We start from the raw sequence: 69,269 nt of genomic DNA on the forward strand, positions 1-69,269 counted from the left end.
TCTCTCTCCCTCTCACAGCTGCTAAGGGTGCTGCTGTCAGACGGCTCTTGACAGGAGCACCTACTTGAGGAAGGAAGCAGGAGCCGCTAGGCTGGGAACTAGCAGAGTATCACTTCTGCCATCTCCTGTTGGTCAGAGTAGCCACAGTTCACCCAGATGGAAAGGGGCAGAGAGACGGGCCTCACCTCCTGATGGGAAGACGAAGGTCACGTTGCAGAAGAGCGCGGGGGATGGGAGCCATTGTCAGTGCCATCTTGGAAAGCACAATCCATCACGGCCTCAAAATGCTGTCAGCTAAGCTTTTGCCCAGATAAGCAAAGCTTCCTCACCTTTGCCGAGCACTTCTGACTCTCCAAAGAGCCAAGCTGCCCGCGACGCCGGTCCAGGTGAGGCGGTACAGCGGCGTGTGGCGTCAGACCACCCGCATGCACATCCGAGCACCACTGCTTCCTCCCTGCGTGAGCCGGGCACGCTGTGGCAAGCGATGCCTCGGTTTCCCCATCGGTAGGCCGGAGGATGGTGCTCACGCCTGCCTCACAGCTCTGCTGCGACAGCTCAGTGCGGTGCTGGCTGGGCGGCACTCGGAGTAGCGTCAGGGACAGAGCAGGTCCACGTGAATGGTGGTTGTCAGGATTACTCCCCCACTGTATTTATTTCTTATCTTTAAAATTTGTCATGTAATTTTTTGAGTAGGTAGAACATTTACCTGGTTCAAATGTGGAAGAGGAACATGCGGGTTTCTAGAGCAGTCTCCCTGCCCGGTGTGCGGCCATCTGGCTCTCTTCCCAGATGCAGCCACCGTTCCCAGGTCCTCATGTCCTGCCAGAAATATGCTCTGCATGTACAAGCAACGTAAGCACGCATTCTCCCACCACTACATTGTTTTAAAACACACAAACGGTAGTGACTATACTCACAGTTTTGCATCTTGCTTTTTCCCCTTAAAGTAGATATTTGGCGATTGTTTCATATAAGAACACGAAGGGCAGCCTAGTTCTTTCTATCAGCTGTGTAATATACCACTGCCTGGCTGTGCCGCGATGTGTTTAATAAGCCTACTGCGGAGGGACACGGAGGTGGTTTTCAGGCTTTAGCTCTGACACACACACACACACACACACACACACACTATGCTGTGATCCAGCTTCACTGTGTTGGTGAGGAAACCAAGGGCTGAGAAGTGAAGTGTCCCAGCCATGTGGCCTACCACATGGTGAGTTGGTGACAGAACCAGGATTAGATGCAGCCCCCTGGCCCTAAACCCCGTGATGTATTCCCAACTCCTCTTGGTTTGGCCCGCCTGGCTCTGGGAAGGGGGGGCAGCATCAGAAGGGGACAGGAGACAGGAGGGCAAGGGGCTGAGTGGGCAAACCTGCCAGAGCTGTTGCTTTCTTCTCCTGGCAGAACGCTGGGCTGCACGATGAGGGAGGCGCAGCTGGAAGGATGACCCCATGCTCTTAGACTGAAAAGCAGCAAAAAAGAGATTGGGTTTGTTTTTGTTTTTGTTTTTGTTTTTCTGAGACAGAATGTCACTCTGTTGCCCAGGCTAGAGTGCCGTGGCATCAGCCTAGCTCCCAGCAACCTCAAACTCCTGGGCTCTAGCGATCCTCCTGCCTCAGCCTCCCAAGTAGCTGGGACTACAGGCGCTCAACACGATACCAGGCTAAGTTTTCTATTTTTAGTAGAGACAGGGTCTTGTTATTACCCAGGCTGGTCTCGAACTCCTGAGCTCACGAGATCCTCCTGCCTCGGCCTCCCAGAGTGCTAGGATTACAGGCGTGAGCCACCACCTGAAGAGATTGTGAATGAGAAGGGGTGCTCTGCAGCTGTGAGCCTTGTAGGAACGGAAAGGGGTGATTCCATTCCTCACCCAACATAAGGGTCTCGGACAACACTCCTAATAAAAGACGGGTTAACAAGAGAAAAGCATAACAAATTTATTTAATCAAAGTTTTATGTGACATGAGAGCCTTCAGAAATGAAGACTTGAAGACCCAGGGAAAATTATCTATTTTTATGCTTAAGTTTGAAGAAGAACAGACAGCCATGTGGAAATGCGGTTGGACAGAGGGTATGCTTAGGGGTGATGGCCGGAGGGGAGCCCCGCAGGGCCTGTCGGGCCAGAGTCCTCTTGGTCTCTCTGTGTGGCATTGTTTCCTCTTGGGTTTGACACAGGACCCTTCTAGAGTGAGGGTCTTCAAGGGAGAAGGGAGAGAGTGACTTTTCTAAGTTTTATGGCTTGCCTTGGGGGAGAGGGGCTGTAGTTTCTATTACCTGCCTCGGAGAAGAGAAATTCTGATTTCTATGACTCAGTGCAGGGGAGAAAGAGGAGCGAGACACAGGAGGGCATGAGAAGGTCAGAGAGAACTTGCTTCCAAGGCTGCTTCTGAGGCCTTCCGATTTCCTTATTTCAAAGTACTCAGCATGCTGGCCAGACGTGGTGGCTCACGCCTGTAATCCCACCACTTGGGGAGGCAGAGACAGGAGGACCACTTGAGGCCAGGAGTTCGAGACCAGCCTGGGTGACATAGCAAGACCCCCCGTCTCTACAAAATATAAGAACAATCAGCCAGGTATGGTGGTGCACACCTGTGGTCCCAGCTACTCGGGAGGCTGAGGCAGGAGGATTGCTGAGCCCAGGAGTTTAAGGCTGCAGTGAGCTGTGATTGAGCCACTGCACTCCAGCTTAGGAGACAGAGCAAGGCCCTGTCTCTTGAAAAAAAATTTAAAAAACCAAAAAATAAAAACAAAGTACTTAGCATGCCAAAGCAACATACTTTGGAATATCATTTTCTCAGCCTCATGGCAGTGCCTTTGACTAAACCTTGTTTTCTTCTTCAGGTGGGGTTGGCTCTGGAAGAAGTAGAAACTGAAACACAGCCCTAAAATGCAGGAGACCTGGGTTTGAGACCCAGGCCTGACACTGACTCACTGGGATCCTTGCGCAACTCTTCCAACCTTTCTGGGCTGGGAGCATGGGAGCTTGACTCAGCGGGGCCTCTCCAGTTATAAGACACAAGTCCCGGAGCCATCCGGCTTGGGTTCAAACACAACACAATCAATGCCCTTTGATGAGTCTCACTTCCTCATTTAAAAAAGTAGGAGTTAAAGTAACGTTCAATGTGGTAAGAGTCAAATGAAACAATGCACGTGACAGCCCTTGGAAAACTGATAAATCAATACATTGTACAGATTCCCCTTCTCCCGACTATCAATGTTGAGGATGACGTTACAAATGTCAAACTCTGCCCAGGACCACATCTTAAATATAAAAGATTATTATTAGTGAATTATACTTCTCTATTGTTCAGGGCACAGAGATTAAAACAGAAAACCAAAGTCTTGGTTGTGTTGAACTTGACAGCCTTCCTCTGCTTAGACATTCTGCTTACATTTAAGGTACAATGCCACTAGGTGGCGATGGCGTCTGGGCCACTGAGGCCTGTTCCAGAGCCAGTACTCTAAGGACAATCTCAAATGTCCTCCCTTTTTATACTTTGAGAAAGGTCCCCCCAAAGGATCCACTGAGCCTCAGTTTCCTCAGCTGTAAAATGGGGATAAGAGTACCTAAATGAGAGCATGTATGTAAAATCCTCCTGTATATAGTAATGCCCTCAGTATACGTTCGCTTCTTTCCTACCTGTATGATTAGGAACACGGCTTTCGGAACCAGGCTGCCTGGATTTGAATCCCAGTTCCACCACTTACCAGCTATGTGACCTTGGGTAAGTTACCTAACCTCTCTGGGCCTCAGTTTTCCTGTCTGTAAAATAGGGGCTAGTAATCATATCCATCCCCATAGTTTATATGTATAAAGCTTAGAAAATGCCTGGTCCAGGAAAAGGGCTCTGTCTTTGCCAAAGTCTCTGTATGTCCTGGAGTGATTCCTCTCTTGAGTATACGCTGTGTCTGGGTCCTAACTCCAGGCACCTCCCAAGATTGAGGGTCTTGTCAAGGTGCTATATCTTCAGGGAATTTTTAACTCCTGGGCATGAGTCATGGACAGAGAAAGCCACAGTTCCAAGCTTCTGACTCCCTGGTCTCAGGATTCAGGGCACAGCTGGCAACAGCCTCCGTCTACCAGGCAGGTGACGGAACCCAATTTGCAAGCGTGAAGCCAGCTGGTGGGAGGATAAGGCGAGGGCAGAAGGAGATATGAGGCTGTTTTTAAAGTACTTTTGTCCCTGGGGGTGGGGGGAGTCCTGCTCACCTCTGTGAGCTGCAGAAAGGCAGCTCAGAAAATAAAATGCCACACTGGGCCAATCGCTGTCCACACTCTCTCCTGCCCCACCCCACTCAGGTTTGCGTGGGAGGAATCACTGGGTGAAGACAGCACCTGACCGGAAGTCAGGAGATCTGTTTTTAGCCCCAGCTCTGTCACCGATGTGCTGTGTGACCTTGAACCAGTCACTTTCCCTCTCTGGGCTTCAGAGTCCTGCTCTGCCAAAATTGGGAAGAAATGCCTGTCCTTCCTTTTCAACCAGAGACGTGGTAAGAAAAGAGAAACTCCTCAAAACCTCACCCCCTCCTTGAAGCCTTTCATGTTGGATGGAACAAAAGGGAATTCAAAGCCTCCCCAGCACCCTCCTTCTCTCCCAGGCCAAACATGCAATATTAATTACCAATCCATTATTCATTCATTGATTTCACACGCTTGTTCAGTGCTGGTTTGTCCTGTCTACATGTCCTTCATGTCTCGTCTGCATTTGAAAACTCCTCTTGGGAGGGCCGTGCCTGCCTCTTTGCTCTGTACGGTACAGGAAGCCTAACAGGGGAGGCTTGGAGCTCTAGGTTGGAAAGAAGGTCCCATGGAAGGCAATATTGGTCAGTTTTTTGGGTTTCAGTTTGTTTGTTTGTTTGTTTGAGGCCGGGTTTTACTCTGTTGCCCAGGCTGTGTGGTGGTATCATTATACCACCTGCAACCTCAAACTCCTGGGCTCAAGCAATCCTCCTGCCTCAGCCTCCCGAGTAGCTGGACTATCGGCGCTTGCCACCACGCTTGGCTAATTTTTCTACATTTTGTAGAGACGGTGTCTTGCTATGTTGCTTAGGCTGGTCTTGAACTCCTGGGCTCAAGTGATCCTCCCACCTCGGTCTCCTGAAGTGCTGGGATTACAGGCTTGAGTCACGGTGCCCGGCCTGGTCAGATTTAATGGGACTGAAAAAAGTGAGTTGTTGGGGAGACAAAAGATATGAAAAGTGCTTTGAAAAGTGCTATGCAAAGGGAGAAAATTTTATTCTCTGGGAAGGAGCACAAAACAATAAGAGAGAGAAGATGAGAGAGAAAGAGAAAAAAAATTCTTGTTTGATGAACATAAGTCAGAAAATCTAGAAGGAAGCTAGTTTAATTTTAGGAATCATGGAAGTTGTGTCAATTCCTAAAATAACATTTTATTTTGGATTACACAGGGCAGGTGTTTGTGTGTCTGTGTGTATGTGTGTTCTGCTCTCATTTTTTCAGCAGCTTGGGGCTGCCAAGGTCTGAATTCAGTCCCAGGCATCCCTCAATTCCTAACGGAATAAGCCCAGCTTCTCCTCTCCCTCACCCCCTTTCCCCATCACCCTCCTCCCCTCCCCCATTCATCTGCCTAATCAGGTCTGCCCAGCCACTGCCCTCCCCACACTGCCCCAAGAGGCTCTGGCTCCTGGCATTACAACTTCATCCCCTGTGAATGCCCTCTTCCTGTTCTTGCCATCCTCCACCAAACGCCTGGCTGCCAAGGGACAGTGAATGTCCTCTCTCAGTCAGTGTCCCATGCTCTGGACTGCACTGCCTTTTCAAAACTTACCAGTCCTGGCTTCCATCTCATCTACATCGAAGCTCCTGATGACACACTGAGCCAGGCTACTGTATTAGTAGGGGAGGGGCAGGTTTTTAAAGTCTATTCATTCTACATTGCACTTTAAGAGCCTCTTGGGGAATTAGCCTCTTTATATTAAGAAAGTTCTGTCTAAAGGAGGGAATTTCACAGTACCGTGGTGGACCAAAAGGGGAAAGACTTGGGGCCGCATGTCGTTAATGACCTTTTATGAGTATTAATACCATTGTTTGCACACATCCTAGGTTCCAGGTACTATGCTAGGTGCCTTACAGTCCTCATCTATTTCTAATAACCCTATGGGCAAGTGTAATTACCACCACCATCATCATCATCATAAATACAACAAAGTTAACCGAGAGCTTACTGCTGAGCGGTTCACCTAGACTGTCCTGTGAGGCAGGTGCTGTTGCCATGCCCACTTTCCAAGCCAGGGAACCAGGCATGGATCAATTAAGCAACTTGCTGCACAGCTATGAAGAGGAGAAGGCTGAGCCTCAGAGGGGTGAAGTAACGTGACCATTTTCACCTAGTGAGCAAGCAGCTGCGCCTTCTCTCTGCCCCCACCCCCCAACTTTCCTCCTCCTGGGGCCGCTGGGAGATTCCAGGTTGTGGTCAGGGCAACTGGGACCAGGAACTGCTGGAGTGGGAGTAGGGGGTGGGGGCTTCATCAGCCCCAGGCGACAGCATACCCCTTGCACAGAGGGTGTCCAGCAATGCTCCAGGACCCCAGCCCCAGCCACTTGCCAAATGTCCCCTGGATTCACTGGCCTTTCCCAGTAATTCTTCCCTGCCTCCTGCCCTTTTCGGCTCATCAGAATCCCAGCTACCATTCAGCACCTGTTGGAATTCTGCCTCTCCCAGGAAGCTTTCCTGGATGGCCCTAACCCAGAGTTTTTTGACCTTCTCCGGAACACTGTCCACCCACTTGGCTGTCCTGTTAAGCCTTGAGGTAGATACTGCCATCTGGACTCCTCAAGTAGGTATTGAGTTCCTCCAGGCTTCGACACCTGACATACAGCCAGTGCCCAGAGAATTCTTACTGAATGAATAAATGCTGCACTCAGATATTCCCCGTGGGTCATGAGTCTCAGTGCCTCTGCTGAAGCTGCTCAGCACAGAGAGGGAGGTCAGGAAATAAACACGTGATCATCCCAGGTGCAAACAATAGGGGGTGGTGAGGTCTGTGGCAAACTGGAGTCTGCACGCCTACCTGAGGGGCTCACATTCAAATTGAGCCACCAATCACCCGCCTCTTTCCCTGTCCCTGGCCTTATTTTTCTACGTTGTGCACAGCACTTTAAAATATACACTTAGACTACTTATATTTAGTATCTGTCTTCCCTCACCAGTGTGAACTATGGGAGGGCAGAGACTTGGTCTGTTTTATTATCTGCTGTAGCCCAGCCCCTCATCGGTGACTGGCCCATAGCAGGACTTCAATCGGTGTGTGCTGAGTGAATCACCGTCCCACTCCCCGCTGCAGTGTCCAGGCTCTGGGAGCATTCAGCGTTCAAGGCAGGAAGAGTGAAGGCCGTTGGGGGTCACCTGTTAGGCCCCCAAGCTCCCAGAGAGCCCCAAGGAGACAACCTGGAGTCTGCTTTGGTGACAGCAGGTCTAGCTGGAACTAGGGCATCGGGGTTAGTGACTCTGCCCCAGCATGGGATCAAGTCGGAGCTTCTGGGTGAAGCTGAGGGCGGATCGGGGCACGGGTGGGTGATGGTGGCGGGGGTCGTCACTCCGGAGCCTGCTCACACACTCCTGCAACATACCCCCAGAGCGGCGCAAGGTTTCGGAGAGCAGGCAGGGAAACGGCAGAGCGGCGGCGCGACCCCAGGTGCGGCCCGCGCCTGCAGGGCGGCTGGGGAGCAAGGGCGCGAGGGGCTCGCCGCGCCGCCGCCCGCCGCGAGGCCCCCTGCGGGAGAGCCGGGCGGGGCGGCTGCGGGAGCCGGAGCCGAGCCCTCCCCCCGCCCCCGCTCCGCCGAGCGCTCGCTGCCTCCCCGGCAGCCGCGGCGCCTCCACCTGCGCAGCCACCGCGCCGCCCTGCCCGCGCTGCCATTGGCTCGCTAAAAATGCCTCTCTAATCTGCGCGCGTCCGCGCCGCCTCCCTCCCCCCGCCCGCCTCGGCTCTGACCTTCCTCCTTCCCGCAGCCCCGGCGCGAGCCCGGAGAGACGCGGTGGCGGCGGCAGCGCCGGCCCCTCACTCCCCCGGGAAGTCGTCCGGGCTTCAGCCGGCCCCGGACGCCCCGCTTCGCCCCGTGGCGCCAGCGGGGGTGCTCGGCGCCGCTGCCTCCAGGTAGGCGGGGGGCTGGCCCTTGGCTAGAAGGCTGGGGTCGGGTGGGGGTCCGCTTAGGGAGTGCGTGTTGGCGGTGGGCCCCGGACTGACATCTTCCTGGGCCAGCGCGGGGGAGGGGGCGGTGCGGGGAGGATTGTGCAGTTGCCTGAAGAGAGGTGGGCAGCCCGGGGATGCTTTGCAGGTAGTGGGGAGTTCGCAGGCATCACCCGGGCAGTGCCAGAATGCCCCTGCGCTGGGTCCCTTGGGCAGGGAGTCTGCAGTAGAGGCCTTTACCCTGGGGAAAGCGCCGGAAATAGGTTCCCTGCGAAGCTGGGGCCTGGGCCTGGGGTGCTCTGCTACCAGAAGGGGTGGGTGGGCTCGTGCCAGCTTGGTGTGTAGGCTATTTATGGATCAGAGTGGGCTGGAGAGAAACACAGCAGCTGATGCCTGTCTGGTTTCTGATTAAAGGTATTTCCTTCTGTCCCTCTGCCCCTTCCCCCACAGTTGGGATGGGAGGGAGGAGGCGAGAAGGAGGTGATGCTGAAAGGCCCGTGATGGGCTGCCTGGCGCTGCCCTCTTCTTCAAGCCCTGGGCCACTTGCTGCCTCTTGCAGCTATCTCTCTCCCTTGTTTTCACTGTACAGGGCCTGGGAAAAGGCTCAAGGGTCATCAGGGTGTGGGGGACACAGTGGCAAATCCCATTGCTTGGCCAGACCAGCTTCAAACCCCCAGGTGTCCCCTACCCCAACAGCCCAGCTCTGCACCACACGGGCAGTGACACATATGGCTGCTTTTTTCTAGGCACTACCATAAATAACCCGCATTGCCCCAGCCCCTGGCACAGCTAGGGTGCAAACAGGACTGTCTGTCAGTGACTTGGGGGCTCTGTCCCCTATCCTGCCTGTCCCATCACATGTCCAAATCACCACTCTCAAGCCACCCGCTCCAGGCAGCTGCCTTGATAGCCCAGGTGAGATCCTTGCCTCCTGCCCCTGTGTTCTTGGACCCAGTCTGCCTCGTGGCTCGGTTATTTGTGTCTTCTCTGTCGCCCTCTAAACCAGAAGTACTTTCAGGCTGGGAACGTGCCTGATTTATCTCTGTCATTGCCCCTGCACCTGACCAGGTTTGGCACCAAGTAAATATCTGTGGAATGAATGAATGATTGCATGAATGTGAACTCTGGGAAGTGCTGGCAACCTGAAGGAGGGAGGTGAGCCCCCTCTTGGGTCTGCTTTCTACCCCCCAGGACGAGAGAGCCACCCAAACCACGCAGTTCTATTTAGGCCTTTCCTAAGCCTGGAGCTGAGGGGCAGCTATGGCTATGATGGGCAGCTATGTGTCACAATCCCGCTGGCTCCAGAGGTGGTGTTGGGCCCTGGTTTGAGTGCCCAAGCCCAGTGCAGCTTGGTGGAAGGCCTGGTGGAAGGGTCTAGCTCTCTGCAGGCCACTGAGTTGGTCCTTTATTCCTGAGGTACTAAGCCCAGACCTGAGGTCTCTGCCTCTGTCCCAGCCCTTAGGAGGAAAATCCAGGTCAGCGTCAGGAGCCTGAGAAGGCCCAGGCCAGGCTGTCCTCAGCCTCTGGGGGCCGCATAGCCAGTTCTGGGCAGGTCTCACGACCCCGTTGCATGCAGGAGCAAACCCTGGTCAGAGAAAGAGGCTGCCACCAAGGGTTCTGGCCTAGCCACAAGGCTGTGTCTGTGAAGGACGTCAACATTTGCAGAGCTCTTTTCTGGCCCTGTTGCTCCTTTGGTGGCCATGCAGTCTCCCTGAGGGCTCTGCCACCCTCCCAAGCCTGGGCTGACTCTCCCTCCTCGCCCTCCCTCTGCCCCCAGCTGCCCTGCCTGGCTTTCAGTTCCTACAGCAAGTTGTACTTCTCTCACCTGCAGGCCTCTGACAGGCTGTTCTGCCTCCTCCTCTCCCTCTGCCTTCCTGCCCACTCCCTCTCACCCTCAGGAGCCCAGCGAGACTTCTCTTCCTCCCAGAAGCCTCCCCAGCTTGGGCTGGGGGGCCCCATGCATGAACCCCCTCCCCAGCCTGCTTGCCCCTCCTGGAACTTCCATCACACCGTGTCCTCTCGGGCTTTTGATTGTCATGACCGCACAGGGCTGTGGAGTCTGCGTCTTGTTTCCTGTGTCCCCAGGGCCTGGCACAGTAGCCCCAGCTCGCACTTGTGGAGTCAGTGACTTTGGTCCTGTCATGTACTTTCCTCACCACTCGCACCGATCTCTGAACATACTTAGCATTCTCCCTCTCGCGTTAGGAGGTGAGGAACCCACTCAGAAATTTGCATGTGCCCCCCAGCAAGATCAAGTTCATGGTAGAAAGCCTTCGCTGGAGAAGTGAAACTGGCTGTGGGCCTGGCAGGACAGAACGGACAGGGAGGACATGTGGGTTGGGGGCATTCCCTGGTTTAGGGGGTCCCCCCTGGGGAAGCAGGTAGAGGGATTGGGAGAGGGCTGCTTTGGTTTGGTTCTACATTTTTCTTAAAGAGAAAAAAAGCTTTTATTATTTTTTCTTATTACAAAAGTAATGCGTGTTTGCCATGGACAATTTAGAACATACTGGAAAGCCAAATGAAGGAAACCCAGTAGCCACACCGTCAGACCCACCCACTGTGGGCACTTAGTGGCAGGTTTCCAGCCAGGGGCACCCTGGACTGGAGGCGAGGGCTGAGATAGGGCCGTGAACGGGGACTGGCAGGCAGGAGGGGCAGCAGTCCCGGCCCGCTGTGGGAAGGAGGAAGGAAGCAGGATGGGACGGACGGAGAAGAGGAGCTCTGGTCAGTCCCCGCAGGCAACCTCAGAGGACCCCACGGGGTGCTCTGGGGCCAGAGTGGCCCTTCAGAGCCCATTTGCTGAGATGGCAGAACTTCAGACACCAGCATCCAGCAGGCACTGATTGTGGGCGTGCGCTTGGGCAGGTGGCTCTGCAGTAGCTACAGTCCCTGAAGGGGCCGCCACCTAGGTCACCTGCAGACACACCCCAGCAGCTGAGGCAACAGATAGTGTTCCCCGCCAGGAAATGGGTTGGAAGGAACCTGGAGACGGGCCAAGGGGGCAAGACCAACAGGGACCTGGCCCCCCTGGCTCTGGAGAGGCAGGAAGTCTACTGTGGGGGGGGGGATTCTCCAGGAGGGGTGTGTCTGTGGGGGTGGGGCTGGTGCCTCTGGAGACCTCAAGCTTGGGTGTCAGGGGCCACAGGACGCCTGAAGACTAGGACAGCAGAGGAGGCCTTGGCTACTACTTAAAAATCACTTGATGGCCGGGCGCGGTGGCTCACACCTATAATCCTAGCACTCTGGGAGGCCGAGGCAGGAGGATTGCTCGAGGTCAGGAGTTCAAGACCAGCCTGAGCAAAAGCAAGACCCTGTCTCTACTAAAAATAGAAAGAAATTATATGGACAGCTAAAAATATATATAGAAAAAATTAGCTGGGCATGGTGGCGCGTGCCTGTATTCCCAGCTACTCGGGAGGCTGAGGCAGGAGGATCGCTTGAGCCCAGGAGTTGGAGGTTGCTGTGAGCTAGGCTGACGCCATGGCACTCTAGCCCAGGCAAGAGAGTGAGACTCTGTCTCAAAAAAAAGATAAAAAATAAAATGCGGAGTCGGCGCTGGGGTGGGTTTGCCAGATAAATTTAAATTTCAGATAAACAACAAATTTGTTTTTGTTGGTTTTGAATACAGGAATGCCCCAAATATTGCATGGGACATACTTGTACTAAAAAATTTTATTTGTCGTTTATCTGAGACTCAAATTTAACTAGGTGTCTTCAATTTTTATTAACTAAACATGGCCACTGTAGGCTGCGGTGGGGAGGGGTGGAGAGAGAGGGAGAATGTGGGGGTCCTAGTTTTCTCTTCCTTGGTATTGAGGGAGGGGCCAATAGGTGCCTGTTTGAAGTTGACAGTTTCAAAAGATTAACATGTCCGTTTTTAGAAATACGTGAGATGTTTCAAAGTTGGCATCTGTCAACTGTTTCTGTGTGTGCTGTCTGCAGAGCAGCTCCTTACTGTGGCTCTTGGCCCCTAGCGCTGCTGAGAAATGATGAAGTGACAGTTCTCTCACTTATTCGGGTGGGACAAAGGGAGATTTGATGATCAAGGGTGGAGTCACTGAATAAGGTTAATCCGTTCAAGAAATAAAAATCCTCATCATAATGAAGCTCTTATCTGGCTGAGGGTATGGGGAACTGGGACTCTCACGTCAGCTGGGGAGAGTAGCTGGCACTATCTTTTTGACAATAGTGGTACAAGTTCTGACTCGGCAGTTCCACTTTTTGGGACTTATCCTACAGGTGCACTCTGAGCAGGGTGCAGGATGGCTGGGCACAGACAGTCAGTGTGGCAAAACTAGACGTCCTTCAGGAGGCCTGGGGCCATAGGCCCTCTCGATACGCTGTGATTTCAGGCAGGTGTCCCTTCTTCCAGTTAGTCAGTGGCTCTCTGATGTCTGCTGTGTGCCGGGCAGTTTTAGGTGCTTGGGGATGATGAGAGAGAAGACTGGGGCAGAACTGAATACCAGTGTGGGTCCTGGTCACAATGTATTGATAGGTTAGAGCAAGTGACTTTGTAGAACGATGTGTTTACTGTGATCCAATGGTTAAAATAGACATATGTACATAGGTACCTGTGTGTTCATATTCGCATAAAAATGTGTAGGAGTCTGCACACCTGCGTGATTAGGGCTTACCGCTGCGGGGGGATCGCTGGGAGGCTGAGGGCCAGGAGAGGCGGGATGTTTCCTCTTCATTTCAGCCATCCTGTGGCGCTTGCATTTTCTACAACAAACATCATTACTCATAAAAAAATTAAAACTGTGCTTGATAATACCCGGGATTTTTTTCTTAGAAAGCTAAAAAATGAGCATGTAAAATACATTCCCCTTAATCTGATGGCATTTGAGTCACATGCTGCCACCTGGGTTTGATGAGTTTTTATTTGTGGCTGGTTTCTAACGGGTCCCCTGGTGGGACTGTTTCTCCTTTGTTCCCCCAGACTGTGGTGGATGCAAGCTGGCAGGATGGGAAAGGGCGCAGGGTGCTGTCTGGGTCTCAGGACGGCGGTGGAGGAAGCACGGCAGAAGCCACGTGTCCGGGGAAGTGGTGATTGCGTGACGCCGCGGTGTCCTGTGGGGGCACAAAGGAGAGGGCCTGGGGTCCACTGACATGCCAGGCCCTGTTCTGTTCATCCATATTTATTAACTCATTTAGTCCTCCTAGTACCCTCATGAGGCTGTCCCCATTTTACACATGGGGCAACTGAGGTTAAGGGACTTGCTGAGGTCACGCAGTGAGGAAGTGGCTGGGCCACGTTCACAGCTGTGCAGCCTGGCTCCAGACGCTGTGCTCACAGTCTCCGAGCCGCAGCCCCTGCTGTCGAGGAGTGAGACTGGAGGCAGGTGTGTTCTGCAGGACGGGGGGTGGGTGGTCTCCTGCGGGAGGAAAGGGTGGTCAGATTCAGAGGCGGAAGGTGGTGGGCATTCCAGGCAGAGTGGCAGCAGGGACAAGCTGTGAAGGCTGGGATGTGAGCAGTGGGCTCAGGGGCCGGGGAGGAAATGGGCACAGGACACAAGGGGCGGCCGGTCTGGGTTGCTGATGCTGGGCATTTTAAATGACCCGCCTCTCTGGACCTTCAGGGGCAGGTGGCCCACGGCGCTCCCCACGCCTTCCCGCGGGGCCTGGCAGAGACTCTGCGTCCCTCAGCCCTACTCTGTCCCACCTGGGCCTTCCCCGGGGCCACAGATCCCATCCCTGACCTACTTGGGTCCAGCCTTGACCGGTCGCCGGAGTGCGGGAGAGGCAGCTGAGGCAGGGCTGGAGGGCCGGGGGGCTGGGGCCGGGCCAAGGTCCTGGCCCTGACTCTGACTCGCTGAGGGGCCTTAGGCCATTCGGTACCTGCCCTTGGATTCTACTTCCTATTCTTTTATGTGCAAACTTTTCATTACGGAAAAATATAAGCATTTACAGAAGTTGAGAAAATATTAAGTGAACCACTGGGTGCCCATCACTCAGCTTCATCAGTTATCAACTCATGATCAGTCTTGTCTCATTTCTACCTCTCCCACCCCTGAGCCCCCAATAATGTAATAATTCAAACCAAATCTCAGGCGTCATTTCATCATAATATATCAAGATATAGCTCTAAATGATTAGGGCTTTTTCTAACATAATCACAATACCATTATTACACCTAAAAAGTAATAATTATTTTATATAATCAATATCCACTCAGTGTTCATGTTCCCTGTTGTTTCAGACATTACAATGTCTTTTTTTTTTTTTGAACTGTTTGTTTAAATCAAGATCCGAGTAGGGTCTACACACTGTGATTAGTTGATATGTGTTAGTCTCTTTTAATCCCTGGTTTTCTTCTCCATCTTTTTCTTATTCTTTTGCAGTTTCTCTGTTGAAGCAAGCAGGTGATTTGTCCTGTGGAAGTTCCCACAGTCTGGTTTTTGTTGGCTGCATCCCCATGGTGTAGTTTAGCATGTCCCTCTGTCCTCTCTGTAAATTGGCAGTTGGATGCATCTGTCTTCTGACACCTCCTCACCGAGTCATCTCTAAAACCTTCCAGCTCCACCGTCAGGACACCCAGAATCCCACTACTCGCCACCTCCGCTGCGCCCTCGCTCCTCAGCTGCACCGCAGCTCCCCTGGTTTATTGCTGCAGCCTCTGCCTGGGCTCCCTGCCCTTCCTGCTCTAGCAGCCAAAGAGATCCTTTTAAAATCTAAATCAGGCCGGGCGTGGTGGCTCACGCCTGTAATCCTAGCACTCTGGGAGGCCGAGGTGGGCGGATCGTCTGAGCTCAGGAGTTCGAGACCAGCCTGAGCAAGAGCGAGACCCCATCTCTACTAAAAATAGAAAGAAATTATATGGACAGCTAAAAATATATATAGAAAAAATTAGCCGGGCATAGTGGTGCATGCCTGTAGTCCCAGCTACTCGGGAGGCTGAGGCAGGAGGATCGCTTGAGCCCAGGAGTTTGAGGTTGCTGTGAGCTAGGCTGACGCCACGGCATTCACTCTAGCCCGGGCAACAGAGTGAGACTCTGTCTCAAAAAAAATAATAAAATAAAATAAAATCTAAATCAGATCACATTCTTCCCCTACTCAGAACACTTCAGTGGCTCCCCTCTCATTCAGAATAAAAGCCAAAGTGCTAGAAAAAGCCCTATAACCGTCTACAAGGCCCTGGGTGACCTTGCTGCCCAATACCTCACACCTCGTCTCACCCACTCCAGCCTCGCTGCTCTCCTGGCCATTTCTTGGACCTGTGAAACACCCTGCCCCAGGGCCTTTGCACTGCTATTCCCAGGGCCTGGAATTCTCTGCGTGGCTCACGATGTTCACATCTCTGTCCACGCCACCCCTCAGAGAGGCCTTCCCAGGCCACCTCATCAGACCAGCCCCCATTGTCCTCCATCCCCTGCCCCTGCATCACGGTCCTTCCTAGTGCTTATCCCTGGCATTACGCCCTTACAGGTTCCTCTGACCTGCCAGTGGGTTCCATGGAGGCCGGGTTGGGGTGGGGGCAGGGCAGCATGACTCTGCCCACAGAGCAGACCTCCTCCTACTCTCACATCGCCGGCCCGTCTCCTTTCAGTGTTTCCTGGAAAATAAAACAAGCCCATACTCGTCACGGTGCTTCATAGTTTACAAACTATCTCCTGTCTTAGGTCAGGTTCCTTAGAGGCAGAGCTGAGACAGGGATCCCGGGAAAATGATTTACTGCAGCCGTGCTCACGATAGGGTGGGGAAGATGTGCTTTCAGCTGAAGCCCGAGCCCATGGGGAGCTCCAGAACATGGACAGCAAGTCCCACAGGGTGCGCCCTGTTGAGGCAAGGGGCCAGGCCTCTGCACCCCGGGAAGGGCCTAGCCTCCCAAGCGTCAGGCAGGTGAGGCAGCACCTGTAAGCCAAGGGCAATGAATGCTCAGGAGAAGGGGGCAGCTGTGAGCGGTAGCGGCCAGCACCCACCGCAGCTGGAGATGGGCGCCCCGCCTGACAGCACAGCACTAATGGCACCTCCTCACTCCCCATCCATCTTCTGCATTGGGCCTCGCCACAAGGGCCTAGAGATGGCATTTATTAATTATCATTGTTCCCATTTCATAGGTGGGGAAGCTGAGGTTCTCAGGGGGGAAGTGACTTGCTTAAGGTTGCACCCTTGGGAAGGGAGCTCAGATCCTTGCTTGGGATCGTCTTATTAGCTGGTGGATGGTCTCAGTGGCTGCTCATTTATAGTTTTGCTCGTGTATTTGTTCTGTGGGATGTTGGATGAGTATGAATTGAGTGTGGCGTGCTGTGTGACTGAACTGGGCACTGGCCATTCGGTGGTGAATGAAGCATGCTTTGTCCTTGTCCCCCGGAGCTCCCAGGCAGTGGGTCCGTCCAGCATTTGGCCACCACCACCATAATCGCAGCGGCGATGTTTTTGAGCACACACTATACGCTGGGCCGGGCTCCACGTCGGTGGGCGCACTTCGCCTTCACAGCAGTGCATTTCCAGATGGGGAAGCTGAGGCTGCAGAGGGGTGAAGGCGCAGCCAAGGTCCTGCAGTGAGTGCACAAGTCTGAGTGTGGCTGTCTCCCTTCCTGCCTCCCCTTCCCCAGCCCCACCCACAGTAGGATATCTGATGTCACCTCTATCAGCAGCTCCATCGGTCACCAGGCTGCCACCGCTGCCTGCTGCCTGGGTGTTGGGTGACTGGCTGCCATCTCCCCTGTTCCACTTGGCCCTGCCCCAGATGGGGCACCTTTGCTGAGAGGCCTTCCCTGCCCGACAGAGCCCAGGATCCCTGCCTCTGCCCCCCTTGCCAGCCGTGTCATTGGCCCTGACGGGCTGGGCCAGCGGGGCCTGGGCATTGGCGGCCCCTCCCCCTCACACCAGCTGGCCTGGTAAGCCACAAAGCTGGCTTGGCTCAGCTCGGGTGCCCCTGGACAGGGCTGAGGGCGGGTGACAAATCACAGCAGGCTTCCTTTCTGCCAAACAGAGCCAAGACAAGCCTAACAGGTAGCAACCAAGTCATGAAACTGTCACCTGAGGGATGTGGGTGACGGGCCCCCCCCAGACTGCCTCGGTGGTGGTGGGGTCTGTGGGGCAGGAGCACGGCAGTAGGTGCCCCAGGCCTGTGTCAGCTCCAGATCCCTGAACCCCGTGCTCTCCCCAGGGCCCCCTCACCGCCCAGCCCCCTAGCCTCCCAGCTATTGCTCAGCTGGGCTGTGGCAGTGGAGGCTGGAGCTCTGTCCCAGACCTCAGCCCTGGGGGCTCCCTCCAGGGGCTGCATGAGGAGGCACTTTGCCCCCTTAGCAGAACTTGGGGGTTATATGTGTGAATTGTAGACGGGAAGTAACATGCAGAGCATGTACACATGAGCCCACCTCCCTGCGTGCGTGGCCTGCTGGAGCGCGTGCTGGGCTGGAGGTCAGGCTGGGGATTTGGGGCGTGGGGAGGCCAGGAGCCCCAGGAGCTGCGGCTGTCCCACCTTTCCTGCAAGTTAAGGTCCCATTTCCACTACACTTTTCTCCTTGTCATGCGACCGTGCTGGTCTTTGAAAATGCTCTTGCTGTTCGGTAAAAAGATGTTCTTGGCTCCTCATGGCTGGACTCAGCCATCTCTCCAAGGAGCTGTGGATCTTGTGTATAAATACATTTTTATTAAGATATAATTCCATATACCATATTATTCCAAATACCATATTCACCCTTTTTAAATGTACAATTCTGTTGCTTTTAGTATATTTACAACGTTGTACAACTGTCACCACTATCTAATGCCAGAACATTTCCATCACCCCAAAAAGAAACCCTGTGCCCATTAGCAGTCACCTCCCTATTCCCCTTCCCTCGGCTCCCAGCAACCACCAGACAACTTTCTGTCTCTGTAAATTTGCCTATTCTGGGCATTTCATGTAAGTGAAATCATATAAGTCTTTTGAGACCGGCTTCTTTCACCTAATGTAATGTTTTAAAGGTTCATCTATGTGGTAGCATATAACTACTTCATTGCTTTTAATTCCACTCATCTGTTGATGGACATTTGATTTGTTTCTGTGTTTTAGTTATTGCGAATAATGCGTCTGTGAGCATCTGTGGACAAGTTTCTGTGTGGACATATGTCTTCATTTCTCCTGGGCGTGCACCTAGGAGCAGAATTGCCGGATCATATGGCAGCTCTGTGTTTAACCATTTGAAGAACTGCCAGGCTGTTTTCCAGACTGTGCTGTTTTACATTTTCATCAGCAACGTGTGAAAGTTATTCCTCCTCATCGTCACCAACACTGGTTGCTTGTCTTTTTGATCGTAGCCATCCCGGTGGGTGTGCAGTGACATCGCGTGGGTTTGATTTGTGTCTTCCTGAGACTGATGATGTTGAGCATGTTTTCATGTGTTTATTGGCCTTCCGTATTTCTTCTTTGGAGAAATGTCTTTTTATATCCTTTGCCTAATTTTTAATTGCATAACTTGTCTTTTTATTGTTGAACTTTCAGAACTCTTTATTTTGGGTTCTATACTCTTATCAGATATATGATCTACAAATATTTTTTCCCATTTTGTGGGTTATCTTTTTCCTGTGTATCCATATATGGAGAATGTTGACTCCAGTCTTAGAGGCATTAGACTTTTTGAATTCTAGAAACCAACTGAAGACCCATCCGATAGCCTCTGGGAATAGGGCCTTGGGTTGTAAGGACCAGCCTTGCCCAGTCCCCTCGTCTCACAGGGGTGCTGAGGGACGGAGGAGGGAAGTGGCTTGCCCAGGGCCACACAGCCTGGCTGCTCTGTGGCTGTAGGGCACTAGAGTCGGTCCCCAATTTATCCCTGTTGCTGCTCTAGGGGTCCCCAGCCTAGCTGGGCTCACGTCCTTCAGGCCTCCGAACCCAGCCACTCCCTTTGCCTGGGTGTCCCCACTCTGTCCCTTTGCCTGGGTGTCCCTGCTCTGTCCCTTTGCCTGGGTGTCCCCGCTCTGTCCCTTTGCCTGGATATCCCCGCTCTGTCCCTTTGCTGGGTGTCCCCGCTCTGTCCCTTTGCCTGGGTATCCCTGCTCTGCCCCTTTGCCTGGGTGTCCCTGCTCTGCTCTGTTACTCCCAGCCTTTCTCCTCCTTCAAGGCCTTCGTTGGCTGTCCCAGTTCGTCCTCAGAGGACAAGCTCCTGTGGCACCCAGGAAGTCGAGGGTGGGAGGTGGCACCTGGACAAATTGTCCATGGTCAAATTTGGGAAAAACTGGGATCAACCAAGGTAAATTTTCTTTCCTCCAGGACTCATCACGGTCTTTAACATGCTGTTGTGTATGATGAATGTCAAGGAATTTAATTGCCCAAATCTAGAAGCAATCAAGATGTCCTGTAATAGGTGACTGGTAAATAAACGGTGGCACATCCAGGTGATGGAATATTATTGGGTGTTCAAAAGAAATGAGCTATCAAGCCATGCAAAGACAAGGCAGAACCTTAAATGCATGTTACTAAATAAAGAAGCCAATCTAAAAAGGCTGCCTGATTCCAACTATATGGTATTCTGGAAAAGGTGGAACTATGGAGACAGTAAAAAGGTCAGGGGTTGCCAGGGGTTGGGGGCGGGGGGCGGGATGAGTAGGATTTCTAGGCAGGGCAGCTGTTCGTATGATGCTAGGATGGTGGTTTCTGGGTGATGATGACATGTCAATGTAGCTTTGTCATTCATAACACACGTGCCACACAGATGCAGGGTATTGAGGCTATGGGGGGGAGGGGGTCTATGGGAACGCTCTACTTTCTGATCAGTTTTGCTGTGAACTTAAAACTGCTCTAAAAAATAAGTCTATTAATTTTAAAATGTATATATATATATCAGGGAGTGATAAGTGTTAAATAGAAAAAATAAAGCAGGTGAGGGGTTAGGGAGTGAGGGGGATGGGCTGGCTGTTTTGGATGGGGGGGAAGTGGGGGTCAGGGACGTTGATCACAGACCTAAGGCAAGGAAATGAGCGCTGTGGAAGTCAGGGGAACAGCACCACACCCAGCACAGGAGATGGAGAGCCACAGCCCTGGGGCTGGGGAGGGGGGGAGGCCGACTGGGGAGACTTTGGAGGGTGTGGACAGGAACGATGGACAAGCCTTCCCAGGAGTGTCCTCTGCCCCCTGGGAGCAGACACAGGGGCCCGTCTGAGGGCCTTGGTTTTCTCTTAAATGAGAGCAACAACAAACAGCGCGTTTCCCTCCGGATGGGAGAGATTCCGCAAGGCAAAGCCGGGCATGGGCGCGTTGGAGCGATGTGGGGGGGAGCATAGATGGGAGGGGCTGCGCCCAGAGGAGGAGAGCCCAGGGTGGGTGCAGGGCCCTGGGTGTCGTCTCTAGACAGCTCCCTTTTTTTCCAGGGATAAGCAGCGCAGTCGTCAGCTGAGAGTGAAGAAAGAGGAGGTGTTGTGGAAACATTTGTCTTCCAGCGGTTCTCACACCCCTGTGTGAAGCAGGCACCGTCACTGCTGCTTTGCAGATGGGAACACGCTGGGGGCAGGGGGTGACTTGCCAGGAAGGGACTGGACTGGATTTGAGCAGTGTCTGAGGGTTCCAAGGCCACCGAGCGTGGGTACGGGATGCAACTACACCCTGCCTTTCCCGTCCCCGGGCCTGGTCCGACCTGCCCCAGCAGGGAGGACACCAGCCTGGACCGGGGCGGGGCTGCCCCGAGGCCACGCAGCGGGAGGGTGCCATTGCCACTGCCACTGCCGGGCCTCTTCCTCCCTCCCCTGCGTGCGAGCTGGTGCAATCCCCCTGGGCTGCTTGTTCCCTCTCCGACCCACCCTGCGGGCTGCCTTCCACGCTCCTTCCTTCTGCCTTGGAGCCTTGGTCCAGTCGCTCACCTTGCAGGACAGTGTCTCCTCTCCACTTCAGCACACCCCGGCCGAGGGCTTCTCAACCCTGGCTGCACATCAGAGTTTTCTGATTTAATGGGGCCAAGGCCTGGGCATTGGTAATTTTTTAAATTGAGGTAAAAAGTGCATTTATCCATGAACTTGGAACCACTACCCAGAACAAGACACAGAACACTTCCAGCACCCCAGAAGGTTCTCTCATGCCCCTTCCCAGTTAATATCTGCCCCTCATAACCACCATTCTGACTTCTACAGGATCAGATCGGCCTGTTTGCAAACTTCATACCAATGGAGGCGTGTGGAACATGCTCTTCTGTGTCAGGTGTCTTTTGCTCGGGGTTATGGCTGTGGGAGTCCTCCGTGGTGTGGTGGGTGGCAGAGGTTTGCCCTTTTGCACTGTTGTGTGGTTGTCATAGGTCTGGTCCTTGGGGACGCAGAGTCAGAGCTGGAGGTTTGGATGCACGAGGTTGCTCTTGGCGTCCACAGGCCTGAGGGAGGGAGGCTCGTGCTGAAGCAGCAGTCACAGTGGAGGCCTCGGCTGGCACCACATGGAGCCCTGAAGCTGGGGTGGCTCTTGAGGAGGAGGCCTGGCCTTGGGCAGGGCAGCTCCCTTCAGCCAAGGGCAGGTGCCAGGGTGAGACTCAGCTGAGGGCCCCCAGCAGGCAGCACTGCCGACAGCTGGGCCCAAAGTGCCTCAGCCCTGGAGGGCCACACCTGGGCACCTCTCGGCATCCACTGAAGCCCACTCCTCAGGCTGCTTGGAAACCTGTGCTCTTCTAGTAACTTACCCCGTTGGGAACAGCTTCTTCAGGATTCTGGTTGGCCTGTTTTCCTGGGGAAGGGCAGTGCAATGAGCTCCAGTCCCCGCTGCAGCGGCAGGTCTCGGGGCCACAACTCACTCTCCTTTTCTCCCTCTTCAACTCCCCGTGCGAGGCTCCCTCGGCCGGCACCTCTGCTGCTCTAGGCGGCTTTCCTGGCCAGTGGGCCCAGACCCTCATCCTGTCCTTCTTAGACCTTGGCTGTGGCCCTCAGCCATTTCCCATCAACACCAGGCAAGGGAGCACCAAGAGATGCCCAGGGAACTGCCTGGATGCCACAGCTACCCTTCCCTGCCCCTGGCGTACAGACAGTACGAGGCTTTCACAGAGGCCCTGCTGATGATCAGGGCCCATCACTCCTGCCGGGATGGTGACTCTTTTGTCCGCTGCTATCTTGCCACAAGGAACCCGAAGGAAAGTGGTGGCAGCTGTAGCTGAAAGTTTAATTGGACTCTTGCTGTCTCCTGGTGGAATTGCTTCCCCTTGGGACCCAGGATTTCTGCAAGGCACCAAGTTGTCACTGGGTGTGATGGTGAGTGGGGCTGCTCCTACCTGTACCCCGTAGTTCTGGGATGCATTTATTCTGGTCCCACTGGGGACCACGGTGATACAGCACCACACAGTGATCAATAGCTAAGAGTGTGTACTGTGTCCCAGAAGATTGGCTCTCCATCCTTCAAATTGAAAAATAAAAATGGCATGTATTTATGGTGTGCAATATGTTTTGAAATACATATACATTGTAAAATGGATACATCAAGCTAATTAACATATGTATTACCTCATATAGTTTTGTGACTGAACCCTTATCACGTTGACTGCCACACTAGAAAAAAAATTTTTTTCCTTGGGGCCACAGTGTTTTATTACAAAAATAGAATAAAAACTTTGAAAATAGGCCAGACACGGTAATCCTAGCACTCTGGGAGGCCGAGGCGGGAGGATCATTTGAGCTCAGGAGTTCGAGACCAGCCTCAGCAAGAGTGAGACCCCATCTTTACTAAAAATAGAAAAAATTAGCCAAGCACAGTGGTGCACACCTGTAGTCCCAGCCCCTTGGGAGGCTGAGGCAGGAGGATCGCTTGAGCCCAGGAATTTGAGGTTGCTGTGAGCTAGGCTGATGCTACGGTACTCTAGCCTGGGTAACAGAGCGAGACTTTGTCTCAAAAAAAAAAAAAAAACAACTTCAAAAACCAAATGATACTTTTTTTAAATTTTTTAATTTTTAGGGTCTTCCAGTGAGGGCTGGAAAACCTGCTAGACAAACTCTAAAAGAGCCATAACAGTTTTTTTTTTTTTTTTTTACAAAATAAATTTTTTGTAGAGACTGGGTCTTGTTATGTTGCTCAGGCTGGTCTTGAACTCTTGGCCTCAACAATTCTCCCACCTTAGCCTCCCAAAGTGCTAGGATTACTGGTCTGAGCCATTGCACTTAGCCGATCCTTTCTAATTTAATGAAAAATGTTATTTTTTATTGTTTTCTGTGCATGAGTTATATCCAGCTTGAAAAATAGTTCTCGCAGCTTCCAAGGTGAAGAGACTTGTGAGTTACATATGCATCACGAGTCCCCGGGCTCAAAACTAGCACGAGTTAAATACAACTCACATGGTAGTTACGTGTCAAAATCTACTCTCTTAGCAATTTTCAAGAATACGGTATGTTGCTGAGAACTGTAGCCACCATGCTGTACCACGGATCTCTTAATCAGCTGCATCTTCCAAAGGCTGTTTCATCACCCCAGCCAGCAACAATTCTGGGTGGTACATTGTGGTGAGACCCGCAGATCCTGTCACGCGCCCAGAGCCACACCTCCTTTGCTGGGGGCAGTTTCAGAGGCTTCCTCTACAATAGCATTTGCCTCACAGGCCAGGGCAGCAGTGTGGGGTTCTGCCATGTGTGTCTGTTCCAGTTACACATTCAGGGGCCAGAGCGATGACACTGGGCGGGCTGTGGACCCAGCAGACTCCCTGTGGGCCAAACCTGGGCCAGGACTTCATTCATCCCCCAGCCCCCTACGCTGCCACCCTCACAGGGGCCATGATGACCTTTTGGGTACCCAGTCCCCACGTTCATTTAGACCATGTGTCTGACAGTCCTTGAAATGCCTGGGTATTCCTCTTTCTCCAGTGTACGGTTACCCAAATAAATGGCGTGTAAGTCCTCCTGGGAGGGACTGGTGGAATCATCGCCATGTATACTTGTCCTGGGGTTGCAGGGTCCTTCCTCCTGGCGACCGGGTCTCTCCTTCAGTCAGCTGGATCTGAAACCTTGCTCAAGTCTGGAAATTTGTCCAAGGATGGTGACTTTTATTGGGTTGCTGCCCTCAGCCCTGGATCATCAAGTCTTTAATTCTGTTGATTACAGAGAGTGGGCAGTGTCCTTGTTTGCTGGCCCTCGGGAACACCCGGTCTCTTAGTCATTCCCATACCACTGTGGGTCAGACAGCTCTGACCTTGCTGCTGCTTGTGCTAATTGCCCCCGCCTTGCTTCTGGTCACTGAATGCTGCCACCTGGCCTCTTCCTTTGGGGTCCTGTCATCTCCACAGCTGTCGGGGTGCCCATTCTGTAACAGCAGCTCTGACTATCAGACGACACTCACTCGGGAGCAGCTCAGGGCTTTCCTCGTGGCTCTGGTAAACGGAGTGTCTGTCTGGCCTCCCTGCAGAAGACAGACGACTGGTGGGCTTCTGGCCTGGCGTGGCACCCACCCGAGCACGCCCAGTTCTCCGAGCCATTGGATCCTTCTTCCACTGCCTGGCCCGGCAGCCCTCGTGTTTCTGCTTCTTGTCCTGTGGGCCGTCGCTTTCTCCAGGCTGTCTGTTACACTGTCTTGGCTGGTCCTTGCCACAGTGTTAGCTCTTGCATTATGGGATTATCTCTCCCTATCCGACGTGATGTGCCACCCTGTCCCTTGGCGCAGGCCCTCCGGATTGAGTCCCGGGTGCACCCTCCTGGCCTCTGCCCACGTGATGTTCTGTCCGAGCCAGCCTTTCCTGCCTTAGCCCCAGCGAGCGAGGGTGTGACTTACCCCAGTTACGGGTCTGGCGGTCGGGGTGGGGCTGCAGGGCTTCAAGCAGAGGGAGCTAGGCCAGGGGTCACTCTGCGTCTCATTCATTCCCAAACAGGGCCTGAGCTCGATGCGGCAGACCCCTCTTGGGCTGAGAATTCACCCTTTCCTGTTGCTGTGCTCCACTCATAATTAAACTTTGGCCTGCTCCTCAGCATCTTCCTCCCTCCAGCTGCAGGGGAGGAGAATTTATATGCTGCTAAGGAGGCCCTTGGCTTTCACACTTGGCCTTAAATTAGTGATGAGTCACCGTCAGCCTTGCCTTGTCTTTCCAGTGCTCGTGAGCCCCAGAACAGCCCCCCATTCCGTAGGCTGTATAATGAGTTAGCGCTCCCCAGCCTCGCAGAGTCAGGAGCTGTTGCCCCTGCAGTAAACACGCTTCCTCTCCAAGCCTGGAGAGCATTAACGGTCTCATCATGGCTTCTTGTGGGGCCATCAACTCTCTTCCTAGTGCCAAGGACGGGTGGGTGACCCAGCTCCCAGGTCCCCGTGTTCAGAGGCTGCTTCCTAGAGTCACTCCTGACACCAGCTGGGGTAGGTTGGGTTCCCACTTGGAGATGTGTGTGCAGGCGCGTCGCTGGGAAGTGCTCCCAGGAACACCACTTATAACAAGGCAGGGGAGGAGCGATGGGGAGAGTGAGAGAGGGAACCGAGGTGCCATTTTAACACAGGCCTCAGCTGATCCCACAGGGACTGATGGGGCTGGGGTGGCGCCTCAGAGTTGTCCCGACTTAAGCAAGGGATTCAGGCCTGGGCCAACCAGTTATTGGATGTGAGCTCCCCTTGGAGGGGCCATCAGGTGGAGGGCCATTCTTGGGGGGACTCTGAGAGTTGGCAGCAGTAAATAGCCCCTGCCGGGACGGAACTCCTTCCTCTGAAGCCGGGCTTCTGGGCAGCACAGTGTGTAGCACTGCACACAATTTACTTAGTCTTTCAACTATTGGTGGACATGTGGGTTGTTTGGGGGCTAATATGAATATTGCTGCTGTGAGCATTTTTGTCCGTGTGTTTTGGTGGCCATGTGCACGTTGGGTATAGACACAAGAGTGCAAGTGCTGGTTTAAGGTATATAGGTGGTGAACTTCAGTAGATATTGCCGCCTAGTTTTCCTAAGTGGTTCTACAGTCCTTCCAGTGGCATTTGGCAGCCTGGTTGCTCTGCAGCCTCGCTGACACTTGATATTGCCTGTCCTTTCATTTTAGCCATCCTGATGGTCCAGACGTCTCTGCTTCTGTTGTGCGGTCCAGGTGGGGAACCAGTGCTCCCCGGCGGGTAGGAGGATGTGGGATCCTTGGACCACCCCCACCTGACTGCACCTGATATCTAAGTCCAAGTGTCTTTAAAACCAAATCCTGGCAGACACATTGAAATATTGTCAGATAGTAACATCCTCGTGTGACCTGGTTTGTCCAACTCCTTTCAGCATGAAATTGCAGCTCTTAAGGGGATGGGAAGGCAACAGGGGTAAATTTTGCCACCTGGGAGGCCAGGCTTATGTGGAGTCTCCTGAGGACACTGGGAGGCAGCCACGGTGACTCACCCTGCCCAGGGGTTCATGGTCTCCAACGTGCTTTGTCATCTTAGCTGCTGTGGGCCTCACAACAGCCCCAAAAGGTAGCAAGAGAACACAGTATCAACTCCGTTTGATAGAAGAGGAAACTGAGGCCAGTTCCTTGTGCAAAGTCACGCAGCAAGTTAATGGCAAAGTGAGCCTTAAATCCAGCTGGAAATTCCAAGTCGAGGGCCCCAAATTTACCTACTGCTGAATTTTACTGTCCTATCCTGCCCTCCCTTTCCCTTAAACAGCAGCTCTGGCTGGCTCCTTGGAGGAGCTCAGCCTGCTCTGCCCGGGCCCCGGCGCCCGCCCCATTCTTAGCTTCCTGGTGCGGCCCCACCTCTTGCCCCTCAGTGTCCTCCTAGGAGCAGGTGATTCCCAGAGCTCGCTGTGGTCAAGTGTTAGTAGTTAGACCAGAGCTGCTCTAACCTGCCTGCACACAGGAGCCTTTGGGGGCTTGTTAGAAGATTCTGATTCGGGAGGTCTGGTGGGCCCAAGGGTCTGCATTTCTTTCTAACCGACTCCCAGGTGATGTCGGTGCGGGTGGTCCTTGGACCACACTTTGGGTACTGAGGAGTTAGATCACTCCCCAGCCACTGGCTGTGCAGGCAGGTCTCTGCCCTGTGCTCAGTGTCTCCCACACAGCCGAGGTGAACGCTGCTTGGTTGCTGTCTGGGCTCTGGCATGAGTGTTCCTTACTTTAGGTCCAAGCCTCTCTCTGGTTTTCCCATTATGGGTCGCACGGTTCAAGTCATTTGGCTCAGTTCAAGGCCTTTCACTCTTAACACCTCTCTCAGACACACCTCTATTCCCTCCCTCTTCCTGCTCTCTTCCCTTTCCTCCTCTGTCAACGATAATTCTCCTCCCCCACCCTGCACCCTCTCCCCTCCTCTCTCCAAGTGGGCAGGATCTCAGCTAGGCATTAGGCAGAAAGCTAGCTGCGTAAACTTATTTATACTAACGTGTGAATGACTCACATCTCTTCCCTTAACTCTTCCAGTGTTGGTTTAGATGTGCAAAAGAAGGAGCTTTTGGTTGTTGGAAATGTTGACAGTGGGGGAAAGAACAAAAAATATTCAGGAATTCTTTCCTGTACCTCCTAACATTTCCCAAATGTGGACTGATTATTTAAATCACGAGAGAACTTTAAAAGCAAAAATCAAGACAGGAACACTTGAGTTTTACCTTATTTCAACAGAATCAGTCTCCACGGCAGGGAACAGGAATGCTCATTTTTTTAGAAGGAGATTTTCTTGTACATCCAGGTTTAGAAACTACTTCCCTAAATTATGCCATGAGTTCCAGTTGTGTTTCCATTTCCTCCCTGTTTCTAAAGAAGAGAGACTTCCTCTGAGGGTCCCTCTATCTCGCCCAGGCCCAGTTGAGTGGGAAGAAACGAGGCCCAGGTGAGGTGTTAAGGTCTAACTCCTTCCGAACTCAACTGCTTCCAGGCCACTTGTTCTTGGCAAGGCTGAGCCTCAGCTTCCCCATCTCTGCAGTGGGGATGAAGCCAGCTGCCAGTCACCCACCCATGCGGTTGTAGCTGGAGAGCAGAGAGGCAGGTGATTATGCCATGGGACAAAGGCCAGCCTGCGATGGGGAGGGGAAGGGATGGCTGGGGGGCTCTGCACCTGGGCTGAAGGCTTGGTCGCGATGCCTCATTGGGAATAATTGCCATGGTAATTATGAAGATTGCACAGGCAAATGGAGCCTAGTTTACATTCTGCTCCCTTGCAAAGGTCGTCTGTAATTGTCTGACTTCCTCCTGGCAGTGGGTAGGAGGCTGCGGTGGGGGGCTGCCAAGGGGTCTCTGGGCTGCAGGCCAAGGGGCGTGGGGGGATGGGTGCCTCTCAGGCTGATCTCTGCCAGCCTGAGGGGGAGGCAGACGAATGAGCTCTTGGAGCAGAGGCTCTCAGCCGCTGCCTCCTGGCTGTGCCCCAGCTCCCCAGCACCTTCAGCTGCGCTGGCTGGAGACAGGACACAGGCTCGCTGACCTGGGGGCAGACTGCGGCCGAGGCCGAGGCAGTGGCTTGTCCTACCCGTCGGTTTGTCTAGAAACCTCAGCTCCACATCCTCAGTCTGACATGCTTCTTTCTCTGGTTATCTTTCTTTACAAAATGAAAGGGTTAGACCAGACAACATAGCTTCACGAGGCCCCTTCCAGCTCTGGATTCCTGGATTCCGGGACTCCAGCCTTTGGTCCCCAAGTTTTGTGGACTAAAGGCTTTGGACTTTGGGCTGGATAGAATAGACTTTGAATCCTGGCTCATTCCTGCTGTGTGATATCGGGCAACTGACTTCACCTCTCTGATCCCCAATTTCTGCTCTAAAAAGATAGAGATAACGGCATGCATCACTTAGGCTTGTTGTTGAGACTAAAGGAGGTAATTCCTTCTTCCACTGAAGGCTTGAACCTCTCAAAGTCATCCATGAGGGTTGGAATCAACTTCTTCCAAACGCCTGTTAATGTTTATGTTTTGACTTGCTCCTGTGACTCACACATGTTTTGGATGGTGTCTAGAATAATGAATCCTTTCCAAAAGGTTTCCAATTGACTTTCAAATAACCGACATTATTGAGCACTTCCCCTGTGTCAGGTGCTGTTCCAGGTGCTTTTCCTGTCCTGCTCCAGGTATCCTCTCAGCCACCCTGTGAGGTAGGTGCTGCTGTCACCCCAGTTTAGAGGTGAGGAGACACGGTGGAAAGCAGGCGCAGACAGGCCTCCCACAGATGTCAGCTGCTGCTACGATGGCCCCTTCTGTCTTCCTTGGGAAGCTTCTCCGATGAGGCTGGGCTCCCCATTTGCTCCACACAGGCTCGGCTCCTGCTGAGCTGCCTTCCTCTCTGGCCCCCACGGCTGCAACCAGCCCTGCCCGAGGCAGCCTCCCCAGCAGCCAGGACAGCCTGCCCCACACTGTCCTTGCTCTGTCACCACCATGCATTTTTGGACTTCCCAATGCATATAAAGTTATGTTTAAACTATATTGTAATCTATTAAGTGTGCATTAGCATTATGTCCAAAAAAGCAATGTACATAACTTAAAAATACTTCCTTGTTAAAAGGTGCTAATATCAACTGAGCCTTTATCGAGTCATGATTTTGCTGGTGGAGGGTCTTGCCTCAGCATGATGTCTGCTGACTGATCAGGCTGGTGGTTGCTGCAGGTGGGTGGCTGTGGCAATTTCTGAAAATAAGACAGTGAAGTTTCCTGCATTGATGAGCTCTTCCTTTCATGAAAGATATCTCTGTAGCATGTGACACTATTTGATAGCATTTTACTTCTTTCAAAATTGTAGTCAATCCTCTCAGTCCCTGCCTCTGCTTCTTCAACCAAGTTTATGGAATATTCTAAATCCTTTGCTGTCATTTCAACAATATCCACAGCATTTTCACCAGGAGTATAGTCCATCTCAAGAAACCACTTTCTTTGCTCATCCATAAGCAGCAACTTGTCATCCATTAACGTTTGATCATGAGACTGCAGCAATTCAGTCACCTCTTCAGGCTCCACTTCTGATTCTGGTGCTCTTGCTATTTCCACCACATCTGCAGTTCCTTCACTGAAGTCTTGGACCCCCTCAAAGTCATCCATGAAGGTTGGAATCAACTTCTTCCAAATTCCTGCTAATGTTGATATTTTGACCTGCTCCTGTGAATCACAAATGTTTTTAATGACATCTAGAATGGTGAATCCTTTCCAAAAGGTTTTCAATTGACATCGTCCAGATCCATCAGAGGAATCACTATCTATGGCAGCTATAGCCTTACCAAATGCATTTCTTCAGTAATAAGACTTGAAAGTCAAAATTACTCCTTGATCACCCCGTACATCTCCATCAGAGCTCTTGGGTGACCAGGTGCATTGTCAATGAGCAGTGATATTTTGTAAGGCATCTTTTTTTCTGAGCAGGAGATCTCAACAGTGGGCTGACAATGTTCACTAAACTATGCTGTAAACAGATGTGCTGTTATTCAGGCTTTGTTGTTCCATTTCTAGAGCACAGGCAGAGTAGCTTTAGCATGATTCTTAAGGGCTGTAGGGCTTTTGGAGTGGTAAATGAGTACTGGCTTCAACTTAAAGTCACAGCTGCATCAGCCCCTAACAAGTCAGCCTGTCATTTGAGGCCAGGCATTGACTTCTCCTCTGTAGCTATGAAAGTCCTCGATGGCATCTTCTTCCAGGATAAGGCTGTTCTGTCTACCTTGAAAATCTGTTGTTTAGTGCAGCCAGCTTCATCAATGACCTTAGCTAGATCTTCTAGATAACTTGCTGCAGCTTCTCCATCAGCACCTGCTGCTTCACCTGGCACTGTTATGTGTGGACATGGCTTCTTCCTTAAGTCCCGTGAACCAACCCCTGCTAGCTTCACACCTTCTTCAGCTTCCTCACCTCTCTGGGCCTGCATGGAATTGAAGAGAGTGAGGGCCTTGCTCTGGATTAGGCTGTGGCTTAAGGGAATCCTGTGGCTGGTTCGATCTTCCATTCAGACCACTCAAGCTTTCTCCGTATCAGCAGCGAGGCTCTTTCACTTTCTTACCCTTCATGTGTTCACTGTGGTAGCACTTTGAATTTCCTTCAAGGACTTTTCTTCGCCATTCACAGCTTGGCTAACTGGTGCAAGAGGCCTGGCTTTCAGCCTGTTGCGGCTTTCGACACGCCTTCCTCACTAAGCTTACTCATTTCTACCTTTTGATCGAAAGTGAGAGACATGTGACTCTTCTTTCACTTGAACATGTAGAGGGCATTGCAGCCCTCTATATTGACTGGCCTAGCTTCAATATCATTGTGTTTCTGGGAACAGTGGGGCCTGAAGAGAGGGAGAGAGACAAGGACACAGCCAGTTGGTGGGGAAGTCAGAACACACGTAACATTTTTCATTTAAGTCCATTGTCTTATGTGGGCACAGTTTGTGGCACCCCAAAACAATTACAATAGTAATATCAGAGACCGCTGATCTTAGATGTAATAATGAAAGAGTTTGAAATATTGTGATAATTACCCAAATGTGACATAGAGACACGAAGTGAGCATACGCTGTTGGAAAAATGACAGTGACAGACTTGCTCGACATAGGGCTGCCACAAACCTTCAATTTGCAAAAAATCATAATGTTGTGTTCCCACAAAGCAAAGCGCACTAAAGGGAACCCTGCCTGCGTACACCCCAAAGAGCTAGAAACAGGTGCTCCGACAGGCACTGGGACACTGGCCTTCACAGCAGCGTTGTTCACACTGGCAAAAGGTGACAACAGCCCAAGTGTCCATCGACAGATTAATAGATAAAGAAAATGTGGTACATACATAAAATGGAATATTATTCAGCCTTAAAAAGGAATGAAATTCTGATAGATGCTACAACATGGATGAACCTTGACAACGTCATGCTAAGTGAAAGACGCCAGACACAAAAGGACAAATACCGTGTGATCCCACTTAGCAAATTCCTAGAGGCAGAAAGTAGAACGGTGGTTGCTGGGGTCTGGGGGGAGGAGAATGGGGAGCAGATGTTTAATGGGCACAGAGTTTCTGTTTGGATGGTAGAATAGTCCTGGAGGTGGATGCTGATGAAGGTTGCACAATAATGTGAATAAATACCGCTGAACTGTACACTTAAAAATGGTTAAAATGGTAAATTTTATGTTATGTGTATTTTACTAGGATAAAAAAATTGTTCCAGGTGATGTAAGGGGGCCAGCACCTTGGCATGAAAATCATCGTTGCAGTTGAGTATTGTAGGTGTTGTGATGACGGGGGGTGGGGGGGGTTTGTGGAAAGAAGAGGCACATCTGCGTAGAGAGGTCAGGGGGTTGGGGGATTTTTCCCCCATGCGGCTAGTGTAATGATTAGGAGGACAGTTCTGGAGCCAGACTGCTTGGTTTTGAATCCTGCCTAGCTCATCAGGTTTTATGCAGTTACTTGGGGAAGTTACTGCTCTGTGTCTGCCTTAGAGGGAACTGCTGAGGCTAAACAAGGTGATCTATCTATGTAAAGCATTTTGGACCGTGTCTGTTCAGAAATGTTAGCTAACGTTACGGTAGTATGAATGTACCATGACTTACTCATCAATTTCCCCAACTACGGACATCTAGATTTTCTCTCTTTTCTGATAGAACAAAATTGCAAGGGACATTTTTGTATTTGTTTTCTTGAGCCATGTGAGGTTTTCTCTAGGCTGTATGCCAAGAGGTGGAATTCCTAAATTGTAAGTGTAGGCATGGACAGCTTGATGGGACATGCCACCTTGCTCTGCAGTGACACACTACCGGGATCTTTCTTTCACATGATTTAACATGTGAATCCTGTGTTCACATGTGTGAGCCCTGCAGATTTATTAAAAATGGTAGCAGTTGGAATGCAAATAACAAAAAAATCAACTCAAGGCCAGGCATGGTGGCCTGTAATCCTACCACTCTGGGAGGCCAAGGCAGGAGGATCGCTTGAGCTCAGGAGTTGGATACCAGCCTGAACAAGAGTGAGACCCTGTCTCTACTAAAAATAGAAAAATTAGCCGGGCATAATGGCTCATGCCTGTAGTCCCAGCTACTCGGGAGGCTGAGGCAGGAGGATCGCTTAAGCCCAGGAGTTGGAGGCTACAGTGAGCTACGATGATGCCACTGCACTCTACCCAGGGCGACAGAGCAAGACTCTGTCTCAAGACAAAAAAATCAACTCAAAATGGCTTCTCAAATTTTGTGTATGTGGATCACATATGACCGTTAAAACACAGACCGTAAGTTGGCCTCAGAGTCTGGGATGGGACCTGAGATTCTCCCTTTCTGACGAGCTTCTGGATGATGCTGGTGTTGATGGGCCACTGGCCACACCTTCAGTGGTGAGGGTCCTCAAACTTGGCTGTGCCTTGAAACACCTGAGGGGGACTTTTTGAAAATACTGATGCTTGAGCCCCACACTCAGAGATTTTGATTTGATTGGTATGGGGTGAGTTTTTAAAACTTCCCAGATGATTCTAATTGGCAGCAAAGTCTGAGAACTACTTGCTTAAACAAAAAGGAAGATTCGTTGTCTCTCTCACAAAGATCTCTTGAGAAGAATGCTACATAGTTGGTTAACTTTGTGACTGAACAACCTCAAGGGACCAACTTCTTCCCATTCTTGGTGGGTGAGTTTGGCCTCCAAACTAACTACCCACTGGAGTCACAAAATGGCTGCCACACCTCCAGACATCATATGCAGACTCCAGAATGTCCAAGAAGACAAAGGACTTTCTTCCCAAGTCTCTTATCTTCAATGAGAAAGCTTTCCTAGGAGCCCCTCAGCACTTTCCCTCTGGTCTGACTGGCCAGGGGAACACAAGTGTCAAAGAGCTTAGACCAATGGTTCTCAAAGTGGGGTCCCTGACCAGGAGCATAAGCATTGCCTGAGCACTTGATAGAAATGCAAATTCTTGTCTGTTTGGGTTTTTTTGAAACAGAGTCTCACTCTGTTGCTGGCTAGAATGCAGTGGCATCCTCATAGCTCACTGTAACCTCAAACTTGGCCTCAAGCGATCCTCCTGCCTCAGGCAGGACTACAGACGCTCACCCGCGCCCCGCTAATTTTTCTATTTTTAGTAGAGACGAGGTCTAGCTCTTGCTCAGGCTGGTCTCGAACTCCTGAGCTTAAGTGATCCTCCCGCCTTGGTCTCCCAGAGTGCTAGGATTACAGGCGTGAGCCACTGCACCTGGCCCTGAAATGCAAATTCTTGAGCTCCACCACAGACCTACTGAATCAGAAACTTTGGGTATGAGGCCCTGCAGTCTGTTTGGACAAAGTCCTCCAGGTGATTCTGATGCAAGCTTAAGTTTGGAAACCATTGGCTTAGAGTCTTAGCCTTAGACCAGTGGTTCTCAGGCTGGGGTTATTTTGCCCCACAGGGGATATTTAACAATGTCTGCACACATTTTTGTCATGTCTGGAGACTCAGGGGTGGGTGCTACGGGTATCTCGTGGGTAGAGGCCAGGGATGCTGCTGAACATCCTACAATATACAGGGCAGCCTTACAATAAAGAACTATCCACCCACGCCTGTAATCCTAGCATTCTGGGAGGCTGAGGCAGCAGGATTACTTGAGTTCAGTTCAAGACCAGCCTGAGCAAGAGCGAGACACCATCTCTACTAAAAATAGAAAAAATTAGCTGAGCATAGTGGTGCGTGCCTGTAGTCTCAGCTACTCAGGAGGCTGAGACAGGAGGATCACTTGAGCCCAGGAGTTTGAGGCTACAGTGAGCTATGATTGTGCCACTGTACTTTAGCCTTGGTGACAGAGTGAGACCTTGTCTCTGAAAAAAAGAAAAAAGAAAGAATTATCCAGCCCAAAATGTTAATAGTCCTGAGGTTGAGAAACCCTGCCTTAGGCCGATCAGCATTTGCCCTGAATCGCTGCTAATGCACTCAGGATTTGGTGAGCAAGGGCAGAGGAGCACGGAGGAGCGGCAGTTGATTAGACGACAGTCAACAGTGTCTGCTGTCAAAGTTTTGGCAGTGGCTGCCAAACTTACTTCCATAATTAAAGCAGACATGCCCACCATCTTTCCCACACTGATGCCTTGCAGAGCAAGCCCTTTCTTTAGAAATAGATGCTGAAATAGCGCAGATCCAAAGTGTGGGACCTGCAGGGTCAGAGAGGTTTCTGTTTGTCAGGCTACAAATGTATGGCCCCCTTGCTCTGTGTTCTTTGAGGGTGAGGGAGTCCTGAGGAAAGCTGGGTTTTGCCAGGCGTCGTGGCAGTGGCTCACTCCAAGTATCACTGGCGGTGCCGTCTTATCAGGAGCTTAATCATCTTCTGTCTAAATATGGTATGTGATTCTAAAGGCTGGCTGCATCCCTGTGTGTGATTTTTTGCTGTTTTGGAATCAGTTTCTTTTTTTTGTCCTGGAAATGTAGCTCCATCGTATCATCCAAGCTGTGGAGCGGCTGGAATCTGAGGTTTAAGGACCCACCATCAAGCCTCTAACATTGGACATGCCTGCATTTGTATTTCTAAACTGTGCTTTCTAGTACCGTCCATTTGCACGTTCCGTGGTGATGGAAATGCTCTATTACCCGCACTGTCCAATTGGTGGCCACTAGCCACACGTGGCTATTAAGCACATGAAATGTGGCTAATGAATTGACTTTGCAGTTCTATTTAATTCTAATTAATTTCAGTGTAAACAGTCACATGGCACTAGCGGCTGCCATAGTGGACAGGTTTTCTGCGGTGCCTGGCAGCGTGCTCTCCCCAAGAGGTACTGGGACCAAGAGATACTCAGCATGCAGGGTGCTTAGGGCTGCGCAGGTTCTCACTTAGGGGACACCCTGTGCAGTCGGTCACAGCTGGATGCCCCCAACGCTCCAGACAGGCCTTTAGTTATTCTGAATATTGCAAAGACATGTACCCAAACTGAACATTTGCCAAGCTGAGGCAGCCTGGTCTGCGTGTACCTCCCAGCTCTTTGCTTTTGGTGGGAATTTTCTCAATTCAGTGTAGAAATGTTGGCTATTCCATGCTAATCAGAAACTCTACCCAGTAATTAATTGAGTAAAAAGTCATTCATTTTCCAATTTTTAAAAAATTACTTAGCATGTGCCATTTCTTTGGTAGACAAAAATCTTTTGAGACACGGGTCTCCTTGGTGAAGAAATACATAAAGGGTCCCATGGTGGTGAGGAAGTAAGAAGTGGTTAATCTGGTCCATCCCCCTCACTTTGAGGGGGGTAAACCAACACCTGGGGAGGGGAGAGACCTGGGCAAGGCGGCTCAGCTGGAATGGGGTGGGGTCAGCGCTGAAAGTCAGTGCCCCGGGTTTGTTGAAGAAGCCGGTGTCTGGACAGCTTTCTTGTGTCCCAGTGTGTGTGTGTGTGTCTGCCCTGGGCTGTCGCTCCCCCAGGACAATGATGGTGTCTGTGGCATTTCCTTTGATCAGTGACCACAACAGGTGGGGACATTTAAAAGTCTCTTTGGTGGTGGTGTCAATTGGATAGGACCTGTTCTTGGAGTATGGTCACTGGAACACCAGCATCATGATGGGGGAATTATCAGGATGGAAGTTTGTAAAAAATGTGAATTCTTGGGCCCCACCGCAGACTTGCTGTGGTGGACAGGTACCTTGGTGCTCCCTGTCCCTACCCATGGACCCCTCCTGATACTCACACCCTGGTATAGCCTCTTCCATGTTGCCTCTGGGCTTGGCCATGTGACTTGCTCTGGCCAACGAGACCTTGGCAAGTGTGACACAAGCAGAGGCTCGGTGGAGAAGCGCTTGCACACTGCAACTTGTCCTTTCGGAATGCGTGCTTTTGGAGCCCCGAGCTGCCATCTAAGTGGGTTCAGCTACCCTGACACCCAGCCAGCGGCCAGCTACCCAATCCATCCCAGCTGAGGATTTGTCATGTGAATGAAGAAACCATTTTTGCCTCAGTTGAAGACATGGAGAAGAGAAGAACCATGCAGCTGAGCCCAGCCAATCCACAAAAAAATCACAAACGTTTTAAGTCACTACCCCGCTGGGAGCTTTGTTACACTGCAGTAGGCAACTGAAACCCCTGCTGAATCAGAATCTCTGTGGCTGAATCAGAATGTCCATTTTGTACAAACCTCCAGGTGGTTCTGATGGACCCCTGGAAGTCAGAGGCCCCCCGGAAAGGGCACTGTATTTAGAATCCAGAAGCCTGATTTAAATTGCCATGAGCTGTGTGACTTTGTACACATTCCTTAGCTTCTTTCATACCCGTTTCCTTGTGTGTAATATAGAAGTAATAGATTGCAGAGATTAATGGGAAGGAAAGTGCTTTTTGAATTGGAGGGACCAGATGGAAGTGAGGGGTATGAGTATTGCTAACTGTAAACCATGCTGGAGCATGCACTGAGCGCTGCCGCATGCCTGGCACTGGGCCTGGTGCAGCCGCCATTTTGGACTGTGGTTCTGAGTGTCCTTGTCCTATTCCCCTGACATACCAGAGGTGAGAAAGTGGGCTGGGGGAGCTCATGGGGGTGGTGGCATGGAAAACAGTTCACCCACAGCACGTCCTGTGGCTCTGTCCCTACAGGATGCCCTGAATCTCACCTTTCCCGCTGCACCATCATCGCTATCCTAGACTGTTGCAATAATCTTTCTATTTATTTTTAATTGAGGTATAACTTATAAAGGTAAAATTTTTAAACTAAAGTATAACAAATCTTAGCTATGCAACTCAATTGTACACCTGTGAAAGATCCTACTCAGATCAGGATAGAAAATATCTCCAGTGCCCTAGAGGGATGCTCCCTCCTGCTGATACCTCGCAGGAGCAACTGCTGTTCTGACCTTGAGCTCCAGCAATTAGATTTGCCTGTTCTTGATTTACCTGTAGTTTTGTTTTTAGTATATCTCTTTGTATAGTTTTTTTAGTAGTTCTAGTTGTTATCATACATATACATATACCTATAGCTATATGTCTGTATCTTTCTACCCATCCATCCACAGTCTACTGGTGTTAACATTTTACCAGCTCAAATGAAGTGTAGAAAACTTACTCACTGTAAGTTCCTTTGCCTTCCCCATTTATAATCTAATTGTCTTAAATATTTCCTCTGCATGCTTTGAGAAGCACATCAGACAATATGATTTTTGCTTCGACCCTCAAACATAATTTAGAAAACTCAAGAAGAGAAGGAAAGTCTGTCATATTTACAGATATGTTTACTCTTTCCATTGTTCTCTCTTGCTCCCTGATGTTCCAAGATTCCTTCTTTTATCATTTCCTTTCTGTTTCAAGAACTTGCTTTAGCCATTCTTTTAGCGTAGGTCTGCTAACAACAAATGCTTAGTTTTCCTTCATCTGAGCATGCTTTGATTCTCCTTCATTCCTGAAGAATATTTTCTCCAGATGTAGGATTCTGGGTTGGAAATTCTTTTCTTTCAGCATTTGAAAAATGTTCTACCACTTTTTTCTGGCTTCCATGGTTTCTGATGAGAAATCTGCTGTTATTCATTTTTCCTTTTCAGATAAAGTGTCATTTCTTTCTCTCTGCTTTCAAGATTTTTTCATTGTCCTTAGTTTTCAGGAGTTTGACTATGATGTGCCTTGAAGTGGGTTTCTTGGTGTTTTAAACCTGTTTGGAGTCACTCAACTTCTTAAATCCATTATTTATGTCTTTTGCCAAATTCAGCCTTTTTTTTCAGCCACTATTTCTTTGAATACTTTTTCAGGCCCTACTTTTTTTTTTTTTTTTTTTTGAGACAGAGTCTCACTCTGTTGCCCGGGCTAGAGTGCCATGGCGTCAGCCTAGCTCACAGCAACCTCACACTCCTGGGCTCAAGCGATCCTCCTGCCTCAGCCTCCTGAGTAGCTGGGACTACAGGCATGTGCCACCGTGCCCGGCTAATTTTTCTATATATATTTTTAGTTGTCCAGCTAATTTCTTTCTATTTTTAGTAGAGACGGGGTCTCGCTCTTGCTCAGGCTGGTCTCGAACTCCTGAGCTCAAACAATCCACCTGCCTCGGCCTCCCAGAGTGCTAGGATTACAGGCGTGAGCCACCGCGCCCGGCCCTCAGGCCCTACTTTTTATCCTCTCCTTCTTGGACTCTAAAAACATGAGTGTTAGGTCTTTTGTTTTAGTTCCACAGGTTCCTGAGGCTCTGTTTTTTGTTTTCCTAGTCCATTTTCTCTCTGTTGTTCAGATTGGGTAATTTTCATTGTTTTATCTTCAAGTTCACCGATTTTTCCTCTTTTATCTCCATTCTGCTGTTGAGCCCATCAAGTGAGCTTTCAGTTCTAAAATTTCAATTTGGTTCTTTGTGTCTTCTGTTTCTTTGCTAGGGCTTTCTGTGTTTTTTCATTTGTTTCAAGTGTGTTCATAATTGCTTGTTGAAGCATTTTTAAGATGACAACTTTAAAGTCCTTGTGAAATAATTCTAGTACTTGTATCATCTTGGTGTTAGTATCTGTTAAACTTTTCTCATTCAAGTTGAGATCTTTCTGGTTCTTGGTATGACAAGTTTTTTTTTTTATTGTAACCCAGACATTTTGGGTATTTATGTTATGAAACACTGGCTCTTCTTGAAATCTGTTTCAGCAGGCTTCCTCTAACACTGGGCCTTATTAATGGAAGTAAAATCTAGGTCCCCCATTTGACCTTGGTTGACACCCTGGTGGGGGCCAGGAATACCTCCTTACTTATGGGAAGTGGTAAGAGTTCTGGCCCACTAGACCTCCACTGATCCTGCCCTGTCTGGGAAGGGACAGGTGTCTCGTTACTGCTCCCACGTGGTCTCCACTGACCTGGGTACTATTGGGTAGTGGTGAAAACCCTAACCAAAGTCTCCTCTGACACAACCCAGCATGGAGGGGAGGGGTGCCTTGTTATTGCTGGGTGGAATGGAAGTCCTGGCTCCCCCTAGTTCTTCTGTTATCACCCTGACGGTGGAGGATGGGGTACCAGGTTGCAGCCATGCAAGGCTCTCCCCTTGGCCTTTGCTCGTGGGATGGGCGCAGGGCTGGGATTGTAGTTTTTTCCGTGGTGTTTGGCTATAGGAGGGCAGTCATTGTAAAGATTTTTGTCTTACTAGGCTATGCTTTTCCTGGTCCTTTGGCTGGAAAGCAGGTTTTTCTTGGGGCTGTTTTTGTCTATGCTTATTGGTATTTCTGAGTTGCTGACTTCTCTAGTTCCAAGTCTGGGCAGAAAGAAAACCCAGGGATCTTGTCACTGTGTCATTCTTTAGGTCCTAAGCCCCTAGTAAGTCTGCTTTCTTCTCTCAACCTTTTAGAGTCTTCTTATGTTTTATATATAATGTCCAGGAGTGTTAGCTGCGCTCAGCAGGAGGACTAGGGAGAAGTGCTTCTAATCCATCTTGTCAGGAATCAGAAATCCAGATTTGTCTCTTCTTGAACTTCATATAAATAGAACCCACTGTGTGTGCTCTTTTAAATTTGCCTTCTCTTGCTCGGTATGATGTCTTTTAAAAATTTTTTATTATGGTTAAAAAAACCCCACATAACATGAGATCTACTCTCTTGACAAATTGTTAAATGTACAGTACAGTATTGTTAATATAGGCATAGTGTTGTACAGGAAATCTCTAGAACATTTTGATCTTGCAAAACTAAAACTGTATACCCATTGAACAGCAGCTTCCCATTTTCCCCTCCTATCTGCCCCTGGCAACCACCATTCTATTTTCTGCTTCTATGGGTTTGACTGCGTTAGAGACCTCATGTAAATGGAATCATGCAATATTTGTCATTCTGTGATTGGCTTATTTCATTAGCATAATGTCCTCAAGGTTCATCCATGTTGTGACATGTGGGAGGATTTCATTTTTGTTAAAGGCCAAACACTATTCCACTAATGCCACACTTTCTTCTTTTTCTTTCTTTCTTTCTTTTTTTTTTTTTTTTTTTTTGAGACAGGGTCTCATTATGTCACCAGGGCTAGAGTGGTGGCGTCCTGATAGCTCACTGCAACCTCAAACTCCTGGGCTCAAGTGATCCTTCTGCCTCAGGCTCCAAAGTACTAGGATTATAGGCATGAGCCACCGCACCTGGCCCCACACTTTCTTTATCCATTCATCTGTCATTGGACATTTAGTTTGCTTCCACATCTTGGCTATTGTGAATAATGCTGTGGTAAACATGGGAATGCAAATTTCTCTTTGTGATCCTGATTTTAATTCTTTTGGATAAATACCCAGGAGTGGTATTGATAGATCATATGGTAGTTCTATTTTTAATTTTCTGAGAAAGCTCCATACTGCTTTCCATAGCAGCTATACCATTTTACACTCCCATAAACAGTGTATGAGGGTTCCAATTTCTCCACATCCTTGCCAACATTGGTTATTTTTTGGTTTTTTGATAATGGCCATCCTGACAGGTGTGAGGTGATATCTCATTGTAGTTTTGATTTGCATTTCCCCAGTGATTAGTGATGTGGACCACCTTTTTTTTTGTTTTTTTGAGACAGAATCTTGCTCTGTTGCCCAGGCTAGAGTGCTGTGGCATCAGCCTGGCTCACAGCAACCTCAAACTCCTGAGCTTAAGCAATCCGTCTGCCTCAGCCTCTCGAGTAGCTGGGACTACAGGCATGTGCCACCATGCCCAGCTAATTTTTTTCTATATGTATTTTTAGCTGTCCACATCATTTCTTTCTATTTTTAGTAGAGACAGGGTCTCGCTCTTGCTCAGACTGGTCTCGAACTCCTGACCTCGAACAATCCTCCAGCCTCGGCCTCCCAGAGTGCTAGGATTACAGGTGTGAGCCACCGCGCCCAGGCTGGACCACATTTTAACATGCCTGTTGGCCATTTGTATGTCTTCATTGGAGTCTTTTGTCCATTTTTAAATCTGGCTGGTTACTATTCAGTTGTAGGAGTTCCTTATGTATTTTAGATATTAATCCCTTATCAGATATGTGGTTTGCAAATATTTTTTCCCATTTAGTAGGTTACCTTTACACTCTGTTGATTGTTTCCTTCACTGTGCAGAGGCTTTTAGGTTGATGTAGCCCCAGTTGTGTATTTTTGCATTTTTGACTGTGCTTTTGGTGTCATATCCAAGAGATCACTGCCAAGGCCAATGTCATAAAGCTTTTCCCCTATATTTTCTTCTAGGAATTTTACAGGTTTTGGTCTTAAATATTTATGTCTTTATTTATTTATTTTTTAGAGACAAGTTCTCATTGTCACCCAGGCTGGAGTGTAGTGGCCCTATCATAGCTCACTGTAACCTTGACCTCCTGGGCTCAAACGATTCTCCCATTTCAGCCTCCCAAGTAGTTGGGACTACAGGTGTGAGCCACTACGCCTGGCTAATTTTTTTTTTTTTTTTTTTGTTGAGACAGAGTCTCACTCTGTTGCCTGGGCCAGAGTGAGTGCCGTGGCGTTAGCCTAGCTCACAACAACCTCAAACTCCTGGGCTCAAGTGATCCAACTGCCTCAGCCTCCTGAGTAGCTGGGACTACAGGCATGTGCCACCATGCCCGGCTAATTTTTTCTATATTTGTATTTTAGTTGGCCAGATAATTTCTTTCTATTTTTAGTAGAGACGGGGTCTCGCTCTTGCTCAGGCTGGTCTTGAACTCCTGACCTTGAGCAATCCTCCCGCCTCGGCCTCCCAGAGTGCTAGGATTAACAGGCGTGAGCCACTGCGCCCGGCCTAATTTCTTAATATTTTGTAGAGATGGGGATCTCACTGTGTTCCCCAGGCTGGTCTTGAACTCCTGGCCTCAAGCAATCCTCCCACCTTGGCCTCCCAAAAGTGCTATGATTATAGGTATGAGCCACCTCGCCCAGCCAAGTGTTTATGTCTTTAATCCATTTTGAGTTGATTTTCGTGCATGATGTAAGATAAAGATCCAATTTTATTCTTTTGCATATGGATATCCAGTTTGTTCATACCATTTGTTGAGGAAACTATCCTTTCCCCATTGTATATTCTTGGCATCCCTGTTCTTCAGCATTCTTCCCTCAAATCATCACATACCTCCTTCTCTCCCTTTATTTAGGTCTCTGTTCAAATGTCATCTCTGCAAAGAAGGACTTTAAAATGTCTCCCCACTCATACTCTCTGTTCCTTTAATCCACATTATTTTTCTTGCTAGCACTAATCAGCACTTGAACTTTTATTGATCATGTGTCTCTCCCTTTGGCATGAAATGTCCACAGGGCTATGGACGTTGTTCTCTGCTGTCTTCTACCCTAAAGTGCTGCCACATAGTAGGTGTTCAGGAAACGTTTGTGAAATGTACTAAAGAAGACAGCATGGGATTTAGTCAGACACACCACAGTGCTGGCACTGCTTCATCTCCCGGCCGTGTGTTATACTGTAGGGTGAGTGCCTCCACCCAGCAGGCGCACACCCGGATCTCCCGGATCCTCTAAAGATGCACATCCCGACGGAAGATGACTGGGCTGGGCCGGACGTCAGCTTGCAGGTGATGCCCAAAGTGCTGTCCTGGGCCCAGGTTATGAGTAGTGAGGACTTAACTCCTCTGAGCCTCAGTTTCCACACCTGTAAAATGGTTTGTGTGGAAAACGAGTGGTAAAGTGTAACATGCCATGCACGGTGCCTGCACTCAGCAGGGCCCCGGGTTCCTGTTGGGCCGATGGAGATTTTCTCACTCGGATCCTCCTGTCTCCACTGCCTGCCCCCTCGCTTAGCCCCCGCACCCATCCTAGGTAGAGCCTCCTCCTCTTGCTTCTCCAGAGCCGGCCAGCCCTGCCTATTGTGGGCAGGGGTTGGGGCGGATTCTGGCATTTCGACAGTCATGGGAATGCTATGTAAATGAGATGCAAAACAGCAGCTAATGAGCCCTGATTGCTTTAGCCCTGGCTCTGGGGAGCATGTGGGATAACTGTGTGGAGCTGTCGGGGAGGGGGGGCAATGAATGCTTTGGGGGTTGGGCAAGGAGGCAAGGAGCGGGTGAGAGAGGGGCTGGCTTCTCCCAAGGGCACAAGGGCAACTGCTCTGTGGCTGGGCAAGACACTGTCCTCGTTTGTAGGCTGATCCCCCCTGTGGGACTGGAACACAGTTAAGGTCCAGGAATAGGCACTGAGGTGTGGCATGGTGAGAGTGTGTGTGTGTGTGTGTGTGTGTGGTCCCTGGGCCGGCACGGGACCAGCAAGCGGGGGAGCAAAGGGCTACAGGCAGGTAACTCAGGGCCTTCCCAGCAGCAAATGGGGCCAGATTAGGCTGACGGTGGGGGCGGGGTGGGGTGGATGCTCCCTGGGCTGGGGAAGGCGGGGGTGGCAGAGGGGTCAGCTTCTCCCGCAGGCCCTGTCTGGAATCACGAGTGGGAGGGCAGGGCTCAGGCTCTGCCAGGTAGCAGATGGGCGGATCAGGCTGAAGGCGTGTGGGTGGGCGGGCAGCTGTCCCTGGTGTCCCTGGATGGGCCCAGCTCTTCAGGAGAAAGACGATCCGGGGCTGGGGGCTGGCAGGTGGGCAGGGGGCTCTGCTTACAGCACCTGGGAACTCAATCCCTCCCGCCCCCTCGCTGAGGCCGCCTCGCTTTCCAGGCTGCCTCTGTTCTTGGGCACCAGGCATCCCCGCCCTCCCGCCTGGGCCTCCGCCTGACCCTTTGCAAGGACCTCCAGGCCTGGGGACAGCCGATGTGGGGCTTCTGGCTCAAGGAAGGCAAGGCTGGAAGTCACCTCTGAGGTTGTTTGGGGGTCCTCACTTGGGTCCTACCACTTGACTGATACTTCAAGTACATGCGACTCTGTCCTGCCTTTGATCTAAGGATAGACTGTGAACTTGGCTGTGAAACTTTTAGAAACTGGGTGGCTGTTCCTGTGTTTCTTAGTGAAACCAATGTGGAACATTGGAGAAGGCTCGGCACGCGGAGGGTTCAAATCCCAGCCCAGCCATTGACTGACATTGTCATCTTGGGCAAATTGCTCCATCTCTCAGAGCCTGTTTCCTAATAGGTCTGGTGGCCTCACCATGCAAGACTGCTGTGACAAGCAAAGACGCTGCCAGAGTGGCCCTGAGACTGGGACGGGTGTTCAGTAAACCCACCAGCTCGCCATGCCCTAGGGGGAGGGACTTTTGTTTTGCTCACAGCTGTATCCCAGCACCTAGAATAGTCCCTGGCATGGGGTCAGGGCCTAGTAAATAGCTGTTAAATGAGTAAAGTGCTCTGTTTCGTCTATTCCCGGGTGATTTTTTTCCCCTTACTCTAATTGGCAGCAGTCTTACCATGGAGAGGGCTCTTAGATGTGGTGAATACGGAAAGGCCATTGTTATTGGCAAGAGGCAGCCTTTTGCTGAATTTTTGGTGGGCTTCTGGGTCTTTCCTGTCGTATCTGCCCTCTCTGGGTATGTGGGGTCCCTGAGAATTGCCCTGGGACAGAGGGGCTGCGGGGACCTTTGCCTGAGAGCCTGAAGTGGTACTGGGCTGGGGACAGCATGTCCTGTGGGGCAGGCTGTGTCCCCACTCTGGTCTCCTGCCACTCCCTGCCCCTGAAGTTGTGCCCCTGGGGGACAGCAGGGCTGTCTGCAGCCCGGGAGGGAGGGACCGTTTCACTCTACCCTGCCATGACTCCAAGTCCCAGGGCCGGACAGGCCGGGAGGCCGTGGGCAGGATCTGGTCTGGGTTTTCAGAATGAGGTGGGGGAAGGGTGGAGCCTGTCTCTCCCCTCACCTGTCCCCCCCAGCAGCAGAGCTGAGACACTGCTGAGATCAGATTAGTGCCAATCCCTGGGCAGGGCCGAACAGACGGTCAAATCCCCTCCTGGGCAGCAGCTTCTCACCGCGTCCCTCCCACAAGGCTCAGGTGGGGACTTGTGCGTGCACTGTACCCTTGTGTAGGAAGAGTTTGCATGTTGCATGCTCTGGATCCATGTAGATGTGTGTGCATGTGTCTTAAAGATGTGTGTATGCTGATATTAGTGTTACAGTTACATGTGTGTGTGGTGTGTGTACATGTGTAGGTAGATACACAGACTTTTGGAAATGCCTGTGTGCAAATACTTGTAAGGAATGTTTCTGTAAGTGTGTTGCTGGGGTGCACACACCCTGGACACACATGGGTGTGTGTGGATACACACGTGCTGTGCAAACCTAGATGTGGACTCTGTAGGCTGTGTGGCAGCCAGGCCTGAGGGAGAAGATTCAGAGCTGGAGTCACAGGGCGTCCGTACCAACAGCTAGCCCAGGAACCTTGGGCGCTCAGATGGTTGTTTCACTGCTGTGAGCCTCAGCTTCCAATCTGTCAAATGGGTATGAAGCCTCATAGCACAACGTTGTGGATGAGCATCTCATACTCAGCCTGGCCCAGAAAAAACTCAAAATGAAATTTGGAGTTTTAATCTAATGAGAGAATACGTGATTAGACACATAGAAATGTTTTACAGAGTGGCATGCACTGCGGTAAGATTTTCAGAACCCAAGGGAAGGGCATGGAAGGGTGCAGCTGATATGTCTGGGAGGGAAGTTGGGAGGCAGGATCTTGGGGAGAAAGGGAAGGAGCTGGAGCAGGGCCCCACCAGTCGAGTGTGGCGGCCTGAGCCTGTGTCCCCACCAGCCTCTCTGCATGTGAAGTGTTGATGCGGGTGCCATGCAGAAGGCGGCGTCCCCTGCTGTACAGGGGAGGGAGGCTGTCTGTGCGGAGCATTGCCCAGTTGCCATAGAAACGAGCAGAAGGAGGTGGGTGGCTGGAGAAGGAGGCGTGTTGGGAGGAGGGCGGGGAGGAGGCAGGAGGCGGGGAGCTGGCTCCTGCAGTTCTGCGCTGCTGCCTTCCTGAGTGAACAAGGAGGGAACCCAGGAAGACAGAGCCCCCAGCCCGGCGCCAGGCCCCCTCCCCGCCCGCCACCACGGAGGAGAAGGAGGACAGCCAGCCCCTCCGGCCCTGGCCTGGCCCAGCGGGGGCAGTAAGCTCCTACCTGCCCCCGGCTTGGTGCCCACACGGGCCCAGGTAGGCATGCCGATGGCTGGAAGAGGCTGTGTGGACAGCGACACCTGGGAGGAAGCACACAGGCCAGCTCAGAGGGGTCGGGGCCAGCAACTTGGCGGGGAGCAGGGTTTGGGGCACAGCTGGCATCCTAAGAGGCCCTCCCTGTCCGGAGGACCGTCCTCCTCTGCTCCTCCATCCCTGTCTCCACCCCTGCCACAGGTCCGGACTCCCTGCGAGTGGGCCGAGGGGCTGGAGCCTCCAGGGACCCACAGTCTGGAGCAAGACAGTGGGGGGAGTGGAGTAGGAGAAGTGAGGGTGCCCCCTGCCCACTCAGGGCACTGCTAGGTCTGGCCACTTGGAACAAGCAGATTCACCACCCACCCTCGATGCCAGAGCCTCCCTGCTAGCCCTGGATGGTCTCAGGCATTGGGCTCAGGGCCCCTGGTCAGGCCGGAGGTATCCTTCTCCACTGCCCCCTCCTCGCTCTCCCTGTGGGCCACATGAACTCCCCCCAGCCCAGATCTCCCAAAGGACCCCTGTGCCCATTCCCGGCAAGCCCAGGGCCTCCATGTTAAGGTGCAGGGCAGCAGGCCTGGGTTGGGGTGGGAATGCCTGTGGCCCTCCTCCCTTCTCTGTCCCTCTGCTGCATTGCTCCTGGGGACAGACTCCGCTGCTGCCGGGGGCACTGCGGAGGAGCCTCTGCCGCTGGGAGCGGGTGGGGCCGGCGCTGGGGAGCAGCTGGGCAGGGAGGGGCAGGAGGGGCCTGCAGGATTGCAGGGGTGGGGCGCGCCTGGTCCACGTTTGCCCTGGACAGAGCTGAGGGACCTTGGCCAGCCTGGGGAGGAGACCCTAGCCCGAGAGGAGTGGGGGGCTGTGCACCCTCAGGAGTGCTTGAGGCCTGGCCCTGTCCCACCTGCCTCGCCTACCCGCACGCCCGCTGGGAGCACAGGGTGTGGCTTCCCCTTCCCCTGGGCACTCAGGGTCCGAGGACCTGGTGCGGGGCCCAGGACGGGTCCTGTGACAGGGGACTACATGGTGGTACCCATGGTGGGTGGCTGGGGTACATGGGGACCCATGGCGGGTGGCTGCGTGGCTCTGTTCACTTCTGCACACATTAGGTGCACGTCCACGGAGTGCTGGCCACAGGGGCCCCCACTCTGGGGTCAAGGGCTTGGGAGGTGAGGGGGCAGGTCTTGGGGGTGGCAGGCACAGGGTGGGGGTGCAGACTTGCCTGTTCACACTGACACTGTCTGCCCCCCCCCCCGCACCCTCCGCTCCCACCAGGGTGGGGCTGGCACCTGTCCTGCCTCCCCTCCTACAGCCGGGCCTGGCCTCAGCCACCAGCCAGAGTCACCAGTCCGGAGCTTTCCCTGTCCCTGCTGGAGAAGAGGCTGGGGAGGCCAGAGGGCAGGTGCTTTTGGTGAGCGCTGGAAGGAGCTGTCCCTCTCCCAGCCGCTCCAGTCCTGCCCCGACCTCCCAGTCCTGGCCCGACCTCCCAGTCCTGGCCCGACCTCCCAGTCCTGGCCCGCCTTTTCTGGGCCACTGTCGTGGCTCCCTGTCATGCTTCTGCTCGTGTGTCCCTGGGGTCTGTCTTTGCGTGCTGTGTCTCTCCCCTCCATTCCTGCCTCCAGACTCTGGGGTGTGAGCCCCCCAGAGTGGGCTCCAGCCCCACCCCATGGCACCCGGTGTGCCCACAGCCCAAGGCACCTGCCTGGAAGCCAGGTTGGGCCCTGGCCTCCCCCCCCACCCCCGCCCCGCCCCCTGGCCTTCTCCACACCAGAGGGAGCTCACGGGAGGCCCAGGAGCACTCGGTGGCCTAAGCTCTCGGGGGCTGGGCCGGGACTGGAAGAGCAGGTTGGCCCAGGGTGGCCCCTGCCCACATGCCCCCAGTCGGCTCCTGGCGGGCAGCTGGCGGGCAGCGCAGGTTTCCCTGACTGCGCTCCGCCTCCCCCAGCTCTGCGTGTCCCTTGGCATCCCCATCTCAGCAAACGGCGCTGCCTGCCTGCTGGCTGCTCAGCCCAGACCCCGGAGGGCGGCGTCCTTGCTCATCTCACAGTCCCGTCCCGGCCACCCGGGAACCCTGTGGGCTTGGCGGCGAGTATTTCCAGCCCCCTCAGGCCTGTAGTGTTCCCTCCTCGCTGCGAGCCCCCCTTCCCCACTGGAGGACTGCAGCTGCCTCCTGGAGGTCCCCTGCCTGCCCCCCCCCCACAGTCTACTCACCCCCCAGCAGCCAGGGACCCTTTGAAATGGAAGCCGGACCACATCCCCCCTCTTCTCAAACCCTGCAGTGGCTCCCACGTCACTCTGAACTACCAAGCCCCAGGTCCTCTGCATCCCAGCCCCTGTCCCTCCTCCTCACTCACCTGCCGCCTTCTCCCTCAGGGCTTTTGCACTGGCCGGTCTGCCTCACCTACCCCAGGTCTTTGCTCAAATGTCACCTCCTCAGAATGACATTCCCTGGCCACCCTGTAGGAAACAGTGTCACTTCTAGCCCTCCCACCCCACCCCAACGCCTTCCCTGCCTTATTTTTCTCCACAGCCCTTGTCACCTTCTCACACACTTTATCATTCATGTATTTGTCTGGTTTCCTGCCTGCCCAGCCCCTGTAGAATGTCAGCCCCACGAGGGCAGGGAGTTTTCCATCTTGTTCACTGTTGTGGCTCAGGTCTGCACCACGAGGATCAGGGCTGCAATTTAAAGCCAGGAGCGTCGTCTGGGTGGCTGGCCCTCAGCCTCTGAGCCATGCTGGAGGCCTGATTCTGTCCTCGCAGGGGAAGGCGATGTCCCTCTCTGGGCAGTTGCCCCAGGAGCATCAGGTGGGACAGGATGCTGGGCGTGGCCGGGTCCACATTTCCTACTTTTCTCCATTCCAGCTGTGGCCAAACAGCAGGCCCAGCCGGGCAGGGGAGCAGAGCCAGCCGCATGTGTCCAACCACAGTGCCGCCGCACAGAGAGGGCCGATGGCCCCTTCTTCCTGGTCAGAATTCATCCCCGAGTTCTGTGCGGTCGGGAGAGCATGCTGCACCCCCAGCAGCGCCACCCACGGAGGGGGCAGGCCTGGCCCCTGCTCTCCAGGCGGCCACAGAGGAGGTGGGCTCAGGACAGACAGACAGACCCCTGCAGAGGGGACAGCTAGGTGATAACTGGTCTTGAGAAAAGGGACGCACCCAGAGCAGAGAGGGTGGGGCCCTGTCCCCCTAACCAGCTCCCGCTCCTGCCTCCCACCTGTGGGTGTGTCACTTTGGGCTTCCCCAGAAGCCCACCCTGAGATAAGGATGTGGTCCGTGCGGGAGGTGGCCTGCGTGTGGGCAAATGAGACGGGGAGGGGAGGCAGCCACCAAGGTTACTGCTGAGGGCAGCCAGGGCTCAGCTCCCCGGGGGGCAGCGTGGAACACACCGCAGACGCAGCCCGCCACAGGGTGGGGTGTGCGAACACCACCCTCGCAGGCACCCTCCACCCTGTCTCTCTCGCCCTGCTGGACTCTCTTGTAACCTTTGTCACCACCCAGCGTGAGACATTGATTTGCTCCTTGGCGCTTTGCCTGCACCGGAGCGTGAGCACCGGTTCCCTGCAGGCCGCAGCGCCTGGGCAGTCTCCCCACAGCGGCACCCCAAGACCTGCGGCCTCCGTGAAATGCTGCTCGGCCCCTTGGCCTGGGAGCAGGGCGGTGCCGGGGCCGCCTTTTGCGGTGATTTTCTGGAGGAGAAAGAGGCCCCGGGGCCTCTGGGGTGGCCGGAAGGAGCAAAGATGGAGATGGAGAGGAGCAGAAGGTCCGGGCCCTGAGGTCGGAAGACAGGAGGTCCCAGGCCTGGTGTTTAGACCCAAAGGAAAGGCCAGAGGAAGCCAGGCCTGGGCTCTTCCTGTCACGGGGACCTGGAGACCTGGGGTCCTGGATGAGGCCTAAGAGTCTGGGGGCATCAGCTGAGGGGGTGAGGCCCTCCAGAGAGCAGGGTCTCCCACACTGGGGACTCATTTCATCCTACACCAGCCCCATGGGGTAGGTGGTCTCATCACCCCCACTGTGCGGATGAGGAAACTAAGGTATGGAGAATTCAAGTAACTTGCCAAGGCCCCATAGCCAGCGAGTGGTAGAGCTGGGACTTGAACCCAATCTCCAGTCACTCTGTCTGGCCCGTAGGCAGTGCCCTTAGCTCCTGTGCTGACCTGGCGGGAGTGCCTGTGCTTGCTGGGAGAGCAGGTTGCCACCCTGAGCCAGCAAGACATGGGTCAAGGCGGATGTGACTAAGAACCGGTGCTGGGTGAGGAAGGAGGGGTAGGCGGGGGCTGCGGTGTTCAGGGAAGGCTTCTTGGAGGGAGAGGAACTGAGTTGGCCCTTGAAGGGAAGCAGGGCTTTTGCAGGGAGAGGTGAGCGATGGGAGGACAGCATGCGCCCCGGCCAGCGGGGAAGGCCTGGACGTGGGGTGCACCCTCGGGGAGCAGTGGAAGGACAGCACCTCACGGCCAACCCGAATCCTCCCTGCTGCTCTGGAAGCCCCAGCACAGACTGGTCAGAGTCCTGTGTGTCCTTGTCACCGCAAGTCAGGTTGTGGTGACACTGTGTGTCCCTCTCTGGCTGAGGGGAGGGGCAGGGGAGCTGCTGGGAATGTTTGTGGGACCCGAGACCCCGGGGAGGGGGCAGCAGCTCTGGCTCCCCCACAGCCCACCCAGGTCTGAGCTGAACCCGTCCCTGGGGACAAGGCCTTAGGCCAGGATGGGGGGAGTGACCCCCACGGAGGGCTGGGAGCAGGGACAGGGGAAGGACTCACCCCTGGGTCTGGAACCCGCTGTCTCTTCCCTGCTGTGTGACCCTGGACCAGGGTCACTTCCCAGAAAAGGCAGGGAAGTCGCTGCCGTCTCAGTGGGCCGTGAGCGTTAGAGAGAATGTGTGTGGAGAGGCTGGCACACAGCAGGTGCTCAAAATGGTTGCTGGAGTTGAAAGGGGAGTGGAGAGTGGGTAAGCACACCTGTTGTGTCTGTGTGCCTGGGGTCCCTGGGAGCTGGGGCGCCGTGGGGCAGTCGTCTGGGAGCTGGGGCGCCGTGGGGCAGTCGTCTGGGAGCTGGGGTGCCGTGGGGCAGTCGTCTGGGAGCTGGGGTGCCGTGGGGCAGTCGTCTGGGAGCTGGGGTGCCGTGGGGCAGTCGTCTGGGAGCTGGGGTGCCGTGGGGCAGTCGTCTGGGAGCTGGGGTGCCATGGGGCAGTTGTCTGGGAGCTGGTGCTCGGGGAAGGGACCGGGGACTGGGCCTGGCCGCTGCGCCGCTGCCACTGCTGGGAGGGGGAAGGGCAGGCCAGGAGGGGCAGGGGCTGGAAACAGAAGACAGATGGGATTCCGGAACCCCCTCTTGTGGGACTCTGGCTCTTGGTTGTGCCACCATCATCATCGACATTTACTGAGCACCTACTGTATGCAAGTAACCGTATTTGGCTCTGGGCTTCAGAATTCACTGTTTCTGTTATTTATTGAGTGAATGTTGCAGAAGGCCCTTGGCATTCAGTCACCCACTCAATAAAAGCGTGTCGCGCACTCACTGTGTGCCGGGCTCTGGACGCTGGGAACATGGCAGAGAACCAGGCAGATAAAAATGGCTGATCAGATGGAGTTTGACATTCCAGTGGGAGAGGAAGTCACTAAGTGTGATGGAGGCCGTAATGTCCAGAGCACGTCCGATGGTGACAAGGGCTGTGGAGAATAGAGCAGTGAGGACGGGGAGAAGAGGGTGCTGGGTGGAAAAGGAGCTACATGTAAGTGGGGGCGGGAGAAGGAGCCAGACTCCCCAGGGCGGGGGAGGTAGAACTCAGGGTCTGCCCAGGTGGGGGGGCTGGGGCGACGCCCACTGCAGGAGCCCCCAGGCCTCCCGCTCTTCACTCCTCTGGCCCCTCCGCAGCCAGGGGTGGAGGGAGCGTGGCCAAGGCCCCTGCCCTCCAGGGTCTCTTAGAAGCAGCTGAGAGAGGAGGCCCGGGGCCTGAGGAGGGACACGTTTCATCCTGGGGCTTCTTTCTGCCTAACCCCATTGCGCAAGGGGGGACACTAAGACCCCCATTACAGGACCTGGCTGAGGCCTCGTGGTGGTAGGCGGTGGAGCCCCGTGGCCCCCATTCTGCACACCGTGGGCTGCACCGTCCTCGTGGGCAAGGAAGGCAGGGCCCCTTCCCTGGCTCCACAGATAGAGAGGGCCCGCCTGAGACGGGACCCCGCCCTGCTCCCGGCAGCACTGGCGGCAAATGAATAACGAGGGCCACCCGTGGGGAGCGTACTGTGTGCCAGGCACGGGTCCAGCCCCTGAGGTCTAGTGCTCCATTTGATCCTTGCAACAGCCCATTGTACAGAGGAGGAAGCTGAGGCCCAGAAAGAGGAAATGACCCACTCGAGGTCCCACAGTCCACACATAACAGCGCCGGATGAGAGCCAGTATCTGCTTCCAGAGTCTGTGATCCTGCTCTGGGCGGCACGCACCCGGGCGGGTCCCTACTCTGCCACCCCTGAGCTGTGCCACCTTGGCTTACCTCTCCGAGCCTCGGTCTCCTCTGGATGAGAAGCAGCAGCCAGGCCCCCCGGGACTGTGTGAGAACGGACGAGGCGCTGGGCGTGAGGGCCTGGCACAGGCAAGGGCTCAGGGAAGCTCGGCGCCCTCCCCGCTTCTCCTTCCTCCTTCCCCACCTCTTGCTTCCGCCTGGCCTCCGTCGGGGGTCCTGGGGAGTGAGGCTCGGAGGGGACCAGTGCAGGGGCCGCAGCTGGGGAGAGCACCGAGTCCCAGCCCCACCACTGACCATCTCGGAGCCTGGGTGTGCTAATCGCTCCGTGCTTCAGTTTCCCCATCTGTGAGTGAAGAGCAAGCACAGAAAGCACCCAGAGCAGTGCCTGGCACACAGCGGGCACTCAGCAAATGCAGCTAGTGATGGCCATCATTGGCGTCAGCGCCACCTTATGTAGAAGTGCAGTGGTGAGGAGTCCGTGCCTGGGTGGTACTCTGGGTTCAAGTCCCAGCTGCACGTCCTCCTGGCTGAGAGAGGCCCAGGAGGATGGATAGATGGACGGATAGATGGGTGATTTGTTAGGGAAATTGGCTCACACGGTTATGGAGGCTGGGAGTCCCACGGCAGGCCGTCTGCACGTGGAGACCCAGGGGACGAGGCTCAGTCCAAGCGCGAAGGCCTGAGGACCAGGCCCCACTGAGGCCAGTCCCAGAGCCAGCGGCTGGAGTGTTCCAGCTCTAGAAGACCGGGGAGAGAGGGGGAGAGCGCGCGTACACGAACTCACCCCTCCTCTGCCTCTTTGTTTTATCCGGGCCCCAGCCGATTGGATGGCGCCTGCCCACACTGGGCAAGGGCAGATCTCCCTTGCTCAGTCCATGATTCAAATGCCAGTCCCAGACACGCCCTCACAGACACACCCAGAGATAATGCTTTCCCAGCTGTCTGGGGATCCCTTAATCCACTCAAGCCGACACCTAAAACCATCACACTGGGCTACCTTTGGCAGGTTACTTCACAGCTCCATAACTCGGTTTCCTCATTTGCAAGCAGGGTGACATTAATAATAGTCCCTACCTCTCATGGCTGCTTTTCGCAGCGCGGAGGGCAGAGGTGGCCCTCGGGCCCTGCTGGCCATTATCGTTTCTGTGAGAGCCTCACGTACAACGGCAGGGGGTGTTTGTGATGCTGGGCTCCCGTCCTGTGCCCTCGCTCACTCCGAGAGGCACCTGGACAAGCTCTGTCCCAGCCACGTCCCCGAGCCTCTGGATTTTCAGCTACAATGTGGAGGTGACAACAGGACCTGCCTTGTAGGGTTGTGGCGAGGATTGGATGAGACATGTGAACAGTATATGCTCAATAAATGCCAGCTGTCATTACTCACAGTCAAGGGCTTTCAGGGCCAAGATAGCCCTACGACCCCTGGCGAGAGAAATCAGACGGGCCTTGTGCCCTTTGAAGGGTTGAGCAAGGCTAAGAGCCTACGGAGCCCGCCCGTGGGGAGTGCCAGGTGCCGGCCACATCCCTTTCCGACTGAGGGATGCAGCCTGTTCAGTGACAGCAGGCACTGACTGCCCTTCAGGAAGGACATGGCATTTGTCCAGAGTTGGGCCTTCTGCCTGCCCCCAGGCGGGGCTGTGAGGCCAGTTTGGGGGAGGCAAGGGCAGAGCAGGACGGTGTGTCTGGCCATGCTATATTCAGGGCTCACACGCGGCCCCCCGGCCTCCTCTCCTTGACCCTGCCTGCCACCTTCCTAAGCCCACACCCGTGTGGGTCTGGCCCTCAGCTAGAGTGGGGAGCGCCTGGAGTGTGCTGTGGGCTGGGCACTCACCGTCTCATTTAAGCTTTAAGACAGGGTGTATCATCCGCATTTCACAGGAAGGCCCAGAGAGGCCGTGTGAATTGCCCATAGTCACACAGCAGATTGGTGTTGGAACACGGACTCCAAGGTTGGAGCTATTGCTGCTGCACATGCCACCTCAGCCAGGTCCAGGGAGACCCATCACCTGCCGACACCAAGGCTGTCCCCTGGCAAGTCTCACCTGCCCGTGGCCTGGCCTCCTTGTCTGGACAAGAAGGAGAGTGGCCCTCGGGCGTTGTGCCCTGACATTCCGGGTCCCAGCTGCACCGCCCCTCCCTCCATGCCGAGAGCACACCCTCCGTGCTGGCTCTTAGCTCTCTCCCCTGACACAGGGGGGAGGCTTTAAAAAGTACGCAACTCGAGCACACAAGGCAAAATGAAAAGGGCACAAAAGGACCCATGGTGAAAAATGTCCCTCGCACCCTGTCCCCTAGCCATCCAGTTCCCCAAGGCAATCGCCATTACTGGCTCCTTTCGTCGTCTTCCAAAAATATTCTCCACTTATACTCTTCCCCAGCCACACTGTTCTTCACCTTGCTCAGTTTGCCTTGGTGACATGGTCTGGGGACGTTTCCATTCAGGACCAGAGCGTCCGTTGCAGACCTGCACCCCAGTTCACTGAACTAGTCCCCGGTGGACGGGTTCGGGTCGCTTCCAGCCTTTTGCACTGAGGCGGGATAACCGCCGTCACTGTCACTCGGTTCGCCCAGCTGGCTGCAAGGTGCGTTCCCAGAAGCGCTGTGGCCGGGTGAGGGGTGCGCGCCACACCCTCACATCCAGGACTTCACACGCTCGCGTCTCGCCAGGCTACCTCCGTCTGCGTGGCTAAGAGACACGTGGCTGGGGTTCCACCCTTGTTCCTATGACGGAGTGCCCCCCACCAGTCCCCTGACACCCCCATGTTATGGGAGTCCCACGGAGCAGAGTTCTTTCTGTGTGAATTCAGGGGTCCAGAAGGGGCTGTGATTCCAGGGATACTGCCTGACCCGGCTGAAGGGGCTTCATCAAACACCCCTGCTTTCCTGCTTTTTATCTCTCTGTGTCTAAAGTTAAAATGTTCTCTATGAAGCAGTTACTGCTTTATAAGTGAAAAGTTGCAAATGGAGAAGGGAAGAATTCAAAGACTCATTTCTTTGTCCCTTAAAACGTAGCCACCTTCCCTCTCACCCACCCGCACTGGGCATGAGTTTATGGCAACGTTTGGCCGGGGTGTTGCTAAAAGGGAGGGAACAAAACATGTTCAGGTACCTGAGGGGTGCAGGAGGCAGTGCTAGGTTATTACTGGGAAGAGAGCACCAGGCCTGGACAGATGGGGAGACTGAGGCCAGAAGGGAGAGGGACATCCTTGACCAAGGACCCCCATGTGCTGGCACCCCTGCTCTGAGCCTGAGAGCCAGCTGCTGGTGAGGGCGGGGGTCAGGTTGGGCTGAATCCTGCAGAGGCCAGCCCTCTCTGCGTGTCCTCACCCGCCAGGGGTCACGGTCCCGGCGGCTGCAGTGCAGAGGCAGGGAGGCGTCCCCCAGGGCCAGGAGCCAGGTAGAGGCTGGCAGCTCGTAGTGGGCTCAGGCCTGGCTTGGACTCTGCTGCCTCTTTGAAAACCAGGCCCCTGGCCCTCTGAGTCCTGTCTCCTGACTGCTGCGCCATTCCTGCCTGCGGTGGCAGCGAGGCCTGGCTGGGGGAGGGGAGGAGGGGAGTGCCTCACCCCCGGCCCTGGGGCAGCACATGGCCTAGATTGGACAACTGTGATGCCTGCCTGGACAGATCCAGGGCGGACACAGCCGCCCCAGACACTCACAGATCGCGGTGGTCTGACCTGTGGCCCAGGAAGCCACACATCTGAGGCTCTCGGGAGACTCGTAAGCAGCTGATGGGGGCTTTTGAGACTCAGAGCGAGGACAGCCAGAAGGGCATTTACAGGGGCCCCCAGCTCAGATAACTGAGGAGGTGCTGGGCCTGGGCTGGAGGGGGAGGGGCCTGCCGCCAGCTTCCTGGGGAGCTTGGGTCCCTGCTCCAGTTGGGGGCTGGGAGGAAGTTCTAGGGGCCGAGACCAGGGAGTCTGCATCATTTTGGGATCAGGGGTTGGGGAACCTGGGGAGGGTTTTTGGGCCTGGTGCATGGATCCGGCGGGGTCAGGGTGGGTGGTGCTGAGGGGAAAGCAGGTGGGGGGCGGGGGGAGCACGCAGGCCCCAGCAGCCCCACGTGAGGGGCCAGACTCGGGAAGCCAGGGGGGTTCATCAAGCCCCAGTGGGCTCTACAGGTCACCAGGCCCTGGGGAGGACGTGCAGGACATGCACAAAGACGAGCCTAGAAGTCTGGCTTTGAGGAGCTGTGTGTGTCTAATAAGCGAAGCCCAGATTGCTGTAAGGCACCTGCACAATCGTGTGGCCCTAACGTTTCACTCCGAGAGTCCAGGAGCGCGTAGACAGTTACGGCACCGCAGGCTCTAGGGGTTGGGGCCGGCTCCTGAGAGGTGCTCACGCTGGAGCTGGAGGATGGATTGGGGTGGGAGCAGGTGGAGGGGGGAGATGGGGAGGTGGGCGCAAGGGTGCTACAGGGTGAATCTTGGCGTACCCCTAGGTCTGGTGAGCCAGGCTCTGGGCAGGAAGCCCCCGTCCCAATGCAAGCTTGGTTCTGTGGAGCCTCATCGCCGCATCAGGTTGGGGACCCAGGCCTGGGATGGGATGTGGGGGCACTTCCCTTGTCTCCAGGGACCTCTCTCCTACCCTCCCAGCGCATGAGCAGCCCAGCCTGCTAACTGCCGTGCCACCTGTCTGTCCCCACACGCTGCACCATGTCCGGCTCCTACGACGAGGCCTCACTGGCTCCGGAGGAGACCACCGACAGCTTCTGGGAGGTGAGGCCCAATGCTCCCTGGGCCCAGGCTCCCACCATGTCCCCAGTCCCCATGACTTCAGGCCTCACCCCTGCCTGCCCCTGGGCCCTCCAGGTCCTCCGTGTCCAGCAGGCAGCTGTAGCCGTGGTCTGGGGGGGCCCTGGCTCAGACTCCAACATGTCACACAGAGGCAGGTATAGCACTTTACAGTTTACACGGCCTTTCAGAGCTGCTCCCGCCCCCACCCTGTGAGGTGGGCAGGGGAGGAGCACTGGACACAGGGGGAATGAGCTCCCGGAGCACCACCGTGACGTGGGGGTGGAGGCAAGACTAGAAGCCAGCATCTTGGGAGCCTCTGGAAATATTTGGGACCTGAGGGAAGAAACTGCTATTGGCTCCCGAAACCCAAAACGAAAACTGCCAAACTTAAATTAATAAGTGTTTAATGAGATGTCTACAAAACATAATATTATGTCAAAAAGCTGCAGCTCAACTCAACGCTTACATGACTATATAAATATAATGGATTTAGCTCACAAGAGCAACATGAATAATTCATTCTAGCCCAAGTCCAACTTATAAACTTTCTTCTGCATTTTGTGGCGGTGAGGTGGTGATGTTTAAAGTGGGATGAGGGTGCATGCAGATGGGGTCTGGCGCGGGGTGCCGGGGCCTCCCCGAGTTGGAGGGTGGGGAGCCCCCATGCGTGGGGCGGCGGGGGCGGGGGCGGGGAGACCGCAGCGCGCAGGGCTCCAGCTGGCTGCTTGGCCACCAGGTGGGGAACTACAAGCGGACGGTGAAGCGCATCGATGACGGCCACCGTCTGTGCAACGACCTGATGAGCTGCGTGCAGGAGCGCGCTAAGATCGAGAAGGCGTACGCACAGCAGCTCACCGACTGGGCCAAGCGCTGGCGCCAGCTCATCGAGAAAGGTGCACCCCGGGCCCACCCTCTGCACACCCCCAGGTCCTAAGCAGGGCCCCCCACAGTCTGGGTCCTGGAAGCCCTGGGCACGTGCGTGCGCCCTGCGTCTACTGACGCCAAGGCCTTTTCCAGACCAAACCAGGCCTCCCTGTTCAGCTCTATTTTGTACAACTTTAGGTTAGATTAAAAAACAAAAAGCAAAACAAAAAAATTTTCTTATTTTGAAATGATTTCGACTTTGAGGAGGTTGCACAGTAGTAGAGAGAGCTTCCACAAACCCTTCCCCAGAGTCGCCAGTGCCCTGTTTCTTTCCTCGCGGCCTCCCCACTGGTCCGCATGCTTTTTTCTGAACCAGCTGAGAGGAAATTTGAGCCATCGGCCCTCTTTGTCTCTGAATTCTTCATGTATTGCCTACGAATGAGAACATTTGCTTATGTAACTATAGTTCAGTTATCAAAATTGGGACATTTAATACAGCCTGTATGCAAATTTTACTATAGCAAATGGTGCCAGTCCAAGATCCAATCCAGAGCCACATGTTGTGTCTAGCTGTCGTGTCTCCAGATTCCTTTCATCTAGAACAGTTTCAAGGTGGAGTTTACATATATCTGTATACATAAGTGTTTTCTTACACTAAACTCTAAGCCCCAGGAGGGCAGGGGCTGGGCCTGTACCCCCAGCACACTGCCTGGCGTGAAGTTGGTGCCAGCACACACACAATAAGTGAATGTGGAATGACTGGTCCACAGTGGCCTCCTGGCACCTGTCGCCAGCTGGTTCTTCAGTTTTGCATTCAGCTAACATTCCTGGGGCACCCACTGTGTGCCTGGCTCTGTGCTGGGCTTGTGAGAGCTCAGGGGGTCCAGGCTGCTCCCGTGGGGCTCACACGCTGACGGGGAGGTGGGGAGGCGGGGAGGAGGTGCAGGGGCAGGAGCTGCAGGCAGAGCCCAGGGAGGGCTGCAGGGCGCAGTGCATGAGGGTGCGGCGCCCAGAGAAGGCTTCCTGGAGTTGGCGGCTAGAAAAGGGATAGATAGATGCATCGGGAGAGCAGAGGAGGGCGTTTCCGTTACCATGGGGAGGAAGAGGAAAGTCTCAGGGAAGGGAGGCCGGAGGGGAGCCTCTGGGCGGGGGCTGATGAGGCTCCCCGAGACCACTGCCGTTCTCTCAGGCCCACAGTACGGCAGCCTGGAGCGGGCCTGGGGTGCCATGATGACCGAGGCGGACAAGGTAAGCGAATTGCACCAGGAGGTGAAGAACAGCCTGCTGAACGACGACCTGGAGAAGGTCAAGAACTGGCAGAAGGACGCCTATCACAAGCAGATCATGGGCGGCTTCAAGGAGACCAAGGAGGCAGAAGATGGCTTCCGCAAGGCCCAGAAGCCCTGGGCCAAGAAGATGAAGGAGGTGCTCAGCGGGCGCGGCCACGCACGGGGCGGGGTGGGCGGCCGAGCTCAGAGGGCCAGTCTGATCACAGGGAGCTGATCACAGGGAGGGTTCTACAGATCTCGTGGGCAGGGCACTGCCCTCCAGGACTGCGCCCACAGGGGAGCAGCACTGCCTTCCAGGAAGAATAGCCACACATGGGCAGACAGTGCCCAATGGGTAAAGAGACCCGCAGGCAAAAAGAGGCACTGTCCCCAGGAAAGGTACCGGCAGGGGCAGCAGGGCACATTGCCCTCTGGATCCACAGACAGGACGGCACCGCACTGCCTGACAGGAGCGTATCTGCAGGGGAGCAGGCAGTGCCACGCAGGGACACCGCACAGTTGGAGGAGCCAGGGCCTGCACCCCTTCTGCCCCTTAAGAACATGCACTCACAGCTCCCGGGGAGTGGGCGGGGGAGGAGTTGATGCCACCGGGTTTGTTCCTGCTCACTAGTGGGAGCCCCGCCCCCTTTCCCCCCCGCCCCCCGCAGCTGGAGGCAGCCAAGAAGGCCTACCATCTGGCCTGCAAAGAGGAGAAGCTGGCCATGACCCGGGAGATGAACAGCAAGTCGGAGCAGTCAGTCACACCTGAGCAGCAAAAGAAGCTGCAGGACAAAGTGGACAAGTGCAAGCAGGATGTGCAGAAGGTGCGGCTGGCCCAGGGGTGGCGGGGGCAGGGGAGGGTGTGAGAGCCCTGGAGTGGGTGGCGGCTGGGAGCTGCAGGCCTGGCTAGGTCCCACCCACACTCCACCCTGGTGCCCACAGACACAGGAGAAGTATGAGAAGGTGCTGGAAGATGTGGGCAAGACCACGCCCCAGTACATGGAGGGCATGGAGCAGGTGTTTGAACAGTGCCAGCAGTTTGAGGAAAAGCGGCTGGTCTTCCTCAAGGAGGTGCTGCTGGACATCAAACGTCACCTCAACCTAGCTGAGAATAGCAGGTACCCGGCATGGCGGGCATGGAGGGCACAGGGACAGCCAGCAGAAGGTGTAATGGGTGCAGGGCATCCCAGGCCCTGCCTCACAGTGCCAGGAAGGGGAGGGCAGAGCTGCAGAGGCCAAGGGGGAAGAGGCTCCAAACACAGGGGCCACCTGCTGCAAGCTGACGCATGCTAGGGACTCCAGAAACGTGCTTGGATGGACGGTGAGTGGCTAAGATGGGGAAGGAGAAGGGAGCTCACTGGGCATGCCTGCAGCTGCTCCCTGCAAAGCCGGCCTGATTCCTGCCTGGAGGGCATGGCCAGCATTCTGGTCCCTTGCCTGGGCTCTGGGCCCTCACTGAGGATGAAGAGGGACCATGGTGAATCTGTTCTCCGCCTCCCCACATCTCCCTGTCCACAGCTACATCCACGTGTACCGTGAGCTGGAGCAGGCCATCCGGGGGGCTGACGCCCAGGAGGACCTCAGATGGTTCCGCAGCACCAGTGGCCCTGGCATGCCCATGAACTGGCCTCAGTTTGAGGTGAGGATTTGTGGGGCTGGAGAAGGGAAGCCTGAAAGGGTGGAAGGGTCCTCAGGGTACAGCCCCCAAGCCCGACTGCTCCCCTGTCCCCACCAGGAGTGGAACCCAGACCTGCCTCACACCACCGCCAAGAAGGAGAAACAGCCCAAGAAGGCAGAGGGAGTGACGCTGACCAATGCCACTGGGGCGATGGAGTCCACATCCCAGGCTGGGGACCGTGGCAGGTGAGTGCCTCCATGGAGCTTCCTGGGGCCAAAAGGAGTCTTCCTGGGGCAGCTGAGTTTTGCCTCAGGAGACAAGAAATGGTCCAGATCACAGCAACCGTGTCTCCGCTAAAAGACAGTGGTAGCCGATCCTTCTAGAGCACCCACTGTGAATGGCCCTGTTTTAAGCATTTTCCATGTATTTAAGCCTCCAGTTACTCTAGGCTAGTGTGAAATATTCCCATTTTACAGAGGGAGAAACTGAAACCCAGAGAGGTTAAGTGACTTGCCCAAGGTCACATAGTAAACCTCCGCGGGTATGATGCCCAGGAGGTCTGACTCCGGGATCCTTAACCATTAGGTGGTACTTTCCCTCTCAGATCAAGGCTCAGATGTTCTCTGGGGTCCCCTTCTGTGCCCTCTCCTTCAAGAACTGAATAATAATGCGAATGGCACTGCCTCACATCTGTTTGAAGAGCCGTCATGAGGGTCACTGTCTCAAGACCCCCTCCTGGGCGGCCAATCCCTGCTCCAGCCTTGGTAGAATTTGGGGCAGAGCCCAGGTTAGGAGGGGTTAGCCCTGGGGACAAGGCGCGGAGGGCGGGGAGGGATTTCAAGCTGGGTCCTCCCTCTGCGACTCAGCGTGAGTAGCTACGACAGAGGCCAGCCCTACGCCACAGAGTGGTCCGACGACGAGAGCGGGAACCCCTTCGGGGGCAGCGAGGCCAATGGGGGTGCCAACCCCTTTGAGGACGACGCCAAAGGAGTGCGCGTGCGGGCGCTCTACGACTACGACGGCCAGGAGCAGGACGAGCTCAGCTTCAAGGCCGGTGAGGCGGCGGCGCGGCCACGCGAGGGCGCCGGGGAGGCTCGGCCGGGATTGGGTGTGGGGGGCGGGGCTGAGGACAGGGCCCGCTAGGATTTGTGGGGAATGGATGGGGCGGGGCCTGGCGTGGGCGGGGCCTGGCGTGGGCGGGGCCAGTCCTTGGGTGACCGTGTGCTGGGGCAGGGGCGGGACCTGAGCGGAGGGTAGAGGCGGGGCCCGGGGGCGGGGCCGGCCCCATGAGGCGAATCAGTAGGCCAGGATCTCGGTGCCAGGGAGCACGTGGATGTTGAGAGGGGGACTGGGGCCGGTCTCCGAGGCTGGGGCCTGTGGCCAATATCTAAGAGCACTTAACGGAGTCAGAGTCGGAGCATTTGGGCACTAATGGGGAGGGAGGCTTTGGAGGGCTCACCTAGCGGGGAGTGTGTTGAGGGAGGGGTGGCCCTCTCTGAGCCCCTCCCTGTGTCCCCCTTCCAGGAGACGAGCTTACTAAGCTGGGTGAGGAGGATGAGCAGGGCTGGTGCCGCGGGCGGCTGGACAGCGGGCAGCTGGGCCTCTACCCCGCCAACTACGTGGAGGCCATCTAGCTGCCCGGCTCCCTCCACACCCCCTCACTCCTTGCCCACCGCCTCCCCCTTCCCACTCTCGTCTCCTTTCCCTCGCCATAGAGTTCCAGACATATTTTCCGATCAAGCTTTTATTTTTTTAAAAGTTAAAACAGAACAAAACAAAAAATACAGAGACAGAGCATTTGCAGGGCCACCCGGAGGCCAGGGTGGTAGGGCTTGGGATGATGGCCCCAGGGCAGGTGAGGGTCTTAGGACATAGCCCAACATCACAACATCTGCTCTTCAGGTTCCACCAAAGAGTCCCCTGAGCCTTGAGGGATGTCTCCTGGACCCTCTACCCTGCCTTACCCCCCTCCCACTCCCTCCAGGCTGCCGGCACCTGCCCCTGCTCCCTGGGCCTGGTTTCCTAACCTCTTCTTCCCCCGCACCCTGTTCCGCCTTCCACCACCACCCTATGCTCAAGGCCTCCCTTCCAGACCCCGAGAAGGGAGGCTCCCCCAATCTCTAGTCTTCCACTCTGTCCTAGGGAGTGCCCTCCTAGTCCTGGCCCCATCCTGGTCACCCTCCTCCACCATAGAGGTTCCCAGGGGTCCCTAGGCTCCCCAGACATGAAGAGGGGTGAGCTGGAGGAAGTGATGGTGTCCCTGGGATACAGGAGGGTGTCTGTGCCAGCCCGCCCAGCTCCAGGCCCATGTGAGGGACCAAGGCCCTGTCTGGGCCCTCCTTTCCAGCGGTCAGCACTTTGGGCATAGGCTCTTCCTCAGAGCCATACCCCTCAGCAACTTGCAGAGACCCTCCCCCTCTCACAAGTCCTCTGGCAGGGGTGGGGACCCCAAAACCCACAGCATAGCCAGCAACAGTAGCAGCTTCCTCCCGTTTCCTGGGGAGGAGGGCATCTTGCCCCCCACCTTTGTTCCCTCCCTGTCCATCCAGAACCGTAGAATCACTGGGCTCAACACAAGCCTCCCTGAGACCAAGCCTCGGACCTGCAAGGCTCTTGGCCTAACCACCCCTTGCCCTTCCCCGGCCTGCCTGGGAGACGGTGCAGGGCCCGTGGGAGCTTCCAGCCTGGGACCGTCAGAGGAAACCCTGCAGCTGAGTTCGGCAGGAAGGGGGAGCCCTGGCCCTCTGGAGCAGGATAGTCACCATGTCTTTCTTCCTTGCCCCCCAGCCCCTGGAACAACATTCCCCCTGCTGGGACCCCCTCTATCTCTCCAAGCCTGGGTCACAGTTAAAGGACTTTTGGGGGTGGGTCGGGGCAAAGGACCCATCTGGTTGGTGACAGCAGTAGGGCAGAGTGCTAGGTACCAGCCTGTCCCACAGGATTGGGTGGGGGGCTGGGGAAGCAGACCGGCGCTGGACAAGATCCCAAGAGGTGGGGGAGTAGCTGGGAGAAATATCTCTTGGGGACCTCCGGGAAGAGGAGCTGAGAAGTCCTGCAGCCCCAGGTGAGACTTGTTACAGAGGATGCCCCTGCTAGGCCTCTGGACTGCAGACACCTCCTCCCTCCTGTACCGCCGGGCCTCCTGGGCCTCCAGGCACAGAGAGCGTGCTAGCCCAGCCCTCTGTCGGCCCTCAGCCCTTTGCTCCCTGCTGCTGCTGCTCCCAGCAGCCCACTGTTAGGGAGTGGAAGACCCCGGCCTCAAGGCCCCGACCTTCACATGGGCATGGAGGATCCTGGCAGGGCCCAAACTCGGCAGGCCTCCCTCGGGGACAGGGGTGACGGCAGCCCAGGGACAGGCAATCCTCACCCCCTGCCACCAGCACCCCTGTCCTTATCACTGCCTGGTCTCTGGGCCCTGGCTGGGCTCCTGAGAGCCTGAAGCAAGATTTTGGAAGCCTGCCGTCCTCCCAGCTGCAGAGCAAAAGCCTCTCCTACCTTTCCCCAGGCGGGAGCTGGGGTTGGCACCGCTGCCCCTCGGCGCTTACCCTGGAAAGGCAGGGAGCCAGCACATCTGCACCTTGGGGCCTGGGCTCCCTCTCCCTGTGCCGGAGGCTTCCCAGCACTGGGGAGGGGCTGCGGCCCTGGCTGGACCCTAGGCCTGTCCCTCTTAGCACTCTAGCTGCCCACGCCGGGGCAAGGACTCGAACCCCCATCCCTTCTGAGCAACCACCTCCATGGCCATTTAGGACCACTCTCTTTCGGTACCCAGGCTCCTCAGGACCCCAAAGTAGGAGGGTCTCCCACCTGGAAGTCCCTGAGCTCCGGGAGCCCAGCCCCACCCATCAGTGCTGGTGTCGGGGCACTCAACACCGAGCGTGGGGGCCGTGCCCCTCGCCGTGCCCACAGCCTCCTCCTGTAGCCCCCGCCCGCACCCTCGATGCTGCACGGGCCCGCCCTGGTGGGGCTCGGCGATAATGTGTTTTGTCCCCAGTTAACCACCATTGTGTGACCTGGTTCTGTGAGGAGCCAGGGCCGCCCCGCCACCCGCCACCCTAGGCTTCCTGACTCCATTAGTTCTGACACTTGTGAAACTCCGAAAAGTGCTGTGGTCTCAGCAATGCACCTGTTTTGTACATGATTGTGTAATTTAAAGGTATATAAATACAAATATATATATATAAGTTGTGATTGTATGACTGTGGATAAAACCCAGAACTGTGTCAACCTGGCTGGGCGTTGTCATCTGGAGTCTTGTGTCTCTTAGTCCTGGGGGTCTCCGAGCCTTCTGAGAACCATTCGAGGTTGGGATGTCTGTGGGGAGGTGGTGCCCGAGCAAAACTGGGTGCTGTGCCGGCCGGTCACCCACAGGCTGGGCGCCTGCGGGCCGGTCCCTTCGCCTGGCGGGCGTCCTGGTCCTGTCTGGACTGGGGAGGGTTACCCTGGAGGCTCCTGCAGCTCTGGCCTCAGGTTCTGGGTGCACAGTGACAAGCCCTGACCAGGAGAGCCGGGGCATTCAGGGTCCCAGACTCATGGTTCAAGGGTGAATGTGGCCCCCAAACAGGTTTTGATTTTTAAAACAGTGACTGCTGAGGCCTGTGGTACCTGGTTGTCCACAGTGCCAGGCTCCACGTGCTGTGACGGCAGCTTTCCTGTGTCCTGCATCTGAAGGCGTTTCCATGTGGGACCCCTGGGAGGGAGAAGTTCTCAGGGGCGTGGGCAGGACGGGCTCTCGGCCTCGGCTGCTCTGCCAGGCCCGGCCCAGCTCTCCCGCTCCCGCTGCCCGGCCCCACACATCTCCTCTGGGCAGGGCGGTTCAGCCCCAGCTCCACCATTCGTTCACTGGGTCCCCGCCCCCTCTCAGCTTGGGGGCCCAGCTCCCTCCAGTCTGGTGAGCGGTCTCTCTGAGGCCCCTCGGGTCCTGGCAGGGCCCTGACACAAACCCGTTACTCAGGGACGATTTCCTCCGGCCCCATGTGTGCACAGGGCGGGGAGAAACGGCAAGCGGGGACTGAATCTATTTGCCACCCCATGTCCCCTACTGCCCCAAATCGGTCTGAGACCCTGGTTTCAGCCAGACGGAGGAACGTTCAAATACAGACAGAAGGCCTTGTTGTCTTGTGTGCTCAAGCAGTTACATTTAGTTACAGGGAGCCCTGGGGGCGGGGTCCTGTGGAGAGGGGTCGGGGAATACTGGGCAGGTGGGGTTCTGGTAGGGAGGTGTGTGGGAGAGGGAAAGGAGTCCGCAGATTGCTGCTTCCAGCTCACAAGGTGTCACTGGGTGGGCGGGTGCCTGCCAAGGGCTTGCGGGTGGGAGCGTCCAGTCCCCTGCCCATCCTCCACCCCAGCCCCTGCCTGAGATCTGAGGCCTTGCCAGGCCTGGGCCCAGCTGGGGACGTACAGGCAAGTGGCTCCAGGGACAGCCGGCTAGCTGGAGACAAAACCAGTTCAGCAGAGCAGAGCCTGCTCTGGCCAGGGTCCCAGGCTGCCCCTTCCTGGGGCTGGGAGACAGCAGGGCCCAGCGAGGCTCAGGCCTGCGGCAGGGCCCTCTCCTCCTCCCAGTCCAGTCGCAGCCGACAGATGCCAAGGTGCTGTTTGCTCACTGCCAGGAGTAAACTTTCTCTGAAGACAATAAAATTGCCGGGGGCAGAGGCAGCAGTGCAGACAGCATTTAACCCTTGGTGGTGTGGGTGGCGCTGGCTGGAAGCCAGGCCTCGGAGGGTGAGGGTTATAGAGCGCGAAGGGTGCTGGTCGATCAGGAAGCAGGAGGCATGGCGGGGCGGAGGGCCCTGTCCCTGGGGAGAGACAGGTGTGGGTTCAGTTCCTGGTTCTGCTGTTAATCAGCTGTGTGACCATGAGCAAGTCACTTAACCACCCTGAACCTCAGTTTCATCATCTGCAAAATGGGGGAGTAACCCCTACCGCATAGTTTTGTTGGGAAGGTCAGTGACAGAAGCAGTGGAAGTACCTGCCACATCGTAGGCCCTCAGGACACACGCTTGGGTGAACAAGTGCGAGGGAAGCATGAGGAAGCTGAGTGAGCTGCTTTGCCCGGAAGAGTGAGCGGCAGGTCCTGTGTCCGCCAGCACAGGCACGAACGCTGACGCACACCCTCTCCCCATCGCACCCCGCCCCGGGCTCGCAGCTTCTCACGTGGCGCTCTGAGGTCTTCAGGAGAAACTGCAAATGGGCTAACCTCTCCCACCCTGTTTGCTGCAAACCCAGTGTCCCACGAGGGGACTGAAGCGCCCACCCCGTCCCATGCCCCTCGGTGTAGTCTAGCTCCTTTAGCTGCCAGAGCAGAGACAAGGGCTCTGCCCCTCCGCCCCCAGGCACAGAGCCCTGCTCCACAGCAGAGCAAGAGAATGCGGAGGACACCTTCCGCTCTCCAGTCCCAATGTGTAGACCCTCCTCGGTCCCAGCCCTGCCTCCCTCCTCTCAGCCCAAACCAGGGTGGCTGTTCTAGCCCCTCCTGGGCTTCGAGGACTCACTGCCTCTCTCCCACATGCTTCTACCAATCGGTTATCCCTTTCCTTCTAGGCTCAGCTCAATGCCACCTCCTCCAGGAAGCCTCCCTTGACCACTCCAGGCTCCTGTGACCACAATCGCTCTTGACCATTGATGGCCTCTGGGCTGTGCCATTCACTGCACAAACATTGGGGATGAGTCAGTTCTCTAATATCTTTATTATCCATTCCTGGGGGCACCCCTGGGTCCCCAACTTAGGGGTGCAGACGTCTCCTAGCACCATGCCAGGCATGGTGCACAATGGGAGGTGGGGGTGTAGCAGAGAGCCCTGGACTGCAGGCGGCCTTGGCCAAGTCACTGCCATTCTGTAGGCTCTGCTCTGGCAATTCCGGGTCACAGGCTGCTAGAGGGTTGTCCTTACCTAGAGAGCGGTGAACACCTGCAACCGCCCTGCCTCCCTCCACCCTCCAGAAGTCTGGGCACGTGAGCATTCAGGCCTGAGGAGGAAGCACCCCGCCCTGGGGTCCCCGGGCCCCACTTATACCCCTGAGGGTGGTGGCCACCCCCTCCTTGACCTTGGACTCCGGAATGCCAGCTGACTACCCTTTCTGCCCCAGCCCAGGGTCTGGCCAAGGCAGGTGCAGGCCGGCGGGAGGGTCCTGGCCGCAGTCTCAGATGGGGTGCACGAACTGGTAGACCAGGCGCTGGGAGATGTCCGGCTTCCGGATGATGCCCTTCTTGTAATACTGGCGGATGGAGCGGCTCAGCTTGTCGTAGTTCATGGCAGGACGGTTCTTGCGGATGCCCCACAGCCGGGCCACCTGGGCGGAGTCCTCAATTTTGAAGATGCCTGAGGGAGCAGGAGGGCCCAGAGAGAGCCGGTGGTGCAAGTGGGGCGGCAGGAAGGAGAAAGACCCAGACCACCAGGTCAGTCTCCTGGGAACCAAGGGAGCCAGCGCCAAGACCGCCCTCTGCTCAGGCAGGGCCAGGCTGTGGGGACCTACTCCCATGGTCGTGGTGAGGGCTAGAGAAATGTGTGCGAAGCACGTGCCACATGCCCAGATAAATGGTAGAGAATACTTTGGAGCCAAAACGTCCTGCTGCAGGGTGAGCCT

General features: G+C 54.5%; 2 protein-coding genes and 1 non-coding gene across 5 annotated transcripts in view; 1 reads left to right on the forward strand and 2 right to left on the reverse strand.

Annotated features, from left to right (window-relative positions):
* Positions 1 to 22,987: 22,987 nt before the first annotated feature.
* Positions 22,988 to 23,049, reverse strand: LOC138396162 (U7 small nuclear RNA). The gene has a single exon (XR_011235634.1). It is a non-coding gene; the product is annotated as a U7 small nuclear RNA (small nuclear RNA).
* A 34,809-nt stretch (positions 23,050 to 57,858) lies between these two features.
* Positions 57,859 to 63,323, forward strand: PACSIN1 (protein kinase C and casein kinase substrate in neurons 1). Of its 2 annotated transcripts, none has more exons than XM_069488320.1 (9): positions 57,859 to 57,921; positions 58,676 to 58,832; positions 59,993 to 60,228; positions 60,740 to 60,895; positions 61,014 to 61,189; positions 61,590 to 61,711; positions 61,802 to 61,904; positions 62,532 to 62,743; positions 63,214 to 63,323. In XM_069488320.1, exons 1-9 carry the CDS (start codon positions 57,859 to 57,861, stop codon positions 63,321 to 63,323), a joined length of 1,335 nt encoding a protein of 444 aa, XP_069344421.1. The 2 variants fall into 2 exon arrangements, with proteins under 2 accessions (XP_069344421.1, XP_069344420.1); XM_069488319.1 differs by having other exon boundaries at positions 61,590 to 61,710; positions 61,807 to 61,934; positions 62,556 to 62,743.
* Positions 63,324 to 68,825: 5,502 nt separating this feature from the next.
* Positions 68,826 to 69,269, reverse strand: part of SPDEF (SAM pointed domain containing ETS transcription factor) — a 7,195-nt gene continuing 6,751 nt past the window's right edge. For both annotated transcript variants that reach the window (XM_069488812.1, XM_069488811.1), the window contains one exon: positions 68,826 to 69,004. In XM_069488812.1, the coding sequence (XP_069344913.1) occupies positions 68,826 to 69,004 (179 nt within the window). The remainder of the gene's footprint in view (positions 69,005 to 69,269) is intronic.

Source organism: Eulemur rufifrons, chromosome 15 (genome assembly GCF_041146395.1).
Source record: "Eulemur rufifrons isolate Redbay chromosome 15, OSU_ERuf_1, whole genome shotgun sequence".
Classification (NCBI taxonomy): domain Eukaryota; kingdom Metazoa; phylum Chordata; class Mammalia; order Primates; family Lemuridae; genus Eulemur; species Eulemur rufifrons.

Excerpts from the sequence above, each read along its gene's own strand:
- PACSIN1 (XM_069488320.1), top strand. The coding sequence starts at position 57,859 with ATGTCCGGCTCCTACGACGAGGCCTCACTGGCTCCGGAGGAGACCACC. Across the intron at positions 60,896-61,013 it reads GCAAGCAGGATGTGCAGAAG|ACACAGGAGAAGTATGAGAA; the intron begins GTGCGGCTGGCC and ends TGGTGCCCACAG. Across the intron at positions 61,712-61,801 it reads GAACTGGCCTCAGTTTGAGG|ACCAGGAGTGGAACCCAGAC; the intron begins TGAGGATTTGTG and ends TCCCCTGTCCCC.